This window comes from Macaca thibetana, chromosome 3, assembly GCF_024542745.1.
Source record: "Macaca thibetana thibetana isolate TM-01 chromosome 3, ASM2454274v1, whole genome shotgun sequence".
Classification (NCBI taxonomy): domain Eukaryota; kingdom Metazoa; phylum Chordata; class Mammalia; order Primates; family Cercopithecidae; genus Macaca; species Macaca thibetana.
This window is the reverse complement of record NC_065580.1, coordinates 123,180,173-123,252,261: the sequence shown is the minus strand read 5'-3', so window position 1 is coordinate 123,252,261 and position 72,089 is coordinate 123,180,173. Positions and strand designations below refer to the sequence as shown.

Genomic DNA, 72,089 nt, shown 5'->3' with positions numbered 1-72,089 from the left:
TTGCATTATTAAAAAGTCAATTACAGAAACATAAAATTAAATAAATTATACTAAAATCAAAGGTCATGAATACTCAAGACATTACTTTCTAATCATTGGGCATACGTTAGCAGGTATGCTCTTGAGATTAGAGACTGCTTACGCCTGTGGCCTCTGTAGGATGGAAATCCTATCAGATAGTGTACTCATGGGAGCCTTTTCTCACCTCTACATGCAGCGTAGCTTTGTGGGTCACTTAAAGCAGTCATGACTGGAGTATTTTACCAGATGCAAAGGTTAAAAACCAGGGCTTCATTTATTGTTTTGTAGATTGTTTTGTAGATTGTCCAGACATTAAAAAATGAAAGATAAAATATTAATAATTGTTTATAAATATTAATAAATTGTGTCATGTCTTTAGCCATTACATTGCAGATAGCTCAAAAATGTGAGAAAATATTATTTCAGTGTTGAAAATTATTATCTGATTCAACAAAGAAGTTGCCCACATCTTTGACAAGGGAGGGAACTTTCGACGTCCATCTGCCTTGTTGCACCTTCGCCATAGTCTTTAGCATAAGGAAAACCTTCGTGGCAGACTTGCACTCATTCATTGATGACACTAATGACTTATTTGCTGAATCAGATAGTAATCAAGTCTTTATTTGTAGTCTGATTTTAACAAATAATGATACAATTTTACCACAGATTGGTTACATAGGCAAGAGTGTAGCCAAAATCAATGAAAGCTTTCATTTAAAATAAATTGGCTATAAGAATTTATAGTAAAAGGTGTGATACATTTTAGAGTAATTTGTAAATTCAGTGCTATGCATTCTTAATATCAGTAAACATTTTTTAGCATACTAGTGTGGGTATACACACACACACATGTTTTTTTCTAGAGAACTAGTTGTTAAACATTTACTAACACTAACATTTACTAAAAACTTCTATTGCCTATGACAAGGGAGAATTCCCATTCAAATAGATTCTGTGAATTTCTGTGTGTGTGTGTGTGTGTGTCTGTGTGTGTGTGTGTCTGTGTATGTGTATCTGTGTGTGTGCCTGTGTGTGTGGTTGTTTTTTTGTGTGTGTAGCTTGTTTATTTATGCCACAAATGTAATTCAACTTACTAACTGGATTTAGCTCTGCTAAGAACAATAAGGATATCAGGAAAAACACTTTCATTTACTGTTAAGAGATATGAGCAACTCCCTATATGATCATCAATGTAGATTACAAAAACTCTTGTTCTTCAACCACATTCACAGAAAGAACAATGTTGGCTCCAGGACTAAAATCTTTTAGTCTATATTCCTAGCACAGGTAATAGCTGGACATTGCTTAGTCACTGCATTTAATAGAGACCAAACTAAAAAAAAATAAAAACCTCTGTCTCAATGTGATCACCCAATGAAAGAATCATTGTTTTGTCAGTCCACGAAAGGAGAGAAAACCCTAATTTGACATTTTCTACCACAACTCAATTACACAAAAGTTCCAAGAATTATATTCTGCCTTTGGCCTTTCCCTGGAGTGACTGCCTGTTGCTCATTGCTGCTTGTGTCAGACCCTGACTTCTCTATCATTCTCTGAAACAAACAAACAAAAAGTACATAAATAAATACTCTGAATTTTTGTATTTTGTATTTGCCACTCTGTGCTCCTCTTTGCTACTGTTCTCTGTTGCATTCTCGGCTGGTTTTTTTTTTCAGTTGCTACGAAATTGGCAGGTATCTCTTAGACTTCTTCTGTTGTACTTACACATCTTCTATCATCCTACACAATTTGAAGACCCACATTCATGACCCATTCACCATCTTCAGAAACTTTAATTTTGTTACCAGAGATAACTCCGGTAATCTATTTTACTCAATTTCTATAACCTTCCCAATATACCCACACTATGAACCTCCTACTCTCTTGTTCTTGTCACCCCCTAAAATAGTAAATCCATACAATCCACTCTCTGTTCACAACCTCCTCTATTCCAGATCACTTGATAATTTATTCCCAACATACTAGCCTTTTAAGTTTTGTGAGTACCAGTCTATCAACCCTCCATTTAACCTTATATAGCCATCTCCTGCCATATCTACTTACAGCTCCAAATTCAGAAATTTAATCCTGTCTTGCCACTATCTCAGCCTTTCCTGTCTCATTGCCTTTCTGACATATCTGTCAATATTCACGCCCTGGAGGAATCCAGTGGTCAGTGAACTACATGCAGGTACCTGGAATGCTGAGCAAAGCTGATGAAAATTTCATGCTCATGAAAATACAGCCACCGTAAACTCATGGGCACCAGCATGAGAAGATACTGCACACTGGTTAACGAGCCTATTGTGCTTCTGGGCCAGAGCTTGCATTTGTCCTTAAATATCTTCCCTCTCAGAGTGAGAGATTATTCTCACTTAAGGTGAACTATCACTAAAGACCGCAAGACTTGGTTTTCTTCATGAGTCAGTGTGTCTATGAGATGGAGTGCCCCAAGAGAGAAAAGACTTGGCTCCTTGCAGGAACTGGTGGAGCAGAGGTACCATCCGCCTTGAGGATTGTTTCTATCTAGCTATGCATGCCTGACATAATCTGCAGACAAGTGGGGTCTGTCCATGGTGGTTTAGTAAGCAAGTGAGAGTAACATTTAGAAATGCTTACAGCAACTTGACATTGCTGAGATACATTTATTCTTTTTACAAAGTTACCTTTCTATGTTGGATCAAAAAAAATTACTTCCTCATTGATAGTTGGAGAAGCATTATTAATTGTTACATAAAAGATAAAGGCACCTGTATATAAATGAAGTTGTTTTTATTTTGACTGAATATGTATTACAATTTTCTCACTTTGGCCTCCTTCCTTTTCTCCACAAATATATTTCAATTGCAATATCTTCAATTCTCCATTCCAACTTATATCCACAGTTATCCTTAGGATATCGTCTGATTTTCTATTGACACACAAGAGGAGTCACCTACATGGAGTTCCCATTTCGTATCTCCAGTCACAGACACACGTGTGCTTTGGAACCAATCTCATTTCAGATATGTCTTCCTCAATGGAAGAGTTTTCCCTTCCCTGTGCTTTGGAATTGACCCCACCTGGCTTCTCTGGGCCTGTGTGTTCGGTTATACCCCACATTCCTCCCTGAGTGCTTGCATTCCACTTCAGTACATGTCTGACTTCTTCTCTTTGGCTTAGTCACATAATCGTGCCACTTCAGTGAAACCATCTTTCTGAGATGACTTTTGATTCTTTGGAACCAATTATTCCAGCAGACAAATTGTAGCTTTTTTATTTTGCTAGACCTTCCCATAGAACTGCTCATCTACCCTTGACCTCTGGAAGTCCTTTCTTCCCCTTGGAGATCCTGAGGACATCTTTCTGTTGTGCTTTTCTGAGCTGGCCTCTGACCACTTGTTCTTCACGTCCACTGCAGGCTGCTCTTGCAGAATTCATTCCTAACCTCATGGATCCCGAGCATTGTGACATAAGCACAGGACACCTGACAGTGGCCTTCCTTTACCTTTAAAACTACTTGCAAATTGCTTAACATGACTCTCCAACCTTATCTTACTATGCTGACTTTAAATTCTGTTTTATTCAATTTTGTTTTTGTTTCTTTGAACATCCATGTCATCACACTGGCCTAAAAAAATGCCTTTTCCAAATCTTCTTTGGTGCTCTTCCAAATTCCATCTAAGAAAATACTTCTGATGCAAAGCCTTCCAGAAGCTTTCTCCTCTGAGTTAACAACCTTTGCTACGGGTTCACATAATTGACTTCACCTTCCATACAAGAAACTTAGTACATCACTTTTTAAAGGAATTGCTTATTTAATTTTGTTTTCTCTCCAGACTACAAATGCCATTACAGAGGGTTCGTGTCTCTCTTAACATCTTTGGTATCTACAAGAACTAGCACAGTACCTGGAAGATAATATGGTGAATGAATACCTGCTAAATGAAAATGCCTTCATATTTCAGAATCAAACTGAGATGTGCATTCTAGAGTGAATGAGGGGCTGGGATCTTAGAGCTGAAATTAGTCAGTAGAATTTTATAATAGAAGGTATATAAATCTTGTTCCTTCTGTAACTAAATATTTACACTATTTTTCAACATTCTTGAAACATTTCTTTCATCACATCTGACTTAGCCATTACATAAACCCAGAGCCTCTGGGTGTTATCTTCACATTGATGAAGAAGAGCAAAATGTGTACAAACTGTACCACAGTATGTTCCCAAAACTGTCTCATTTGCATGAAAAAGGATGGCCTAAAACGTAATGCTTTTGTTTTCAGAAAAGACAGTCTTCTGTAATTTAGGAAGAATTCAGGAATATGTTTTCTTAGCAAGCACAGACACACACACACACACACACACTCTCTCTCTCTCTCACACTCACACAGGTCTAGTTGCTGCCCATAATAAATTTGGAAGGCAATTGTAATCCATGGTTCAGCTCCTTTAGTTGGTAAACCTAAAATGAAGAATAGGACGTTTACCTAAGCCAGATGTAAAATACAATATGTGGATAGCAATGACCTGTAATATTTCACAGCTGGCTACATCCAGTACATCCCAAATGTCTCCCCGAAGCCAGCACACAGGTTTCCTCTGGCTTTGCTGACGGCCTGGGGATCACCAGAAGCCGAGTGGCAAATGTGGTATTTGTCACCTTCACAGCTGTTTGCTTCCTCTCCATGACTTGGTAAATTTGCTCAGTAAGGAAAAGGCACAGGCAGAAACCTTCCTTGTAGATGAGAACAGGCCTTAGTGCTTTTCCCCAACCTGCCTTCACTCACAGCTGACATTTTCCAAAAGAAGATAATCCAGGAAGAAGATAAATACCATGTTATTCACAATGTTGAGCAAAGCTATCCACTGGCAGATTGGGCTGATATTCTTTAAACTCTCAATCTGAAACTGCCCAGGAGAATGAAATATGTCACCCACCCTGCTGTTCCCCCTACCCCACTGCACACAATTCAAATAATGCTCACATACAACTCACATCTAAATGCATGATTATTGATATGGTTTGGCATGTGTCCCCACCCAAATTTCTTGTCCAATAGTAACCTTCAATGTTGGAGGAGGGGCCTGGTGGGAGGTGACTGAATCCTGGGGGCGGACTTACCCCTTGCTGTTCTCTGACAGAGTTATCAGGAGATATGGCTGTTTGAAAGTGTGTGTCACCTCCCCGCTCTCTCTCTTCCAACCACCAGCCAGGCCATGTAAGACGTGCTTGCTTCCCCTTCACTTTCCGCCATGATTGTAAGTTTCCTGAGGCCTCCACAGAAGCAGAAGCCTATACAGCCTGCAGAACCATGAGCCAATTAAACCTCTTTTCTTTTTAAATTACTCAGTATCGGGTATGTCTTCATAGCAGTGTGAGAATGGACTAATACAGTTATCTTTATCAACTACTCTTCCCCTCCGAATATACTTATAAAATGCTTTTGTAATGAGTTGATTTTTCCCTATAGCTGTTTGTACTCATTTTTCCATACAGCCATGCAGAAATTAGCTTGAGTTAGAAATGGAGTTCCTGTCCTATCTGGAAGTCTCCCAAGAAATTTGTTACATAACATAGAAACTGTTTTAAGCTATGTGGTATCATTACGCCTCTCCCACTTCAAACGCTTACTAACTCTGAGAGCATCTTATAATTATGTTTTTAATTTGTGTAACTACTTCATTATTTTTGCATCATTAAGAATATAAATTTCTTGAGAAACAATGTCTATTTTGCTTAATTTACTTATAGTGTGTTGGGATGCCAACACAAAATATGTGCTGAATAACTATTTTTACATTAATGGATAAATTTAAGAACAATTGCATCTTTTAAGAAAGTATTTCCAATTTATTTTCATTGGAAATACTGACGTGTTCAGAAGTAGAAAAAATAGAGTAATCTCCAAAATATCCCTGTGTTTTGATTATTGAGAGAGACATAAAAAATGGCAATTTTTTTTTTTTTATTAGACAAAATCTCACTCTGTTGCCCAGGCTAGCGTGCAGTGGCGCCATCTCGGCTCACTGCAAGCTCCGCCTCCCAGGTTCATGCCATTCTCCTGCCTCAGCCTCCCGAGTAGCTGGGACTACAGGTGCCTGCCACCATGCCTGGCTAATTTTTTGTATGAGACAAGGTTTCATCGTATTAGCCAGAATGGTCTCCATCTCCTGACCTCATGACCCGCCCGCCTCAGCCTCCCAAAGTGCTGGGATTACAGGCTTGAGCCACCGCACCCGGCAGAAAATGGTAATCTTGTTCAAGACCTGAATGCATCTAAATGTTGCCTCATAAGTTAGTGTTACTGAAAGATCAAATGAAAATGTCCTGGAAGTCCTATCAAAACAAAAGGTGAGCTAAACAACAAACAAGCAAGGTGTTGTTCTTAACACATTTGCATAATGAGGGATTTGAATTAACCTTGGTTTGTCACTTTATCTGAAAAGTAAAAACAGAAAGAGAGAAGGTGGAGGGAGAGACAGAGAGGCAGAGAGAAAGAGGGAGGAAGGGAGTAGGAGAGAGAGAGACAGAGAGAGAGAGAGAAAGCTCTCAGAGGACAGAGGACAGCATTGTCTACCTTCATGGTGAGGATACTGTCTTGCAGTTTTCTGAGCTACATGAAAATGAAGCATCAGCCCTACCTGTCCCTGGAGAGGTTGGCCAAGGGGAATCAGTGTGCTGCATAGGGTCTGATGAGGAGCCTGGACAGGGTCAGCCCCAGGTAGTGGAGTTGGGACTTGCTGCTGCTTGAGGCCTTGGCCTTTGGCCTAAAGGAACAAGACTCTGCCAGAGGACTCTGGGCTTTCTCCCTCTCTAAATAAAATTGACCAATTTCAAATGTCATGCCAAATGTCGCTCTCTCTCACCTAATCTGATTATATTTTTACCCCCAAATCTTCCCGATTTGTCTGTGCATCTTTCTACAAATTCTCCTAAGTAATTTTTTCTTTTTGCTCTTGTCTTGGTTTCCTCAATCATTTTGCCAATCTGTTGTTTCACCAACAGGGTTATTTTAAATTTACTTCTTTTAGTTGTTTACATAATGAAGTGTCAGCTATTATTAATAGGTATGGGACCCAAAGCCTCTCCTTCCCATATAATAGTTCTAACAAAAGGCCTGCCTTTCACCGTGCACCCTTGGCAGTCTTCTTGTCCTGCCACCGTAAGAGGCTAGTCCCTGCTGGTGAAGTTCCCTTCAAGCATCCCCTCCTGAATGGAGCGTCTCCCACATAGTTCTTATTTATGAAGATCTTTCTTATACCCCTCTCTTAAAGAGTATGTATACTCTCTTTTGTTCTTTGGTTCTACCTCAATGTCTTAAAATATCTGTATTCTGTGAACTCACTTGTTTAATTCACTTTAGGAAATACTTGTCCATGACTCTTGTAGGAGTCTATAGAAAATGGTAAGTTTTGGGGCAATTTTGGGAGAGTCCATAAAATAGTATCTAGTTTTTGATTATACACGAATATAGTTTGGAAACAGTACAGAGGGAGATCCTAGATAAATCTTCATTATGGGTTTTTCTTTTCTTTTTTTTTTTTTTTTTTACAGTCAAGGTGTCACCTATGTTGCTCCAGCTGGTCTTGAACTCCTGGGCTCAAGCAGTCCTCCTGCTTCAGTCTCCTGAGTAGGTGGGACTACTGACACGTGTCACCACACTGGCTTATGGGATAATTTTAACTGTTTTGTAATTATTGATTTGCATTTACCTTAATAATAACCTGTGGCATAGATAATGTTAATAAGAAACTCTTTCCCAAAAGACAGATTTGAATCTTTTCCTGACATATGACCATACTCACAACTTTATCACGACCAAAAAAATAAAAATAATAAAATAGAATTCTAAAATACAATTTGCAAAAGTGATAAATTATGACTTCAATATATATACACACACACATATATACACACACAAAGCAGAGAGACTTTAACTCTATATTAAGGAAGGAATCAGGAAAATGTTATAATAGGTTCAAAGAAATCTTTATATATGTAAATATAGCCATATGTATATATAAATATAACCATATATATGTACCTATATATATTGCATTTCCTCATCTCTCCTCTCTCTGTCTGTCTCTCTCTATATATATATACATATACATATATATACATATGTATGTACATACATGTATGTGTACATACGTATATGTGTATATGTATATATGTGTATATATACGTGTATATATATATATCTAGAGAGAGAGAGAGAGACAGAGAGAGGAGAGATGAGGAAATGCAATTTTAGGTAGACTCACAACTGCCTTTTTTGGCATAGGAGTCAGGGAGGATGAGGTGGCAGGATACCTGAGTGGGAAGTTAATGGACCTCCAGAAAACAGAATTAATTTGCAGATCTATAGGCAAGAATTCTTTCTCACTGCTAGCAATTATTTACAACTTACAAAAGTATAATAGCTCAAAGGTATTAAAAGGCAATGTGAAAGTGTGTGTTCTAAACAATGTATGATTTTCCACTGGAGACACCCAGTAATGTTTTTGGCTTATCCCAAATTTCCTTACAGGAATAAGAATATTACATTAATAGACACATTTCTGAGATCAAAGAATTTTACAGCTTTAATTGAACTATATTGAAAAGTGTTCCTGCTAATTGCTCAACAACTGAATCTGATCACGTTGGATCTAATGAATGAATAACAACTGAATGAATATACATAAGTAAATGTACAAAGCTATCATGCCTCAAAAAGAAGGTGGAGCCGTATAAAATATACATCTTATTTTTGTTTATGGTAGTGGGAACACATGCTCGCACTCTTAGGCACACAGCCTGCAAGGCACACCTGCTACTATACAAAGCTGTGGAGCTACGATATGTAACCCTGAGGGTGTACACTCCCTTGAAATGCACCCCAGATTCTCTTGGGGGAGGACAGATATGTTTCTTCACTACTGTAGTTCCACCCACACATTGAGAATAACTGCCATGTTTTTCCAGCATCAGTGATGAAATGGGATTATGCCTTTGTCACTATCACTTTCAATAGAAGGAACAGCTTGAGAATTGTGTGCAAGAAAAGCATTTCACAAAAAACAGAAACAGACATTTAAAAATCCAATTTCATTACTAATTATCCCAACACTTCATGATAATATTTATAGTACAGCATGTTTTATATTTATTTTTTGACAGGAAACAATTCTGGATATTGGTGGGCTATGATGTGATGTTTCAAAGGCTATGAAATGATGAAGTCAAGATGATTACCACCTTTGTCACTTTAAACATTTATTACTTCTTTGTGGTGACAACATTCAAAATCTTCTCTTCTAGCCATTTTGAAATATGCATTATTCATTGTTATTTACTATGGTCACCTTACCTTGTAATAGAATACCAGAATTTATTTTTCCTGTCTAACTGTAACTGTGTATCCATTAACCAATTTCTCCCAGTTCCCCCAGCCTCCCATCCCCAGCCTATGGTAACTACTATGCTACTATTTCTATGAAATCAACATTTTTTTAGATTTCACATATAACTAAGATCACGTGGTATTTGTCTGTGCCTGGTTTATTTCGCTTAACATAGTTGCCCTCAAGGTTCATTCATGTTGTTGTAATGACAGGATTCCATCCTGTTTTATGGCTGGATAGTATTCTAGTGTGTGTGTGTGTGTATAATTTTTTATTCATTTATCTGTAGATAGGCATTTAGGTTGATTCCATATCTTGACTATTGTAAATAGCACTGTAATAAACACGGGTGTACAGGTATGTCTTTGACACACTGATTTCTTTTCCTATGGATATATAACCAGTAATGAGATTGTTACAAAGGCTCAAAGAACTAACGTTATGAAAAGGGCAGTCTTTTTTAAAAGAAAAAATATGTAGAGGGCCAGGCACGGTGGCTCATGCCTGTAATCCCAGCACTCTGGGAGGCCGAGGTGGGCTGATCACCTGACGTCAGGAGTTCGAGACCAGCCTGGCCAACATGGCAAAACCCCACACCTACTAAAGGATAAAAAATAAAAAATATTACCCAGGCGTGGTGGCAGGTGCCTGTAATCCCAGCTACTTGGGACGCTGACGCAAGGGATTCACTTGAACCCGGGAGACGGAGGTTGCAGTGAGCCAAGATCGCCCCACTGCACTCCAGCCTAGGCAGCAGAGTGAGACTCAGTCTCAAAAAAAAAGATGTAAGAAAAACTGAATATACATATGCAGAAGAATTTAACTAGACCCCTAGCTCTCACCATATACAAAAATTAATCTAAATGATTAAAGACATATGTGTAAGGTCAGAAATTTTGAAACTACTAGAAGAAAACAGGGGAATGCTTCATGAAATTGGACAAGGCAAAGATTTTTGAATAGGATCTCAGAAGCACAGTCAACAAAATAAAAAAGAAAAAAAAACTAAACAAAGAAAAAGCTTTATATCAAACCAGAAAGCTTCTGCACAGAAACGAAAACAATCAATACAAGGAATGAAATGAAGAGACAACCTACGGCATGAGAGAAAGCATTTGCAAACTATGCATTTGCACGGGTTACTATCCAGAATATACAGAAACACAAATAACTAAGAAATAAAGCAACGACTTCAAAAATCAGATTTAAAAATGAACAAAATACCTAAATAGACATTTCAGAAAAGACATACAAATGGCCAACATGTATACGAAGCATATTCAATGTTACTAATCATCAGATAAATGGAATTCAAAATCACAGTGAAATACAACCTCACATTTGTTAGAATAATTATTACCAAAAAGACAAAAAGTAACAAATGTTGATGAGGATATGAATAAAAGGGAAATTTTATACACCGTTGGTGGGAATATAAATTAGTAAAGTCATTACAAAAATTGGGATGGAGGTTCCTCGAAGGCAGAGCACTTTTAAGATATTGGAGCAGTGGAAGCAACATGTATAAGAAATTTGCTCAACTTCATTAATAAACATTTCAATCAACATGGGATGCCATTATTTCTCTATCAAGTTGGCAGCATTTCTTGTGTGTTTATATGTATGTGTTTTAAATTATTTTGATGAAAATATATAGTGTTTCTAAAAGGATAACAATCATTTACAGATACATGTTAGGGAATTATAAATTATTCTGATCCAAATCTTTGAATTATTTTCTCCCTATAAAAGATATCTTCTTTTTAATTCCTTAATTTCAATTTTAGGAATAGCCAAGAAGGACATCATCAGGGATATAAAAACTTCATGTATCAGAATATACTTTTCAAAACTATTTATAGTAGAAAAAAAGTCTGACAATATTGCATAGAATAAAAGAGCCTATAAAAATCATGTGTTTATAAAATATTTATGATATATTAAAAGCTATGGGAGATGTTCATGATACAATGTTAAGAGAAAAAATATCAGTTTCACAGTATGGTTCAAAAATCGTATTACCCCAAAGTTGAGAACAACAGTTCCTGAATTCCACTCGCCATATGGGTTAAGGTTGGTATGTCCAATGAGAAGCTCTTACACCCAGTGTGGAAGATGGAGGAGAAGAGACTCATTTTACAGAGACACTTGCAAGCAGATGGGACAGGCCTAAATCTTAAAGCAGCCCAGCTGAGTTTCTTGACAATGCTATGTATGAGTGCTTTGGCCTGAGCTGGTGAACTGTCCAGGGTGGTTTAAGGCCAGCTCTGCAGAGTCACCTACTTTGGTGATGACCTCCTGACCTGCAGTTCTACAGCCCTTCCAGTTGTTGTACAAATTTTTAAGTCCCTTCTTTAAAATCATTCATTCCTTGTACACAAAGAGTGGCCTCTATTTTACGGTTCAAACCCTGATGATATCAGGATTGCAAATATAATCATACTAAAACACAGACATTCAATAAAAATGTGCCTTCCACATTCTCTTGGATGCTCTATCATTTATTATAACCCAGATGCATTTCAGGGCACATTTAAACTTTTCAAGGACTACTTCTTCAGGGTTTTTAAAGTTTTATTCAAAATTTCTTTCCATCCAGACATTCTGTCCATACCAATTTTAACAACCTCCTAAGCTGGGTTAAAATAGTCTGTGATGGGTGATTTTGTCCAACTTTTACATTTAAATCCTGTTTTTTTCCTATGATAGATAAAAGCATGGAAGATGGAGGCACACTGCCTTCGCAGCAGCAGGAAAGGGGCCTCTGCTCATCGTTCATGTTGGTATTGATTCACATCTGTGGCGAGATGCCGTGTTGGTGAGTGTGCAGGGAAATATCCATTTTCCTACAGACTGGGTGATAGCTTGAATTGCGGAAAACTTGCAGGCAATTTGGTAATATCTTTAAATTATAAATGCAAATGCCATGCCCTTTGCCTCAGCAATTCCACTTCTAGAAATTTATCCTACAGCTATACTCACATATGAGCAGAATGTTATATGAACAAAAATACCCCATTCATCATTTTTTGTAAGATAAATATATTAGAAAAATCTAAAAATACATCATTATGGGGCAGTGAAAATTGGACTTTATTACAGCAAAATATCAAGTAGCCTAAAATGTGTTTGTTTTCAGATGTATGCATATATAATTGCATATGAGTGTGTGTGTGTGTGTGTGTGTGTGTGGCATGCCATACATTAACTCTGGAAGAAACATAAATAACATACAACTCTGAATGTCTCTGGGGAGCTGGGGACCGACTCAGAAGAATAATTTAGTGTATGAATGTCTCTGGGGAGCTGGGGACAGACTCAGAAGAATAATTTAGTGTAGGACCTTTTTATCTTTTGATTTTTATGCTACACAAGTTTGCATAAATTAGTTTAAAATTAGTTTAACATTTTAAAGTTAAGAATGAATTTTCTCCCCCCATGTTTTCCTCATGGAAGGGTCTCCCAGTCATAAGAAAAAAATAGTCACTTGGCTTTTGATTCCCCAGTCCTTCTGTCATTCATTTTCCTAAACACTTAACATGTGATGGCTTATCTGGGAGAGTCTCAGTTGGCCTTCCTCGTGCCTGGCTGATCCGTACCCATTTCCCGTCAAGTGTCCTGGTGTGAATGAGAGATTGCACAACACTCTTGAGAGAATACAGGTTACCCTTTGTGCATATTAAGGGGATATGGACTTGATTGGATGAGCACAACTAGAAGTAGAAGAAGGTACAGGAGTCTCCTGACATCTTCATTTTGATGAAGGTGAAAGAAACTGGGTTGGCTTCCTGGCCCACATATCTTTTTTAATAAACTAGTTGGTGTAGTTTGAGGATCCTCAGACTTCTGTAAAGGGACAGAAAGTGAACACTTCAGGCAGTAGAGGCTGCAAGATCAGTTCCGCCATGGCAGCAGCATCAAAACATCGATAGAAAATGTGTAATCAATGTGCGGGGCGTTGTCCCAATGACACTTCTTTTATTTCTTTATTATTTTATAAACACAGGCAGAGAGACAGACTTGGCTGAAACTTTCCCAAACTTTGCGCATCTGTTACCCTTCCTAGCGGTATGAAATAGATAAATACATTTGGAAAGGATAAATTTGGAGCCTTCCTCCAAGGAACACTGGCTGTTTTGATCTAGCTTCCCTGCCTCATGGCTCCCAGCCCTGATTCTCTAGGGAGAGGCACCAGCGAGAAGACGCTCATCGTGAAGTTTTCACAGAAAAGATATTTGGTTCCAAAATGAGACTAACAAATTCCTAGGGTTAAATAAATTGCTTCTTAGCAAATTACTGTTAGAAAGAATGCTCAAGCTTACCTATAGAAACGTCTGAATTCTTAATTCGACTTCTTCAGGTTTAATTTTTGTGGAATCATCATAGCTGCTAGGGAAGGCACACCTGACCCAGTTTCCCCAAGTTCTGCAGTTGCTGAGTCAGCATCCAACACCAGGCTCCCTTGTTAGTGAGTAACCAAAGGACGACACGGGCTCTCTTTGCTCAACCTTTGTGTGGCTATGTGTCCCTGTTTTATTTCCTTTAGATATAAATTCTGTTAACTAGTTCTTGCTTTTTGTAATTCTGTATGTCTCTACACCATTAGTGACCTGTGGATCTATTTTGCCTTTAATCATCTACTTCTTCTTGGCTTATCTTTTGAAAGAAAAATCCATATGCCACCTCTGAATAGAGCTTGTTTTGTTTGAGGAATTCAGGTCATTCTTTATAAGCCTTATTAAGCATGCTATTACAGGCTTAGCTAGCACAAGGTGTTACGGCCACTATGATGACCCAGAATCTTCAAGATCCCTGAAGGCCAGCCACACAGATAGGGCATAATCAAAGGCAGAATTCTAACTTCTCACAAATAAAAAGGAAAACACAATTTCATGGGTCTATTATTCTCCTCTTGTCATTCTGCTTTCAGGCAAACTGGCCTGCCCTAAACTATCCTATGGGAATTTAAAAGGAAGAAGTACATCACTTCAAATACCTAGTTACCTGATGTCATAATATAGCCCTCAAGTAAAGTGTTGTTATGAGAGCTTCCCTTTTTCTTCTACTGCAGTGACACAGGAAAATGAATGGTAGCCATGTATGTTTAGCAAAAAATACATAAATATGAATAAATTGTAATAGCTATATATCTCTCTCTATATGGACATTGCTGGATATAGGTGCTTATATACTATGTACTATTTTATTTCATCTTCATAACACTGAGAAGTGAGTCATATTAGCCCTAGTTATAGATGAGGAACCAGAGATGCAATTAAACAGAATAGAAATATGTTTGCTAAATCATTATATATCACAGTGTTCTCTGGAATGCACCCTACTTTTAATTGATTCTACCTGTCTCTTTCTGTATACATATACACACACACATCCACATATTTCTCAATATTGTCCTATATTGAATTATCTAGTGGTTATTTCTGCATGAATGTCTCATAAGAGCCTCAAGCTCAACCAACCAAAATGAAGATGTCAGGAGACTCCTGCACCTCCTTCTACTTCTAGTTGTGCTCACCCAATCAAGTCCATATCCCCATAATATGCACAAAGAATAACCTGTATTCTCTCCAGAGGGTTGTGCAGTCTCTCATTCACACCAGGACACTTGAAGGAAAACGGGCACAGATCAGCTAGGCACAAGGAAGGCCAACTGAGACTGTCCCATACAAGCCATCACACGTTAAACTGGTCTGTGCTCAGATTTCTAGACCTGTACTTCCGAAGCCCAGCACTGCCCAACCCTGCCCCACAGCCATTTAAACATGGTGTCTTCCAAAATTAGCTTCTTTCTGTTCCCCTCTTTTCCTCTCCAGTCAACTTTTACTTTTCTTAAAAGTTTCAGGGTTTATTTTTCTAAATTATCTACAGCAAAAAACTTTCTCATGTCTTTTATATGTTCACATAGAAATTTGTTTTAGCCCTTACAACAGAATTTATCTAATTGTGTTGAATTCTCTTCTTTTAGCTATCTTCCCACTAATCTTTAATTTCCTTGGTGTCTCTGTCACCATCATATCCCTGGTGTCTAGCAAAATACTTGGGTCAATATAGACTCTCAAAAAATTACTTTAGGAATGTTAAATGAATGTGATACTGACAGAGATCGGAGTGATACAATTGCCCAGATACTTAAATTCTCTTTCAACCTAATTAAATTTCAATTCCTTTACTGGACTCAATACAATGCTATCCTAGCCAGCTTTTGTGCTGTGCTGTCAATGGTAATGCATTGTTCTCACTCTTTCCACTTCCCTTCTCATTTAGCAGCGTCACTCATGAAGTGGGGTAGGATTCTCACTGAAATAGAGCCACACTTAATATGCATAACAAAACCACTCATATAGATGTGACTATAATTTTTAAAAGCGTACCTTAACCAAAAACTTTAAACAATGAACGACCTTTTATATAATCTTCCACCTCCAAGATATATTTCATTCATTTTAGATTTTTTTACCCAAATACAGAGACATTTTACAAAAGTGCGAAGGTCGTGAAAAACAGGATAAAACTGAGAAACTGTCACAGCTTGCAGGAGTGTAAAGAGAGGTGATGATTTAATGCAACAAAGGAATATTGAGTTGAATGCTGAAGAAGGAAAAGATATTAAGGCAAAAACTGGTAAAATCCAAATCAAGGCTGGGAGCAGTGGCTCACGCCTGTAATCCCAGTACTTTGGGAGGCTGAGGCGGGCGGATCATGAGGTCAGGAGATCGAGACCATCCTGGCTAACACGGAGAAACCCCGTCTCTACTAAAAATACAAAAAATTAGCTGGTCATTGTGGTGGGCGCCTGCAGTCCCAGCTACTTGGGAGGCTGAGGCAGGAGAATGGCTTGAACCCGGGAGGCGGAGTTTGCAGTGAGCCAAGATTGTCCCACTGCACTCCAGCCTGGGTGACAGAGCGAGACTCCATTTAAGAAAAAAAAAAAAAAAAGAAAGAAAGAAAGAAAATAAAAGGAAAAAAATCCAAATCAAATCTGTAGCTTAGGTTACAATACTGTACCCATGTTACCTTTTTTTTTTTTTTAAACTGTTTAGGACTTTTATTTTGTTAGAGCAGTTTAGGTTCTCTGGGAAATTGAGAGAAATATTGTATAGAGATTTGTGTAATACGGGGATATCCCATTTTCTGTGAAACTGGCAAACTGCCTTCTTAAATGGCTGTACCCTATTGCATTCCCACCAGCAATGATAAAGGTTCTTTTTGAACCACATCCTTGCCAGCATTTGGTACTGACAGTACTGGATTATAGTCCCCTGCTCCCCTGTAAACACAGCCTCCCCCATTGTCAACATTTCCCACCAGAGTGCTCCATCGATCACAGCTGATGGGCCTGCACTGACATATCACCATCAGCCCAAGTCCACAGCTTACATTAGTGTTCACTCTTGGTGGTGTGGATTCTATGGGTTTGGACAAAGGTATAATGACATGTATACACCATTATGGTATCATACGGAGTATTTTCACTGCCCTAAAAATCCTCTGTGCTCTGCGTATTCATCCCTCCTTTTCTCCATCCCTTGGCAACCACTAATGTTTTAACTGTCCACATAGTTTTGGCTTTTCCAGAATGTCAGTTGGAATTATTCAGTATGTAACCTTTTCAGATTGGTTTCTTTCATTTAGAAATATGCATTTAGGTTTCCTCCATGTCTCTTTATGACTTGACAGATAATTTCTTTTTAATGCTGAAGAATGTTCCATTGTCTGGATGCACCAAGGTTTATCGATTCACCTGCTAAAGGAGAATTTGGTTGCTTCAAAATTTTGACAATTACAAATAAACATACTTGTGCAGTCTTTGTGCAGACATAGATTTTCACGCTTTTTGGGGATAAATTCGATATTTGGGAAAGGAATATGGAAAGGAAAGGAATTACAAGGAATATGATTGTTGGATTGTGATAAAACTATGTTTCATTTTCTGTGAAACTGACAAACTGCCTTCCTAAATGGCTGTACCCTATTGCATTCCCACCAGCAATGATAAAAGTTCTTTTTGAACCACATCCTTGCCAGCATTTGGTACTGACAGTACTGGATTATACTCACGCTTATGCATGTGTAGTAATAGCTTATCGTTATTTTAATTTGCATTTTTCTAATGTCATATGATGTGGAGCATTGTTTCATGTGCTTGTTTACTATCTGCGTATCTTCTTTGGTGAGCAGTCTGTTAAGATTTTGGCACTTTTTTAATTTTTAATTTTTGTGGGAACATAATAGGTGTACACATTTATGGGGTACATGAGATATTTTGATACAGGTATGCAATGCATAATAATCACATCCTGGAAATGAAGTATCCATCACCTCAAGTATTTATCCTTTCTTTACATTACAAACAATCCAATTATGCTCTTAAGGTTGTTTTAAAATGTACAATAAATTATTGTTCACTATAGCCACCCCGTTATGCTATCAAATACTGTATCTTATTCATTCTATGTAACTATATTTTTGTACCCATTAACCAACCCTCTAATCCCCACTACCATTCGCAGCCTTTGGTAACCATTACTCTAGTCTCTGTTTCCATGACTTCAATTGTTTTAATTTTTAGTTCCCACAAATGAGTGAAAATATACTTCTCTTTCTATGCCTGGCTTATTTCACTTAATATAATGATGTTCAGTTCCACTCATGTTGTTGCAAACAACAGGATCTCATTCTTCCTATGGCTGAAGAGTATTCCACTTTGTGTATGTACCACATTTTCTTTATGCATCCGTCTATTGATGGATGAATTAGGCTGCTTCCAAATCTTTGCTATTGTGAATAGTGCTGAAAAAAGAACAGGAGTGCAGATATTTCTTCCATATACTGATTTCCTTTCTTTTAGGTATATACTCAGCAGTAGGATTGCTAGATTACATGTTAGTTCTATTTTTAGTTTTATAAGGAGCCCCAAACTCTTCTCCATAGAGGTTGTACTAATTTACATTCCCATCAACAGTGTATGAGGATTCCCTTTTCTCCACGTCTTTGCCAGCAATTGTTATTGCCTACATTTTTGGTTAAAAGCCATTTTAACTGGGGTGAGATGATATTTCACTGTAGTTTAGATTTGCATTTCTCTGATGAAAGCCCATTTTTAATCAAGTTGTTTGCTTTCTTATTATTAAGTCACAATTACTTTTTTGCAGTTTGTTATATATAAATAAAATAAATGTTGGCTTTATGAGAATGAGTTTATATCTCTTATGTGTAAAGTTTTATTTTATTGTAACAATTTTCTATATTTTCTAATTGTAATGCATTTTATATATTGTGCTTTGTCTGTAAATGTGTAACCACATTCTCATTTTTGATCACTATTTAATACTGTGTTTCATTACTTGATTCATGCACGCATTCAACAAATATTCAGGTGCCTGTTCTGGACTCTGGGGACATAATCATGAATAAAAATATCCCTTCTCTCAATGGTTTATTTTCTAGTGGGAGAGCAACACACAAGTAAATATCAATTATACACCAAAGCATGGACAAACCCTATGAAGAAAAAGAGAGCAAGGTGAGGGGTTGTTGTGCAGCAAGGCAGCGTAGAGGAGGGGCCAGGGTTTCAGACCAGGTGGGCACGGAAGCTGATCTCTGAGCAGAGACTTGAGTTAAGTGTGAGTGAGCTATGTAGAGATAGGGAGGCAGAGTTCCAGGAAAGAAAACAGAAAATGGAAAAGTGCTTAAGAGAAATAAGTTTCTTTTATTAGATATTTCAGGCATTTCATTTTTTTCATATACTCTTAAAGATTATGTCAAGTTTCTCCTATATCTTTCTCTAGCATTTCGAGAGTAAGATTCATTTATTTTGTTTTATTTTATTTTAGTTTAGTTTAGTTTAGTTTAGTTTAGTTTTTGAGACAGAGTCTTGCTCTGCTCTGTCCCCCAGGATGGAGTGCGGTGGTGCCATCTAGGCTCATTGCAACCTCCACCTCCTGGGCTTCAAGCAATTCTCCCACCTCAGCCTCCCTAGTAGCTGGAACTACAGGCACACACCATCCCACCCAGCTAATTTTGTATTTTTAGTAGAGACGGGGTTTCACCATGTTGGCCAGGCTACTTTCGGACTCCTGACCTCAAGTGTTCCATCCCCCTTGGCCTCCCAAAGTGCTGGGATTGAACCACCCCATCCAGCCTCAATTTTTGCATTTAAATCTTTGATTCAAACCAATACATTTGTCGTGAGAATAGGATTTTAAAAATACTCTTGTAGCTGTTTAATCCCCATTATTTTTCCTACGATAATTTCCTAGAATTAGAAAGAATACATTAAAAGTATTGACCTTTTAAAGATGTTTGATGCATACTGCTAAATTGCCTACTGGGAAGATTTTAAATGTTTGAAGTACTTGGAAGGGTGCATTTCACCATATCCTTAAATACATTGTGGATCAGCAGTTTTTTATCTTTATTAATCTAGTAGAAGAAAAAGCATCTCTAGTGTTTCTACTGCAGTCTTTTAAATTGTTTTTATTTACTTATCTTTTTATTTGGTTATGTTTTATTTTTTATATTTTCTTTTCATGTTTCTGGATACATTCTCCAGCTAATCATTGTTAGTTTCTCTGTTGGAATGCTGTGATATTCTGTACATGTTGATAATAATATACCTTCGTTATTTGGTAATTTCATTCATTATACTAATCTACCTATGATCAATTTAACTATCTCATATTTTAAAATTGACATTTTCTGAAAATATTGCTGCTCAGCTTTCTTTACATTTTCACTTTCATATAATATTTTCTTCATTGTAGTTTTTCTGTGGCACCTAAAGGGTGTCTTGATGTCATTTATAGTTATTACCACTTTAGGGTATGGCTGGTTAATTTCTTAACTTTTGATAAATATCCCATGATGCTGGAAAAGGCTGACATTAGGGGAAACTGAGTAAAAGAATTGAACAATGACATCACTTGGACACAGGAAGGGGAACATCACACACCGGGTCCTATTGTGGGGAGGGGAGGAGGAAGGGATAGCATTAGGAGATATATCTAATGTAAATGACGAGTTAATGGGTACAGCGCACCAACATGGCACATGTATACATATGTAACAAACCTGCACATTGTGCACATGTGCCCTAGAACTTAAAAGTATGATTAAAAAAAAAAAAAAAAAAAAAAAAAAAGAAGACACCATACAAAAAAAGAGAAAACCCAGAACTGATAAAACACAAAACGCAGATATTACTGAGTAATTTCTAGCATCTACCCTCTGAAGAATGTGACTCTTGGTAGCTCCAGTCACCTTTCCCTGTGGTTTGTTGCTTGTCCAAAGGAGGTTGTCAGAAGCTCTCCCTAACCATACTGTGCAGAGTGGCTCAGACATCTCAGAAGCCACATCCTAGCTGCCCCCTATTGTGTGATCTTTTCTGGGTTTCCATTTGTCTCAGTGTCAGGTAACAGTCCTGCTGAATTTCTAAAAAATAAAATTCTTCTTCCTCTTAAAAAAAAAAAAAAAGAAAAAAAAGATATGTGGAAACTCTCCTATAAACCTAAAATTATTTTAAAATATAAAGTTAATAAATATTAAGTTATCATTTTTGTTTCAAGCTATGGACTGTCATAACTGGACTAAGAAAAACAGAGTAGAAAACTACCTAAGAGGCCTCGGGCAAAAGACGAGGAGCCTGTGCTGTGAGCACAGAGTCTGCTTGTGAACAGGTCAAGGCCATGAGTGGGCCGTGACCGGGAAGGAAGACAGCAACACCCAGGCCCAGCAGGAGAATATTTGGGACAATCTGGACTCAAAACCTCAAGAGCAAATGATCAGACCTGAGACAGAAATGAGGATTGAAAAGCAGGGATTTTGAAAGCAATGTCCTTGGATAGGGTTTGTTTCTGATAGTGTCTTTCTGGTGAAGTCTTGAGCTCTAATTCTGGGGGACAAATGCTTATCTTAAAGGATCTTCCTTTTCCTTCAGAGCACTCACTCTTTGTCCCTTTTTTATATAGTTTATGATTTGACCATCTGTTTGTCTGCATGTCTCTGTCTCAACAACACTTAACACTTACTCTTTGTGAATTTTGAGTAGACTAACTGCAAAGACAAATATATTGTTGAGCTCTCCGCGCTGGTGAGGCTGGGCTGGACCCTCTCCTCGTTTACTCACGCTTATCAACAGATTATTAGTGCAGGGCTGCTGCTGCTGGCATGGATTGGAAAAGATAGAAACAAGAGAAAGCAAGGCCGTGTTCTATCAAAGGACCATTGACTTAAATTTAATTCTACCTTCAAAAACAGTGCACTTCAAACAGTTTATTATATTACTTCAAATAATGCTTTTTTGAAAGTTTAATGTAAAATATTTAAATTATTATAGCATAAAATTTCAAGCTTGTGATGTGACCTGTTGTCATAATTATTATTTTTCCCAATCACGAAATGTGGAGGATTATTATTACTTAAAGAATTTTTATTGCTTTTGCTGTTCAATAGAATTATTTCACATCATGGAGAAATGTCATACATTTAGCTAACGACAGCACATTTTAAGAGCATGTGAGAGAAATCATTTTTGATAAAAACCTTTTTTACATTTTTCTAAAATATAATAATGCTACTTTTTAGAACTTCTGTTTTTCTAGAGAGTGCTAAAATTGGATATAAAAATTCTGCAAAGGAAAAAGAACTACAACTTTAAGTACACTTTTAAAATACAGCTACAAAAGTGTGCCTATTTTTCATAAGTAAAATTGAGATTTGCTCTATGGTCACTGGTGGAATGATTGAATATACCAATAAAATTATACTAAATCTTTCACTTGCATTTGAAAAAAAAACTCGTAACCAATAAAACTAATTTTGAGTTAATAGCATAATCTAATATTAAGATGATACTTTTTGCTGATTTCATTGCAATTATATCTAAAACATTACATATCTGAGAAATATTTGGTCCTAGCAAACACGTGAAACCCCAAGTAATCTTCAAAACACAACTTTAAATTGTGATGTTGCATTTTCTGTAAGAAATTCTATTAGTTATTCTTTATTAATAGCTATGAATTAATCCCTGGAACTGTATTCTAGCTACTTTAATTGGTTTTAAGTTTCTTTTTTTTCCTGTTGATCAATTTCACTCTTTCCTTTACTAACTTATTTAATTCTGTGAATATAACTCTCATTCATTACATGAGGATTCTGAAATTTCTTCTTAAGCTAATGTGCTGGCTTTCAAACTATATTAACATCCATAATATATTATGTGTATGTGTAAGTATGTTTGTAAATACATACTGCTATATTAACTTATTCACATACATGACAAGACTTCAAAAAGTTCCTGGGAAATATGGAACTAAAAGACAAAAATTTAAAAAATAGAGACTTTATTTTTTAACATAAGCTTTGTCAAGGTCAAGACACTTCTGTAAGTGATGACAGCAGTCCTTAAAGAACTGAGACTTTTGGGAATTTATGTCAATGCTATCATTTTACATTATTAAATGAATAAAAATGAGTGTTCTTTAAAGACTTTTTAAGATTAGGAAACACAATGAAGTCAGAAGAAGCCAAATCAGGACCATAAGCTAAATTTCCCATGGAAACTTGCAAAACGGCCCTTGTGTGATAAAAGGAATGAGCAGGAGCATTGCCCTCATGGTGAAGGACTCCCTGGTGAAGTTTTCCTGGGCATTTTTCTGTTAAAAGTTTTGGCTTACTTTCTGAAAACACTTCCATAATAAGCAACAGTTACTGTTCTTTGGTCCTCCAGAAAGTCAATAAGGAGAATGCCTTGAGCATTCCCAAAATCCGTTGCCCTGAGCTTGCTCTTGACAAGTCCACTTTCGCTTTGACTAAGACCATTTCCACCTCTTGGCAGCCAGCACACTGGTTTGTGCTTTGTCTTCAGGACTATACTGGTAAAGCCACATTTCATCTCCTGTAACAATTCTTTGAAGAAATACTTGAGGATCTTGATCCCACTTGTTTACAATTTCCATTGAAAGCTCTGCTCTTGTCTGCAGCTAATCTGGGCTCAGTGGTTTCGGCACCACTGAGTGGAAAGTTTGCTCAATTTTAATTTTTAAGTCAGAACTGTGTAAGCTAAACCAGTTGAGATGTCCATAGTGTTGGCTATTGTTTCTGCTGTTAATCACTGGTCCTCTTCAATTAGGGTATGAACAAAGCAAATTTTTTCCTTGCAAACTGATGTGGGTGAACTGCCACTTTGGGCTTTATCTTCAGCATCATCTCTTCCCTTCTTAAGATAAGTTCTCCATTTGTAAACTGCCATTTTGCAGGGCATTGTTCACACAAACTTCTCATAAAGCGTTAGTGATTTCACCATTCTACTACTAAAGGTTCATCATACATTGGATGTTTATACTTATTTCAATTAATAGCAGAACTCATGTTACTCTGATAGGGGCTCTTTTAAAACTGATATTTTATCCTACTCAGTGCTTCAAACTAGATCTTGTACAGACATGTTCCAATAAGTTAGTATGCATTCATTTTGGTGCAAAACAAAATTGAAATGCATGGTTTTCCACAATTATTCATTTTTCATGAATTTTTTGAAGATCCCTCATATATACGTAATAGGTACATGTTCTGTTTACACATGTCTAAGTGTACCTCTACTTCAAAAGTATTATATATATACACACACACATATGCATCAAGATCACAATCTATTTACACATATGAGAATCAAAGTATCTAATTAGACACTCATTTCTCCTTTGTGACAGGCTCTCTTTAGTATCTAGCTACTCTTATGCTTCTATCAATTTAATTACACTTTTAACAGAAATTCAGTTAAATGTTCCATCAAACCGGTCCGTGACAAAACTTTTAGTTAATTATTTTGTAGAAGAATAAAATATAAATGCAGAAAGAGTTGTTGTTCCTTTAAATTAGTTTAACAATTTGGGATAACTTACGTAGAGTTGCCAAAAACAATTCTGAATTACATGTGAGCAAGTTACCTATAAAACACTGGGGGAAAAAATCTATAAGTAATCTGCATTCATATTGTTTTGTAAATACTTAAATTCTTGTCTCACTTTAAAATAAATCAAACTAGGATTTAAAAGGTGTCATATAGGGGGTATGGGTTATGCAGAACTTTGATTAGCAGACTCCTTCGCATCACAAAACCTGGATCTCTTATTTAAAATTTGATAACTATAACTTTATATTAAAAGTTAAAACAATATGTTTCTTTGTGATACCTCCTTTTAAGCAAAATGTTCAGTTTATCCAAAATATTGACAGTAACAGGCAAAATAATTATGTTTGTGTTTATCATACATAATTTATATGTGTGTATATATAAGTTTACACACACACTTCAAGCTCCATTGTTTTCTGTAGTACTTTATCAATTTGTTTTGTAATTGCTTTAATATAATTTTATGTTACATGTATTATTCATGCAGTTGTATATAATATTTTATTAAATATTAGATAAAGTAAAATAGAAGTGGAACTCTTATTTGAAAGGAGGTCCCCTGCCCTCTGAAATCACAGCCAACTAAGAGTGGCATTTAGGAGAAAAAGGAGAAAGAAATAGATGTCATGGTCATGGTAGGTTTTGGAAAAATGTTCCATTTCCTTTGGTCTCTGTGTCTTTGTCCCTTTCCTTTATCGGTACTGTCAAAGATTAACACTAGGCTAGTGGCTTTGCCAGTAATCCCAGCACTTCAAAAGGTCAAGGTAATGTAACAAGACTCCATCTCTACAAAAAATTAACTAAAATTTAGCAAGGCATAGTGGCTCAGGCCTGAAGCAAGAGGATTGCTTGAGCCCAGGAGTTCAAGGTTGCCATGAGCCATGAGGTCACCACTTTACTCCAGCCTGGGCAACAGTCAGAGTTAGACCCTGTCTCTAAAAAACAAAACCAAACAAAACAAAAAAGACAAAATCAGCATGTGGGTTTGAAGGGAAATTAAGCCAAGTGACTTAGAAATTAATAGTAGGGACAAAAAGAGTCCTTTTGGCTCCCATGTGAGAAATATAATCAAGCTTTTTAAATCACAAACTTGTTATCAGCTGTAACTATTTCTGTACCATGTTAGACATTTTTGTGCCAATGTCTAAGTCATAAAAATGCCTCCTATTTTTTTCTATTTTTCTTTTCTTTCTTGTTTTGTTAATGTATTTCAAAGCTATGCTATTTGGCCCAGTTCATGGCTCATATCTTTATTGCATATTAAATCCTTTATTAAAATTAAATGACACTGCCAAAATGGAAGAATAATTAAAAAGTTACATGCAAAGATAATTTGCAGACTGTCATTCTGATCAATTTATCAAATTTACATGATATTTTCTGTTTCTCCTACAAAGGAAGAGTATTAGCAGACCTTGTTTTTGGCAATGATGAGTGAAAATTCTATATATATTTATTTCTCTGAATATATAGAACACTTGAGTATTTTATAAGTTTGTTAATAATTTGAGCTATTTATTACATGAACTGTGTAGTTATGTTTTTAGTAATTCTATGTATTCTCTATTTTTTTATCATTGATATTTAGTGATGTCTTACTACTGTGGAATAGTAACCCTGCTATGTGGGTTATAAAAGTAGTCACCTCTCCTGTCGCTTGTCTTTCAAGTTTTATTACTTGTAGATATTTCCCAGTGTATTATAACTGGCTCACACCTAATTCAGAAGAACTGTTTTGTTTAACTCTACTTAAGTGTTTCCAAATTATTAAGCTTACATGGAAATAAATAACTCTCTTTCTGCAGTTACATTTCATTCTTCTATGAAATAGATCACCTACGTAACTAAAAAGTTTTTCATGAACTGGTTTGGTAACACATTTAAGTGAATTTGTGGTAAAAGCACAATTAAATTGATAGAAGTATGAAGGTATTGGGCTACTAAAGAGATCCTGGGCCACAAGATATTTGAATGTACTAATTATATACATACATTCTTATTCCTAATTGGGTGTCCAATAGTTGCAATCCAATTTCTTCAGCAATTAATTATTTTCACAGAGATTTTGAATGTCACCATTTTCGTATGTTAAGTTCTTGCATATCTGTTTCAGAATCTCTGTTCACTCCTAGGGATATGTCTATTCACATCTCATTGCCAGAGCCTTGTGCTGGCTACAAGGAAGGAGGCTTCCTTTGCTACTGTTCATAGGGGAATCACTGTTCCTTAGCTACTGCAATGCTGGTGCACAGTAAAGAGTCCTTGCCCTCTTGCTAAAATGTGTCCCTACATTCCAGATAAATACTCTGTTCCGTAATGTAATTGATCAACCACATTATGCTGAGATAGTGCTTTAAATTACCAGGTGAGCAATCTCTTTCTAGACTAATGAGTCCTTCCCAGGCCATTCCATTTCCGACTCAACCTCACATCCTGTCTTCTCAAACCTCACACAATCCCCTCTGAAACTCATGAGGAGTCATCAGAAAATCCCACAAACCTTAACTTCTACAAATATTCTCTTCACCTTCCTACCCTTAACTCATTTTTCATGTGCACTGCCCCTCACCTGAAAGCAAAGCCACACTTTATCTTGACTTCCAAGACCTCCATGGCTTGGACAACAGTGTAGATACCATTCTTATTCACATTTGTCCCCTATCCTTTCTTAAAAGAAAATCTAAAGACAAAGTAAAATTCCTCCAGCAATTTTATTGCTTGCTTCACTTAACAACCTAATATCTCCTAGTGGCTTCTACAGTCCCTGCCTCCAAGCCCACTGATAGAGTTTGGATGTGTGTCCCCTCCAAATCTCATGTTGAAATGTAACCACTGATGTTGGAGATGGGTCTGGTGGGACGTGTTGGATCCTAATGAATGACTTGGGGCCATCCCCTTGGTGACACATGCCAGCTGGTGGTTTATAAAGACTCTGGGACTTCCCTGTTCTCTCCTTGCTTGATAGCTGTCTCCATGTGAGGCGCCTGCTCACCCTTGGCGTTCCGCCATGACTGGAAGCTTCCGAAGGCCTCACCAGAAGCCAGTGCTGGCACCACACTTCCTGTATAACTTGCAGAACAAAAATTAAACTCTTTTCTTTCTAAATTACCCAGTCTCAGGTATTCCTTCATGGCAATGCAAACGGACTAACACACCCTGCCTTCCTTCCATCTCCCATGCAGTTGAGGCGTCCCACTTCCAACAATCTGAACAACTTCTCTTCTGAAATCAGGCAAGGAACATCTCTTCTCAAAGGCAGCCACCGTGGTGGGTAAATTCCATGCTCTGGAATCCTCAGTGCCCTTGCTGCTCCTGGATTTCCTTCTCTCTCATGGTTCTTGGTTTTGAGGGTTTTTCTTTTTCCATTCTCCTTTCTTTCATGTTCTAAATGTCGGAGTACCCTAGGCTTCACCCTTGCCCTTCTCTGTATTTTCTGCATAAGTGATCTCATGTAGCCTGTGGCTTTAAGGACCATTTCTATGTCATGAGGAATTTATATGTTCATGACTCCCAAATTTATTTTGCCAGGTTCAAACCCTCCAATGAGTTCCAGGATTATTATTTTCAATAGCACGGTTAACAGGACCACAGCATAGCAAGTGTTTTTGTTGTTGTAGAAAACACACCCTGAACAAAACTCTTGATTTCTTCAAATATTTTCTCCTATTGGTAGTGCCCATCCCAATAAATGACACTATCATCATCCAGTTTCTTAAGCCGATATGCTAAAACTGTTGGGATCCTTCCCCTTTCCCAGTGCTAACATCTAGGGCATCAGTAGGTTCCACACTATCTTCTAGGTCAACCCCAAACTTGTCTGTATCCTTCCAGATGCACGATTTGCCTCTTAGACCAAACCATCCCCATGGATTGCTTGAAATCCTGTATTGATCTCCTGTGGTTTCCATTTCCATTGCTGTAGCCAGAATCGTGTTTTTAAAAATATCAACCAGATCATAGACTGTGCACTGCTTAACACTCGTGGCTTTAGAATAAACCCGGTACTCTGGTCCCCATGCCTTATAGTAAGTACTTCATCACAGTCTATTTCTCTAACCTCATATCTTCTCTCTCACTGGTCTCCAGCTCTACTGGACTTATATTTGGACTTCAAATAAATAGGAATTATTCCCCATACAGAATCTTTGCCCTTGCCCCTGCCTGGAACACAGTTTTCCCTTTGTTTTGGCATAAAAAGCTTTTTTGATTGTTGTTATTATATGTAGAGAGAGTTTCTGCAAACAAATATTTTTAATAAGATCAAATATTTAACTACACAAACTGGACAATTTAACTATGCAAACTGGGAGACATGGAGAAAAAGCAAGCCTTCCCAAAATGCTTCTTTTCAGAGGAAGGGCAGGAAGAAGGGCAGGGAGGAGAGGGCCAGCAGGGCGAAGGTTGTTCTGAAATCAACAGCTGTTAGGGTGGGAGGGAGCACAGAGGGAAGATCTGGGGATATGCCGATGAGGGGTGTGGGGGCTGCATGTTTGATAACCTGGTGTCAGGGCCCCACTTTCGAGGTACAGCAAGGATGAGCAAGTGAAAGTAGATACATGGGCTTAAGTCTCCGGAGGTGGGTAGCAGGGCCCAGATTCTTAGGAGCCAAAGGAGCCAGCAGACTGGGTGTCCTGGAGAGTGAAGGAGACCCTACTGCAGCTGCCACAGGAAGGTGTTGTCGCCTCCCAGAAGTCCCAGATGGCGGACGGGGCGGGCTGGACCAGAACGAAAGGCCAAGTATCATCACAAACACTGAGGTTCCAGGGGCCGACGCTCGGCTTCAGAGGCCCTGGCCTGGGCACGAAGGAAGCAACCGCTCCATTTTTGCTCAGGGGCTTGAAAGCAGAGGGCCGGGGCTCCAGGTTCCATCTGCCGCCCTTGCTGTCTAAGACCTCGAACCACAATGGCCCTTCGAACCTGGCGCTTCCCTTGCGACACTGGCTGAGAGCCCTCAGCAGAGTCTTCCGGGTGCAGAAGTCCGGGAGCTCCTGGGCGGCGGGGCGGCTTGCGGGGCGGCCTCGCTGTCCTGGGGATCCCCAGGGGCTCTCCTGACGCTCGGGAGGGGCGATCCTGATGGTCATCGGGCTCCAGGTCCGTCCTGGGTTCCGGGCACGACACAGCCCCCTTTTCATGCAACCCTCCCAGGCGCAGGAGAGGTTTCGCCCCAGGGCGGTCTCCCCGGGCAGGGCGGGGCGCCTCCAGGTCTCGGGGCCCACCCGCCGGAACTTGTGGGGGTCTTGGCTGAGCCGCACGTCGGTGAGGTGGGTGCTGGGCGCCGGGCGCCCCCGCTGGACGTACTGAATATAGCTCTGAGTCGGGGACCTCGGGGACCACGGGCTCTGGTGACCCCGGGGAGACAGCGCGGTCTGGGGCGCGCTGGGTGACCTGCCCATGGGAGCCGCCAGGGCGTCGGGGCCTTGCAGCAGGGGTTCGCCCGCCTTCCAGAAGTTCCTGACATCTGCGGACTTGGCCGGGCTGCAGCGCCCAAGGCTGGGGGACCGTTGGCCTCTGGGCGCTTGGAAGGCACGCGGGGCGTGGTCACGGGACACCCCACAATGGCGCCACGCGCAGGCCACGTGCCCAGACGCCCAGACTGCAGGAAGACACTGGAGGCATAAGCCTCCTTCCAGGTGCAGCCAGCAAGTTTCGCTCTGGAGAGAAGGGCCTAGGAGCTACCACGGTCTGCTGTTCTCTCCTCCTCCCTTCCTCTCCCCCTTCTCTCTGCTCCCTCTCCCCCTCCCTCTCCTCTCAGCTCCTCTTCCACCTCACTCTCCCTCCCCTCCTCCGCTCTCCTTCCTCCTCTTCTTGTGATGTCGTTCATATACCAAATAATTCAGCAAGTTGAAGTGTAGAATTCAGTGGGTTTTATGGTACAGCCACACATGTGCACCCATCAGCACGGTACATGAGAAAAAAATTTCATCACCTCAGGAAGAAGCTCTGTACCCTGTAGCTGTCACCTTCCTATCCACCGGTCTCCCCAGCTGCGACAACCAGGAATGCACTTTCTGTCTCTGTAGATTTCCCTCCTGTGGGCTCTCCTATGACATCACTTAGCATGATGATTTCTAGGTTCATCCTTGCTGGGACCTGCACATCCTTCCTTTTCATGTCCAAAAACCTATTCCATTGCATGGATATAACACATCGGTTTGGCCTTTCATCAGCTGATGGACATTTGGGTTGTCTGAATGTTTGGGATATCATGAAGAATTTTGTCATAGACATTGGTGGGGCAAGATTTTGTGCAGACAAATATTTTCACCTCTATGTAGTATGTAGCTGGGAGTAGAATTTCTGGGTCTGTGGTTAGTCCATGTTTAAGGGGAACCACCAAACTGTTCTCCTCTGCCTCTGTAGGGTGTTGTGTCCTCATCAGTAATGTTGCTCTATTTTATACTTGACATTTAGAAAGAGAATGTATAATAATACCTGCAGAAAACTGCAGATAGACTACTGACAGAAGGACCCTCTCTTTCATTATCATAAAAACAAACATAACTCACTGAAATACTTTTAAGAAAAACAGCTAGTTTTAGTAAACAAGATACATGTTTTATTCTTCTAGAATGGTTATTAATGTTACATCCTGCAATTTACCTTTTAAGGAAATGGTGGTTGTACACCACAACTTATGTTTGAGAACTGACGATGATTTTATGTAGACTCCTGTAATTTTAAGCTTTTATACATTCGTATATAGATTTCTTCCCTTCAGACATTAAAGTAGTTTTTCTTTTTTCCATTTTCTCCTAATATGTGTATATAGAGTAGAATGATTCACTACTGTAGCTACCAGGTGAAAAGATCTGCTTATAAAAACATTATCTGAAGGCTATTGGGCAATTGATTACAGCCATCTCATTTGAAGGTCTGTTCAAGGAGGTGTAAGACAAACTGCTCTGGAAAGCCTCTCAAGAGCATTGCAGAAGGCAACACCTGAGTGGGTCCAATCATAGGGGCAAAAAGTAGAGACTAACAAAATACCAAAGCCAATAATCCACAACAGGTTTTCTTTCGGGATTTGAGAGACAAAGAAGTGAATGGTGAGGACACTGAAAAAAATGTTTAATAAGAAGTCTTCATGAAAGTTCTGTGGTTCAGAAAGGGGCTGATTATCAAAGGCACTGTCAGCCAAGGGGAGCAGCAGGATGACAGCCCCAGGACTTTCCGCTCAGTCAGTCATTCATTTTCATTTCCCCAGATTTCTTAAGAATCCTCCAGTATAAAATTTAAAAACAAATCTCCTATGCTATAACTTTTTTCTTAATAATTCATTTCTTGATAAAGATGACAATAATTTTTATAGCTAAAAAGCCTCTTTAGATGGTATTATCATTGGAGTGGACAGTTAATGCAGTGAGGGGTCTATATTTTTTTTAAATGTATGTTTTCTTAGTATCTACACAGTTTTCCATGTCCTATTTGAAGTACAACCCAATGGGTGCCATTTTGGTTTGTTTTTGGTTAAAGACCCTTCAAAAAATCACATTCTTCCTGCTGGTGAAGTGCAGGCAGCCATAGGTTAGTAGTCAAGTCTAATTATACCTTCAAAGGCAAAGGTGAGTAAAAAGTTATTTTCATAAACATTGAACATGTCTGTTTCTTTTCCTTCTCACACACTAAGAGACAACTGATTTCTTTTGGTTAGATAATATTAGAGATTAAGGTAGAACAGTAGTTTTCAATTAGAGATGACTTTGCTGTACCTGTACCCTCTCACCCCCACCTACCCATCTGAGGACATTGGAGAATGTCTGTAAGTGAGGTCGCCAGTAGCCCTGCTAAACAGCCTACAGCGCTGAAACACACTCCCACAACACAGAGTGACCTGCCCAAAAATGTGAGCACTATGGAGACTGAGAAACCCTGCTTCATACCCTTCTCCTAAAGTTACTAAATTACATAATACTTATGTTATGTTTATCAAAACTAATAAATTAACATTGGTTCCATCTATTAAGTAAACTCCAGACTGTATTTAAATTTCACTGGTTTCTCTTTTAACTCACTTTTCTTTTCTAAGAATTAATCCTCTTTAGTCTCTTGTAGTCTGTGAGACTTGCTCTGTCTTTTCATATGTCCCATGATCTTGATACTTTTGAACAATACTGGACAAAGTATTTTCTAGAAATGCTCAATTTTTTAAAACTTATTTTTAGCACTTTAATTAATTATTATTTACCTGTCAACCAAATTATCCATTCAGATAGCTTAAAGTGCTAAACCACTCTAGAATTCTTATTGAAAAGATACGCCATTTATCCTATTTTATTACCCAGAGAAATCTGGTTTCATGGTTTTCCATTTTTTAAGCTGATTTTCTTTCCCTGAGCACTGCTACCTATACATTAGCTCTTTCTGTCCTCTGTTGCTCTGTTTTGCCTGAGCTCTGAGATCTTTACATTTTCTCATGTTTGTAGAGCTGATAGCTTCATTATTTTCAATAACTTGGTGCTAAATTTTGATCATGGTTTTCTTTCCTTCTGATCTATTTTTTATTCAAGACTATTTGTCAGTAAACTCTCTAAAAACAACTTTGAGATAAATCTTATACCATGTAATTTACACACTTAAAGTGCACAATTCAATCACTTTTAGTGTATTCACAGATATGGGCAACTATCAGCCCAGTAAATTGTAATATTTCATCATTTCAAAAAGAAACCCTGGACCCTATAGTCATGACCTCCTACCTCTCCACCCCATTCTCAGCCCCAGGAACCACTAATCTACACCTTGTCTCTAGATTTCCATATGGTGCACTTTTATATAAATGGAATTATATAATATGCATTGTTTTGTGACTGGTTTCTTTCATTTAGTATGCTATTTTTAAGGTTATCTGTGTTACAGCATGTACTTCATTCCTTTTGATATGCGAAATATGCTTCAATTCATGGTTATATCATATTTTGTTTATCCTTTTGTCAGCTGATAGACATTTGGGCTATTATGAACAATGATATTCTAAATATTCATGTATGAAATTTTGTAGATAAATGTTTTTATTTATGTTTGAATTATACAGAGTAGTAAAACTTCTGGGTCATTTGATAACTATATTTAATCACTGAAGAAACTGCCAGACTGTTTTCCATACTGGGGATACCATTTACATTCCCACCACATGTATGAGACTTCCAGTTTCTCCACATTCTCACCAATGCTGATTATTATCTGACTGTTTGATTCTAGCAATTCTAGTTTGTGTGAAGTGGTATCTCATTGTGGTTTTGATTTGCATTTTGCTAATGACTAATGATGTGGAACATCTTTTCATGTGTTTACTGGCCATTGGCATCCCTTCCTTGGAGAAATGTCTAGTCAGATTCTTTATTCATTTTTAATGGAGTTATTTGTCTTTTTATTTTTGAGGTTTAAATGTTCATTAAATATTCTGCTTACAAGTTTCTTATGAGATACGCGGGATTGCAAATACTTTTTCCTGTTCTGTGGATTGTCTGGTCATTTTCTTTAAAGCAAAAATGTGTTTTTTTATTTTAATAAAATCCAATTTAAAATTTTTGGTCATGAGATAGGTAGGTAGATAGATAGATAGATAGATAAATAGAAAAAGAGATAGATATAATTACTTATTTGGGAGGGCTTGTCTTGGAGGTTATGAAGTCAGTGTTAGATAAGAAGTACCGATATTCAGTTATTTCTGAGCTCCTTTATCTACCATATTTATCAAAAAAAAAAAGTATGTCTGAGAACCAAAGCAGGGGTACATTATGACTATGACTTGTGTGTTCCTTAAAAATGTAATAAAATTATGTTTATGAGTGTGTTGATGTGCGTGTGTGTGTTGTGTGTGTGTGTGTGTATATATATATATATCTCCACTCTGTCCTCATAGGTCGTTTACTGTTTAGACGAGAAACTTCAGAAATCTATCTGAACTCCTGTCTATCTAGGAGATGAACCTATGTATCTATCCCAACTCCTCTCTTTATTTTAAGGGATCTGGTAAGAAAATTCCAACTGGTTCTGCAGCTAGGAATAAATATGCTTATTGTTCTAAAGTTTGTCATAAAACATCCGACAACTTTTTATTTGTTCACTCTGAGATTTTTCTAGATTTTACTGTGATATTGACTCCTGTGTGTTCTCCTATATGCCCATGCATGAATGCACATTTGTAACAATTCATCCTATTCTTTTTCTCTCATCTGGGAATTCCATAAAATATCTGATCCACTTATGATCCCATGTCATTTTCCAATACTGCTATCGATATACTATTTCCTTAAATTTCTCACACTTCATTTTAAGAGTATTATAGTCAATATGAGTTCAGTTTGTGTGTCCTTTTAAAATATTTTAGCTTCTATATTGTAATTGGTTACAGTATTACAATAATTTTATAGGCCAGTAATTCTCAAACTTGCTTATGTGGCACCACAGTCACCTGGAGGAATTTCTAAACAAACTATTGAGACTCACGCCTACTAGGTCTGGGTTGGTCCCAACAACCTTCATTTCTAACATCTTTCCAGGTAATGCCATGATGCCTACCTGGGAACCAAACAATGAGAACCACTGCTATAGGATTGTCTATCTTCTGGTTACGATCTGAAATTTGTGGGAACTGAACAAATTTAATTTAGATCTTAAAGGAACAGAATATCATTTGACATCTACGTTATATTTAATATCGTTTTCCTTATTTGGAAAAAAAAGTGAAGATTTTTGAGGACCATTTCACAATATTTCATGTTCATTCAAATCAACCGGCGGTGGTAAGATGCCAATATTGATTCAGTAGGTCTGACATGTGGCCCCAAATTCTGCATTTCTAGCAGCTCAAAAGGTGACAAAGTACCAGCAATTTTGGTCATAACCTGGGTGTAAGTCAAAAATGCAGGACCTCAGGCACCGAGACTAATTAAATCAGCTGCTGCATTTTACTAAGATTCCCAGGTGGTTCACATGCATTTTAAAGTTTAGGATGCACAGGTCTAGAAACAAAATTGCACGTTAGAATGACGTGCCCCGTGCCCTGCTATTCTCATTTAAATAATCTTTAGAGCTCTCCAGTGGATGTGATTGTCAGCCTGGTAGAGAAGCACTGGGCTAGCTGGCCTGGCATGTGCGCACAGCCTGTGCGCACAGCCTTTTGCAGACTCTAACATGCCATTTAGCCCGCACTGGTTGAGTCCATATGTCCAGTGTGCAATTGCTTCCTTCCATTCTCCCCCATGTTCCCCTTTCTACGAGTCGGCTCTCTCAGAGAATTATGCTCCTTTTGGAAAAGACCACACCTTTCATCAAGAAAATAACATCTGTCTGCTTTTCTACTAGATAAGGTGATTAAATCTCAAAAATGTAATATAACTCAAAGTGAAGCTCCTATTACCAGACCATAAAGCCAGCACTGAAGAACACAGTAGGTGGTGTATGTGTTGGCAGTCAAATGCTTATTGACAGAATATTTCCTGTAGTGTGGAATCATTCAGCTTTCACCCTTCATAAATAAACTCTGCTTCCGTAAGAAAATTTTCTTTTAGACTTACACTTCTGGTGAGTGTTTGAGAGAATAATTTCATGTTATTGCATTCTTTCTGGATGGAGCTCCTACAACGTCTCCAATGTTTTGTTATATACATATGAGACAAAATGTGTAGTTGCTCCAGTCCTGTTCAGATATAATTCTATAATCAAAACTTTAAGGCCATAAAATGAAAATAGAGGTGACATTTTTATGCTGCACTATTTCCTCTCGAAAATGAAAGTTTTAAGGGCAAAGATTATGTCTCTTGAGTGCTGCTGTATACAATAACTTTCCTGCCATGGATGCTCAACACTTGTTAAATGAGAAATTCACCCCAAGGTTCTGTAAGTTAGGATTTTGATCAACTCACTGAAAATGAATACAGATGACAGAGTGGATAGCCGCACAGGCTCTGCCTGGAAAGCAAGGATCGACATGCACAGCTGACTGAGCTGCATCTAGTTATGTTCTTGTAACTCTCCCAGATCCATAATTCAAAGTCTCACAGCTTGCATAAGATTTATCAGACAGGAAACAGTAATTACAAAGACATAATGAAAGAGTGATTTCCAGGGAAAGCTCTTTGGTGTACTGGATGACACAGTAGGAAACATATTTTTGTAGCTTTTAAGAAGGATGAACGCCACAGGTAACTGGCATGATGGCGTGTTCTCTTTGGCAACCAGATCTTCTTTTATTAGGACATTTCAGGTAGTCTTGGATTCAAATGAAATTGGAAAGTTATTCTAAAATGTATTAAAAATAATGAAAATCAAGAAAGATTAACCCTTACAAAGCAAGCATGTTTCTTGTTGTTCCGGCTTTTAATAAGCATCCTCATGAATGACTCATTCGATTTGAAAACAATCCTACCATTCAGAACGCAGCATGGTGTCTTCCTGGACCACATCTAAGTATTACATCAATAAAGTCGCTCTCTACTGAAAAGATGATGGAAATTAACAGATTAGATCATGTAAAAATGTGAAGGTTCAAGAATCTGTGCCAGGTAGTGTTTTGTCATTATCAGGTTAATGATGACAAAGACAAAAGAATAAATACATGCAAAACTTTATGAGTTTATGGTTATGTCTAAATGTAACTAAATAGGTGACTGAATATGGAGGTATCGGCTATGCTGATTCAGTTTACAAGTCATCCTGAATGCCTACATACTTAATTTTGTATTCTTTACTGAAAACAATTCATTCAGCAATTTCAGGCCAGTGTTATTTGTTAGGAAACATCAACCTTTGTTGACCAGAACAAATGCATTAGGAAAAATAATTCCATTTAACACATAACTTCATGCAATCACTTTTCTTTTTTTCCAAGCTCATCAGAATACTAGTTTGATCACCATACTAGTTTGATTAGCAGATAAATTATTTGAATCACGTTTGCAGGTTAACTTTTGTTATTTCAACAGAGAAAGAAGCATGTTTATATATTTATGTAAAAAAGAGAGGCATTTTTATACATTTTGGAAGATATGTAGTGAAAGTGTCTGACTCCTAATTCAAAATAAAAATGATAAAATATAGCTATAACTTAGAATTACAGTATTTGTAAAATCTATTTGACTTCGAATTATTACTGGAAAGTACATTAAGTAAAAAAATAGTATACTGAGTTTCAACCAAACTCCTACAATATGTTTTGAGTGAATTAAAATGTGTCTTACAACAAATACATTTTATGAAAATCTACCAGGAAGTATACATTAATATATTCTAAACAGTAATTTGTTGATAAATTACATCTTGAAATCAAACTTTAAAAAATTGATTTTGTTCAAAAAATAATTATCTCAAAAATTATTGAGCACTTTGAATGAAATCTTGATCTCTGAGCAGAGTTACGTGGTACTCCTACACTAGGCCATACTTAATGCAGATATGCCCCTGCTGAATCATCTTTACATGTTTCTGAAGAACAAGATTGATCCTTGGATTGTTTTAATTAATTCACTGGACTATTAATACTTTAACAAAAATATTTGCATGTAAATTATAAGTAAATATCAACTTTTTGTTTTTTCTTTCTTGTATTATCCTTGAGTGTTTTCTCCTTTATACTATCCTTAAGTCAACCTCAAAATTGACTCAGAAACCTCGAGATTTGGTGACGAAGTTACCCTAGCACAATCAAATAAGCCAGAGAGCTCTCATTCTTTTTCCATTTTCTGAAACATTGCATATATCAAAATTTGAATCATATTTGAAAAATATATAGAGGCTTAGTCATATTTTTATTCCTCATAAATAAATTCTAATAATGTATACCTTTCTAGACTCCTGTTTTTTAATAATTTCAAATTTAATAAAAGTAAGCAGATTACAGCATTTAGCATGATCTTAAAGTTCATAATTGTGATATATTTTTCATTCTCTAATAATTTATGGTTTGTCTATTTATAATGTTGAAAAATATTATTTTAAAAGTGTTATCTAAAGCTTTGCATTTGATTTTGATCTTTTATATTTTACATATTGTGGCATTTTTGTTTTCTCTAACTTTATATTTGCTTAATTGCTTTTCTAACTTTCTAAATTGAATTGTGAACCTGTCTTCCTATACTCTAATGATATGAGCAATTTTTTTTTTTTTTTTTTTTTTTTTTTTTGAGACGGAGTCTAGCTTTGTCGCCCAGGCTGGAGTGCAGTGGCGCGGTCTCCACTCACTGCAAGCTCCGCCCCCTGGGTTCACGCCATTCTCCTGCCTCAGCCTCCTGTGCAGCTGGGACTACAGGCGCCCGCCCCCCGCCCCCTTTTTTTTTTTTTTTTTTTTTTTTTTTGTATTTTCAGTAGAGACGGGGTTTCACAGTGTTAGCCAGGATGGTCTCGATCTCCTGACCTCGTGATCCGCCCATCTCGGCCTCCCAAAGTGCTGGGATTACAGGCATGAGCCACTGCGCCCGGCCTGATATGAGCACTTTAATCTACACTTTTTAATACATGTCTGTATCAGTATGTTAAAAATATACTGTAATACATGTTTTGTTTCTCAGGGTCAATCACATTTCTTGTTCTCTTAAGAATGATTGGCATAACCTGAGGAACAAAGTGAGACTCAAGTCTCTCTAAAAACTAAAAATCCAAAAATTAGCGAGGTACAGGAGCATGTGCCTGTAGTCCCAGCAACTTAGGAGGCTGAGGCAGGAGGACTCACTGAGCCTGGGATTTCGAGGCTGCAGTGAGTTATAATCATGCCACTGCACTGCAACTGAGGTGACAGAGTAAGATCCTGTTTAAAACAAACAAACAAAAAAGACTTTAAACTTTAAAAAATGGGTTATTTTTCTTTTTATTTTAGCTGTCTCATTTTTATTGAGTTCTAATTTTATTGTATTGTTGGCAGAAACATGTTCTATAATTTTGTTTCCTTTTTTGTTGAGAACTTAATCTGTAGTTTTCATGTGGTGAGTTTTTGGTAAATACTGTTTATTTGCATAAAAAATGTATTACCCCTCAAATTCGGATTGCCAATAGTGTCATTCAAATGCTCTCTCACAAAATTTTTTCTTGTTTTAAATGTATTTAAGTTAAATGTAATGTTGGGTAGAGTTCTCATATGCACTCTCTCTATATGTAATTTCTCCGTTTATTAACATCTTGCAAGAGTGCAGTACATTCGTGACAACTGATGAACCAATACTGATAAATTATTAACTGATGCTCATAGTATTCACCAGGGTTCATACTTTCTGTTGTACAAGGATGGGTTTTTTCAAATATATAATGTTGTATATCAACCATTTAAAAATCATACAGATAATTTCACTGCTCTAAAGTCTCCCTATGCTCCACTTATTCTTCATCTCTCCCTGCCCCTAGACCCTGGCAACCACTAATCTTTTTACTCTCTATAGTTTTGCTTTTTTAGTTGAAATCAAACAGAGTGTAGCCTTTTCAAACTGGCTTCCTTCACACAGCACTATGCATTTGGGGTTCCTCCATGTGTTCCATGGGTTAATTGCTCACTTCTTTTTAACAATAAATAATATTACATTTTATGGGTGTGCTACACTTTGCTTACTCACCTACTGAAGGATACCTTCGTTGCTTCCAATTTTTAGCAATTATGAATAAAGCAACTATAAACATTTATTCACAGGTTTTCACATGGACACATCTGTTTTCAACTCATTTGTATAAATACCTAAGAGTATGGTTGCTGAATGGTAAGACTGTTTCTAAAGGACCTGCGTCATCTGCACTCCTACACCCATGATGAGGGATCCTGCTGCTCACCATCCTCACCAATATTTGGTGGTATTCATGTTTTGGATTTTATCCAATCTAATAGGCATATAGTGGCACTTCATTGTTTCAATTTGCCAATTCCTAATTAAATATGACTTGAGAATCCTTTCATGTGCTTGTGATCTGTGTACCTTTGATCTGTGTATGGTCTTTAGTATGTGCTCAGAACTTTTGCTCAATTTTAAATTAGACTTTTAAGCGTTTTTTTAATATTTTATATTTGCACAGATTTTCTTCCACTCTGTGACTTGCCTTTTCATTCTCTTAACAGTTTTTCACAGAGTAGTTTTTAATTTGAATAAAATCAAACTTTTTTCTTTCAGAGATTATTATTGCTTGTATTGTATCTTATTATTATTGTGTTGTATCTTAAAAGTCAGCATCATACCTACTGGTCACCTACAATTTCCCCTATGTTATCTACTAGAAGTTTTACAATATTGTGCCTTACTTTTAGTTCTATGATTCAATTTGTTTTTAATTTTTGTAATTTACTTTTTGTAAATTTGTTAATTTTGAGACTGTTAATTTTTCTTTTAGAAATTTTTGTGTTAGATTCACTTTCTTGGAAGTGGATGCCAGTTGTTCCAGCATCACTTGTTGAAATGACTGTCCTGAGTTGCCTTTGCTGCTTAATGATAAATTTACTCTATTTGTATGTATCTATATCTGAGCTTTCTATTCTGATTCACTGATTTCTTTGCACATTTTATTGATAATATATTTGTATTTATTTGCAATATACTTATACTTTCATTTTTAATAAAAATTATACTTCTCCTCACCTTGTTCTTAAGTATACTTTTCCTTGTCCAAGGTGAATCTTAAATTTAAACATTACTTCACCAGAAAAATAAATTTTAAGCAAACCAACATTTCTAGTGCTTTTTCCAGAATAAAGCTAATACTTTACCATCCACCTTACATTTTATTGTCAAGTATTTTCTTTCTTTATAATTGAAAACCAAAAATTATGCATCATGTTACTTATGCAGTCAATTCTTAATTGTACTTACAGTTTTTACTATTTAATAGTTCATTGCTTATTTCAGTTCATTCCAATCTGGGTTTACTTTTCTGTTTTCTTAGATAAATCCTTGTCTCCTTATTTTAGCAAGCATATGTATGTGTGTAATGAATTTTCTGTTTGTTATCTAAAAATGCTTTTATTATACTTGTTCTATTCAAAGATAATTTATGCAGTCATAAATTCATAAAACAGCATTCTCTCTCTTGAACACAAACTTTTTCCTCCGGCCAAGCGTAGTGGCTCACACCTGTAATCCCAACACTGTGGGAGGCCTAAGCAAGTGGATCACCTGAGGTCAGGACTTCGAGACCAGCCTGCCCAACATGGTGAAACCTTGTCTCTACTAAAAATAAAAATAGCTTGGTGTGGTGACATATACCTATAGTACCAGCTACTCATGAGGCTGAGGCAGAAGAGAGTTGCTTGAACCCAAGAAGCAGAGGCTGCAGTGAGCCTAGATCATGCCGTTGCACTCCAGCCTGGGCAAGAATCAGACTCTGTCTCCAAAAAAAAAAAAAAAAAACGCTCCATTTCTTCTGCTACTACTCTCTTGAGAAGTATTCTATCAGTCTAATTCAGGGGTCAGCAAACTTTGTGTAAAAGTCTCTGGAATTGCTGGGTTCTTGGTCTGGCTGACCTCAAGAATGAAGCTGCGGACACTCGCGGTGAGCGTTACAGTTCTTAAAGATAGTGCGGCCGAAGTTTATTCCTTCAGATATTCAAGTGTATCCGGAGTTTCTTGCTTCAAGCGTGTTCGTGGTCTCGTTAGCTTCAGAAGTTAAAATGCAGACCTCCGTGGTGAATGTTACGGCTCCTAATCATCTCCCTACAAACCCAAAAAATCCCCAGCATCAAGACTTACTTAGAAAAGGGAAAACACAAACTTATTCTTATTTTGGAAAGACACCCCCCCGCCCCCCCCTTTAAAACTGCTGCTGCCACAAGTGGCCTGCTTTTATTGCCTTATTTGGCCCCACCTACATCCTGCTGATTGGTCCATTTTACAGACAGCTGATTGGTCCATTTTACAGAGTGCTGATTGGTCCATTTTACAGAGTGCTGATTGGTCCGTTTTGACAGAGTGCTGATTGGTGGGTTTACAAAGCTTTAGCTAGACACAGAGCGCTGATTGGAGTATTTACAATCCTTTAGCTAGACAGAAAAGCTCTCTAAGTCCCCCTGGGACTGGGAAGTCCAGCTAGCAACACCTCTCATAAAGACATAAACAGTAAATATTTTAGGTTTTGCAGGTCTAATGGTTTCTTCCCCAACTACCCAAATCTGCCTTTGCAGCACAAAAACAGCCAGCCAATAAAATCTTGTTCACAAAAACAGGCATCAGATTGCTGAGCCCATTCAATTGATTTTTTTTTTTTTTTTTTTTTTGGTACTCAATGTGCCTTTTGTCACTGATTTTTAAGATTTTCACTTTGTAATCCTAGCACTTTGGGAGGCCAAGGTGGGTGGATCACGAGGTTAGGAGATGGAGACCATCCTGGCTAACACGGTGAAACCCGGTCTCTACTAAAAATACAAAAAATTAGCCGGGCCTAGTGGCAGGCACCTGTAGTCCCAGCTACTCAGGAGGCTGAGGCAGAAGAACGGTGTGAACCCAAGGCGGAGCTTGTAGTGAGCAGAGATTGCGCCATTGCACTCTAGCCGCCTGGAGGCAGAGTGAGACTCCATCTCAAAAAAAAAAGATTTTCACTTTGTATATCAAGTTAGATACATTGTATTTGTGAGAGGGGGCCTGTGGACCAATAAAAACTAATTGGGATGAGAATGATACAGATAAAAAAAAGTGACCAACAACGATGGCCCAGAAACGGTGATGACATTAAGGAGAGCTGAGTGAGTGACAATGAGCAGACTTGTTGAGGGCCAGCTGTCACTTGGAATTAGGTGAATCGAATTGGATGAGAGTTGACAATTGTCTGGAACTGGAAACCTAATTTCTCTCCCAATAGCATGATTTTACCCAAGACCTAAGAATATATATGGTGGCTTGGGAGGGTGGAGGGGCATGCTAGATAAAATGACTGAGTTTAAATCAGAAATGACTGGAGAAAAAATAAAACTAAGATTGGCTAAGATCACATTTTCTGACACGACACATGTGAGGAATTTAAAAGTAATATCAGAAAACCAATAGAAAAGAAAATAGTTAAAAATGCCCATACCACTCTTTATAGCTTAATAATGCAAGTTGCTTCTGATCAGAGGTATACTTTTTCAGATGGTCATATGTGTTTGAATATGTACTCTAGCTCATAAAATATATCTTGTTTTCAAACATATACCTCTGCTCTAGATATCCTTAATTTATTTGTTCTATAGAATTAAATAGAGGCAATATGGTATATTTGTAAACATCACTAATTTTAGAGTCCTAAGTGTTATGCTTGAACTCTCACCCAGCAATTATTTAGAATATCATTCATTCTTTCATTCAGAAATGAATTTTGTGAACAAATGCAAATTGTGATCCAAACTTAGTTATTGGTGATGCCTACAATGATGCATTAGAGAACACACTGCCTTCCTGGGTATTAATTATCATGAGAGAGCAAAACAAGGAAATTAGAAATTACATGGGAGAAAAATTGATGACTTTAAAGGGAACAATCAAATTGCTATGGAAACACATGCGATAATATCGCCTCTAAGTAGTTCAGAGATTTCTTCAAGGAAATGACAATTAAGGTGGTTCTGAATTATTATCAAAATTTTAAAGAGAGGGGAGAGAATATTTAGTGAGGTTATTTGAGTTATTCAAATGAAACTATTCCAATGAGATCATGACCAATGTGATGACTAATTTTATGTGTCAATTTGGCTGGGACACAGTGCCCAGCTCTGTGGTCAAAGATTCTTCTGGATGTTTCTCTGAAGGTGCTTTTGGATGAGATTAACATTTAAGTTGGTAGACTTTGAGTAAAGAAAACTGCCCTCTACAATATGGGTGGGCCTTAACCAATCAGGTGAAGGCCTGAACAGAACAAAAGATTGACATACTCCAGTAATGGAAATGTTGCCATCAGATTGCCTTTTGCTTTGAGCTCCAATATGAGCTCTTCCTCAGTCTCTAACTGGCTGGCCCATCCTGAAGATTCTGCACTTGCCACCCGCCATAATCACATGAAACAATTCTGTAAATGTATTTCTATACATTTACACATACTACTGGTACTGTTTCTCTGGAGAACTCTCACTGATACAACCAAATAAACTGTGCAGGTAATGGTGGGGATGGTGCTAAGTGACTAGACTTAAGAGATAAGATAACCCCTACGACACACAATTTACCCATGTCATTAACTTTCACATGTACCTCTTGAACCTAAAATAAAAGTTGGAAAGAAGAAAAAAAGATAAGCTTAACCTTATAGTAGATTGCACAGGATGGAGGACGAGATAAGAGATGAAACAGTCAAAGAGAAGGCTTACATTCTTGGCTTGGGTCAGTTGGATAAGTTATAATTTTTTTTTTTTTTTTTTTTTTTACTTAAATAGGGGACATACAAAATAGTGAAAGCTGGCCGGGCGTGCTGGCTCATGCCTGTAATCCGAGCACTTTGGGAAGCCGAGGTGGGCGGATAATGAGGTCAGGAGATCAAGACCATCCTGGCCAATACGGTGAAACCCCGTCTCTACTAAAAATACAAAAAAGTTAGCCAGGCATGGTGGTGCACGCCTGGAGTCCCAGCTACTTGGGAGGCTGAGGCAGGAGAATCACTTGAACCCAGGAGGCGGAGACTGCAGTGAGCCAAGATCATGGCACTGCACTGCAGCTTGGTGATAGAGGGAGATGAAAGGAAAAAAGAAAAGAGGGAAGGGGAGGGGAGGGGAGGGGAGGGGAGGGGAGGGAGAGAGAGAAAGAAAAGAAAAGAAAGAAAGGAAGCTGAAAGTATCAAGGAAGGAATAAGTTTTGCTTCAGGATTCTGTTTATGTCAGCAATGAGACCAAGATGTTTGGAATTTGATTCAATGTTCCAAGCATGAAAGAATTCTGAGACATGGTCAGAGATTTCAGAGTCAAATGGTATCTCCTGTCATTATTTCATGTTGTAAGAGTCACATTTTTAAACTCAGATTTTATAATTAAGTGGGGATAACACCAATCTTAAATGGTATCTGCATTAAATTTTCCAGTTTGCACATGGCTTTGATATTCACTGTAGGGCCAAACGAAAACATTGAAGAGAAAGCACTTGTTAAACTGCAAATGCCACTGAGTGAAAGTTTTACCTTCATAAAATGGAACTTTCTTAAGCTATAAGAAAGTTATGATATGATTCCTTTAAAAAAAAAACCAACAACATAGCAATGATAAACAGACAATGTTATCAGTCTAATGGATTTTGAACCTTGCTGGATGGGACAAGGAGAGGGCCATTGATAATAAAATCCATGCCAGGCAATAGGCTGTGTTCTGATTGGCACAGAAGGCTGTCTAAGAAAGATCTGAGAAGGGCAATGGTTTTAGTGATCTGCTTCTGAGGTCCACCTACTGACTGGAATGCATGGAATTTACATTATATTCAAAACCAGTAAAGATCAAAGAAGTAAGAACTTATTCAAAGCCAATTCTTAAGGAAATACCACACATTTGCAAATTGATATTTGGAAGTGGAATTGCCCAAATTAATGCATGATTCAACAGCAGGAGATGCAGTATTTAGGCATCTGAGTACACAGTTTAATACATTATTTCATGAAATATTAATATTATGACATTAATTTAAATTGATTTAGATACACAAACTGTAATAGGGGCAAAAAATTAAATGTTATTACCAAGTCATCACACATTGCTCTACACGGAGCTGCTGCCAGGAAAAGCACATATTAAAATCTAATTTCACATCTTCATTAATGAACTGAGTCAGTGAGAGATTAATGAAATCCTGAGAAAATAATAAATCAGTAAACACATTTAATGATCAGGGATACATAGTACAAAAGGTCTTTTATGATTAAGATACAAAACAAGGCAACCTGTAAAGGTACACAGAGTGCATTAAGTAAAAAAAAAAATTACAAAAAACAAAAGAAGCAAAACAAAAAGCAACTACAGTTCCCATACCATTTCTGAACAAGATACAAATCATATTGAAAGCATATGACCTCATAGCTTGTTATGCTTGAGCATGTATTTGCTTTTCTCAAGCCCTGACTCCCAATGTCCTTATTGTCTATTTTCTCTGAGAAATAAATCTTATCCTAAATTTTCAGCCACCTAATGGAATCTTTCTCGAAACGGATAGAACAAATATGAACTGCTTCTACCTCCCAACTGGTTTGGGTTATTTACCTTAAGTGGAGACATTTTTGCTTACTAAACAGGAACTGTTTCAGTTTAAAGTAGATTGCATCTAGTTACTTTCTATAGAGAGGAAATTTTCAATTCCTCAGCGTCCCCTGCTTCCTACCGCCCCATACACACAGGCACACATTCAGCAGGATTAAGTTACCACTAATTGGTTAGGTACAAGAAAAGTAATAAGGTTAAAATTTATAGACATATATTCTGAAAAACATGCTATATAAATCTTAGAAAAAAACTAATGTGTCTCTTTCCTGAATTTTTTAAAAATTATTTTATTTATTTTTTTTTCTCTATTACTCAATTGCCCAGGGCTCCCCATGAGTTCTATTCTCATAGTCACAGCCTGAGAACCAGGGCAGATGTTACAATACTCTTTTTCTCCTACTGTATCTTATACTATTTTTTCCCTTCTCACTGGCTAGCATGCTCAGGGTCCATGTTTTATTCATTTTAAAAATTATAGGGCCCAAGAGGAGTTCCAACAGAACAACACAGTGACTGTGGCAGATCATGACCAGACTGCTTCATCAGGTAAGACCAGATCCATCCCACCTCACTGGGTGGGGCCTCCCTGAGGTAATTTCATCAACTCCAGCCAGGAGTTTATGAACAGAGGCTGGAACGGAGCCCCGGGAGGGAAGGGTAGCTGTGGTTTCTGTGGATCAGTGGACTTAGTCTTTCCTTCCTGCTGGCTATGAAGAGTCTGGGCAGTCTAGATGACAGGGATTCCCCGCATTGTAGCACACCTGCACTGCCAAGGGGCAGCCAGCCTCCTTCTTTAAGTGGGCCCCTGATCCCTTGCCTCCTGACTATGTAAGACCTCCAAACAGGGGTTGCCAGACACATCATACAGGAGAGTTCCAGCTGGCATCATGTCAGTGCGCCTCTGGGATGGAGCTCCAGGAGGAAGGAGCAGGCAACCATCTTCACCATTCTGCAGCCTCTACTGGTGATACCTCCAGGTGTAGGAGAGACCCAAGTGAACAGGCTCTGGAGTGGATCCACAGCAAACCAGAGAAGCCCTACAGAAGAGGGGCCTGATTGTTAAAAGAAAAACAAACAGAAAGCAGCAACAATAACCTCATCAACAAAAAAGACCTGAGAAAAAACCTCATCCAAAAGTCAGCAGACTCAAAGATCAAAGGTAGATAAATCCACAAAGATGATAAAGAATCAACACAAAAATGCTGAAAACTCAAAAACCCAGAGTGTCTCTTGTCCTCCAAATGATTGCAGCACCTCTCCAGCAAGGGCAGAAACTGAACTGAGACTGAGATGGATGAACTGACAACAGCAGACTTCTAAAGGTGGGTAATAACAAACTTTGCTGAGCTAAAGCAGCATGTTCTAACCCAGTGCAAAAAAGCTAAGAACCATGATAAATCAATACAGGAACTGGTAACCAGAATAATCAGTGTAGAGCGAAATATAAACGATCTGATGGAGCCAAAAAACACAAGAACTTCACAATGCAACCACAAGTATCAATACCCAAATAGACCTAGCAGAGGAAAGAATGTCAGAGTTCGAAGAGTATCATGCTGAAATAAGGCAGGCAGACAAGATTAGATTTAAAAAGAAAGAAAAGAAACAAACAAAACCTCTGAAAACTATGGGATCGCATAGAAAGATCAAACCTGTAACTGACTGGAGTACCTAAAAGAGACGGTGAGAATGGAACCAAGTTGGAAAACACACTTCAGGATATAAGGCAGGACAACTTCTCCAACCTAGCAAGACAGGTCAACATTCAAATTCAGAACACACAGAGAATCTCAATCAGATATTCCTTTAGAAGGAAGATCAACCCCATGACACCTAGTCATCAGATTCTCCAAGGTAAAAATGAAGGAAATAAGGCTAAGAGCAGCTACAGAGAAATGCCAGGTCAGCTACAAAGGGAAGTTCATTAGATAAACAGTGAACCTCTCAGCAGAAATCCTAGCATCCCAGAGAGATTGGGGGCCAATATTCAACATTCTTAAAGAAAAGAATTTCCAATTCAAAATTTCATATCCAGCCAAACTAAGCTTCATATGCAAAGCAGAAATAAAATCCTTTTCAGACAGGCAAATGCAGAGAGAATTTGTCATCACCAGGCCTCCTTGTAAGAACTCCCAAAGGAATCACTAAATATGGGAAGGAAAAACCATTACCAGACACTACAAAGACACACTGAAGTACACAGACCAACGACACTATTAATCAACTACATCAACAAATCTGCAAAATAACCAGCTAGCATCATGATGACAGGATCAAATTCACACACAACAATGTTAACTTTAAATGCTAATAAGCTAAACACCCCAATTAAAATACACAGAATGGCAAACTGGATAAAGACTCAAGACCCATCAGTATGCTGTATTCAAGAGAGCCATCTCACGTGCAAACACAGACAGGCTAAAAATAAAGAGATAGAGGAAACTTTACCAAGCAAATGGAAAATAGAAAAAAAAACAGTGGCTGCAATCCTAGTTTCTGACAAAACAGACTACAAACCAACAGAGATCAAAAAAGACAAAGAAGAGCATTATCTAATCATGAAGGGTTCATTTCAACAGGAAGGGCTAACTATCCTAAGTATATTTATACCAAATACAGGAACACCCAGATTCATAAACAAATTCTTAGAGACCTGTAAAGAGACATAGACTCACACACACAATAATAGTGGGAGATTTTAACAACTCACTGTCAAAGAATTAGACAGATCATTGAGACAGAAAATTAACAAAGATATTCAGGACTTGAATTCAGCTCTGGATCAAGTGGACCTGATAGATAACTGCAGAACTTTCCACCTAACAAGAGAATATACATTATTCTCATTTCCACATGGCATTTACTCTAAAATTGATCACATAATTGGAAGCATAACACTCTTCAGCAAATTCAAGAGGTATTACACTACCTGACTTCAAACTATAATACAAGGCTACAATAACCAAAATAGCCTGGTACAAAAACAGACACACAGACCAATGGAATAGAATAGATAACTCAGCAATAAGACCATGCATTTACAACCATCTGATCTTTGACAAACCTGACAAAAATAAGCAATGAGAAAAGGATTTCCTATGAATAAATGGTGCTGGGAAAACCAGCTAGCTATATGCAGAAAATTGAAACTAGACTACTTTCTTACACCTTATATAAAAATTAACTCAAGATGGAATAAAGACTTAAATGTAAAACCCAAAACTATAAAAACCCTATAAAATATCTGGGCAATATCATTCAGGACATAGGCACAGGTGAAGACTTCATGATGAAAATGTCAAAAGCAATTGCAACAAAAGCAAAAATTAACAAGTGGAATCTGATTAAACTAAAGAGCTTCTCCACAGCAAAAGAAATTATCATCAGAGTGATCAGACAACCTACAGAATGGGAGAAAATATTTGCAATTTATCCATCTGACAAATGTTTAATATCAAAAATCTATAAGGAACATAAACAAATTTATAAGAAAAAAACAAATAACCCCATTAAAAAGTGGGCAAAGGACATGAACAGACACTTATCAAGATGTGTCCAAGAAACATGAAGAAAAGCTCAACATCACTGATCATTAGAGAAATGCAAATCAAAACCACAACAACATTCCATCTCTCACTAGTCAGAATGGAGATTATTAAAAAGTCAAGAAATAATAGATGAATGTTTTTACATTGTTGGTGGGAATGTAATTTATTTCAACTATTGTGAAAGACAGTGTAGCAATTCCTCAAAGATCAAGAACTAGAAATACCATTTGACCTAGCAATCCCATTACTGGATATAAACCCAAAGGAATATAAATATTTCTGTTATAAAGATAAAAGCACATATATGTTCATTGTAGCACTATACACAATAGCAAAGACATGGAATGAACCTAGGTGCCCATCAATGGTGGACTGGATAAAGAAATTGTGGTACATATATTCCCTGGAATACTATGCAGCCAAAACAAGGAATGAGATGATGTCCTTTGCAGTGAGATGGATGGAGCTGGAAGCCATTATCTTCACCAAAGTAATGCAGGAGTAAAAAACCAAACACCACATGTTCTCACTTATGAGTGGTAGCTGAACAGTGAGAACACAAAAACACAGGGAGGTGAACAACACACAATGAGTCCTGTCAGGGGGCAGGGGAAAGAAGAGCATCAAGAAAAATAGCAAATACATGCTTAGCTTAATACCTGGGTGATGGGTTGATTGGTACAGCAAACTACTGTCACAGGTCCCCACTTCATCAGCTGGAAACCACTGTGGCAGTGGCGCCTTCTGCCTGAGTATTGCTTATGCCTCCTGGGTCCATTCCACCTACTTGGCCTGACAGGCTGTGCTTGGCTTGAACTACTGGCCCAGATCTCACCCCTGCCAAGGATAAGCCATGTGCGGAGTAGTGAGGGGTGTGTGAGTAACTGAGCATGGGGTGCCGCCACTGCACAAAGCCAGGCACACTGGCTGCCGCAGTGGGGCAGGCAGTTCCAGATGCTGGCACACAGGCTAGCTCCATGTAAGGCTGCAGGTGGACCAGATGTACTGCACGTAGCATCTGCTGTGGGCACCCACATCTGGACGAGGAGAATGCAGTGGCTCCCAGAGACTTGGAGACATCAGGAACTGTAAAACCCCAAAGAGAATGCAAAAGCCCTGGCTCAGGGAGCCTCTAGGTCTGGGCTCTTGAAAGGGCTGCAACTCTTCTCTCCTTGTCGCCCACAATGTGGCAAGTGTTGGGGGCTTGTTTCAGCCCTGTTCTGTTACAGCTCCTTTAGTCCTGCCCTTTGGTTGGTCCTGAGTTCTTGTCCCACATCCAGGAAGAATGAGGTACACAGACAACTGAAGGGTGAACATGGCAGAGAAGAGCTTCACTGAGCAGCATAATTATGAGGAGACCTGCAGCGGTTTGCTTCCTTCTGCAGGCAGGTGGTCTCAAAGTTTCTGCAGCCCTCAGCAAAGAGGAGACCCAGGGTAGGTAAATCCTATTGCAGGCAGGTCAGTCTGTCATCTCTACAACCCCCAGCAGAGAGGAAACCCAGAGTGGGTAGCTCCTATCTGCAAGCAGGTTGTCCTGTTGTCTACAGGATTCTGGCTCAGTCCAGATTTTTATGGGATTCAGAGGGGATCAAGTGCATGCTGATTGGTCCATGGGTGGCCACAGGTGGGCCCAGAAAAAAACACCATAAGTTCTCACTTCAGTCTGCAGAACTGACAGCCCAGCCTCCAGGCTGCCTACAGGCCATTCCTGCTTTAAAGGTTTGGGCTTCACTGGTTACCTGCCTCTTTTCACCCAGGACCCTGTTTGCCTTCTGCCGCCATCAAGCTGCTGTCCATGGTGCCCAGGCTCTTGGTGCTGAGAGGTGCCTTCAGGCTCACGCCAAGCTGACCTCAGCCCCACCTCAGCCTCCCTCCTATGCTTGTCAATGCCCAAAGTCCAGAGGGGGACAGAGGGAGCAGGGGTCTGTCATGTCAGCACTGTCCCGAGAGTGTGCACGCCTGGGCAGATCATGAAGGTACCTGTGCTAGGCCTCAACTTTGCTCCAAAATCAGACTAGGCACCGGAGCAGGGAGAGGTCAGGCAGCAGGAGCGGGCACTTCTGAGCCTGTGGGACAGGAGGACTTCCCGGGTCTCCAAGAGTGCAGAGATTCCCGGTTGCAGCCACAGCTAGACAGCTGCTGCTGCATCTGGGAGGCTGGGTCTCCCAACTCACCAATTCAGAAAGGGGATCAGCTGCCACCTGTTCTCTGCTCCCTCTGGCTCCATGGAGAACATAGCCCATGGCACGCATCCTCCACTGCAGCCAGCATCATGACAGTGGCTACTCCAGCTAGGCCACCACTGCCATGACCACCATGGCACATGTTTACCTATGTAACAAACCTGTACAACCTGCAGAGACCCTCCTGCTGTTAAAGCTTGAAACTTACATTTGTTTTATCTGAGTTCCTTCCTCAGGAAATGACCTTCAGGCCTCTCCTAAAAAGTATCAAAGAACTGAAACCAGATCACCACACCAGATGCCAGAGCCCTCACTCACCATGGTTGCTTGCTTGCCCCTCCAGAGTTTCTATTTCCTTACACGTTGTTACATTTCTTGCCTGATACACAAACCTCTAGCTTTAGTTGGTCAAGGAGATGAATTTGAGACTTGAACTCCCATCTCCTTGGCTGCAGCACCCAATTAAAGCCTTCTTCCTTGGCAATACTCGACTTCTCAGTGATTAGCTTTCTGTGTGGCAGGCAGCAGGACCTAGACAGAACCTCCTGTGTTTTGATAACATGATTAAGGTGTCCCTTTAAATCATGTATCTTACATCATTTCATCAATTTTTCAGGCAGCTTCCTCCGTTTCAACACTGGCTCATTGTTGAAACTCCCAGATAACAAATAATCAAGGCATGCAGATTTCATTAAAAAACATATACATTTTTATAATAGCGATCTAGACATATTTTTATTAGAAATTTGTACCACTGTGTACTTGTGGTTAATAAACACTAACTGTTTGGGAAAGCTCATAGAGTTCTTGGGTGTATGTTCTGAGTTTTTAACACATAGCATGACATTACAGGCAGTATCAGAGCATTTTTTGAAATGACCTCTCAACCCCTACTAAAATGTTCATAAAGGATAATGTACAAATTGAAAACAGACAAATGATTACAAAGTGAAAACAACATGTGATTATCATCTTAGTAGAGAAAACATACCAGCTCTTCTGCAGATTTACAGTGATGATCATTACCCTGGCCCTCCACAATGTGAGCATCATTCTGAGTCCTATCACATTAATAATTGTTCTTTTATATTTCTACATAAATGAAATCATACACCATGTACTCATTTCTGTCCACTTTATTTTGCTTAATATTATGTTTGTACCTTTCATTTGTGGCATTTCATATAGCAATAATCCGTTCCTTTTAAATACTGTATACAATTTTGTTGAATGAATATGCCACGGCTTATTTAAATATTTTATTGGTGATGGCTTTTAGATTATCTTCACTTGGGACTATTAGAACTAAAGGAGCTGAGTATTTCTGTATGTATCTCTTGAAATACACATATATGGTGTTTTTTAAAAAAAAATGTAGACAAATAAGTGAAATTGCTGTGTTATAGTCAACTTTGATTAATAATGCCAAATGATTTTTCTCAGTGATTTTATATCAATTTATACAGTCACCAGCAATATATGGGCTTTCAGTTGCTTCCTATTATTGGCCTATTTGGTACTGTCGATCTTTTTGACATTTTGATGCATATAAAGTGACATTAAGTTATGGTTTTCATTTGTATTTTTAAGAGTTTTAGTAAGCATGAGGATACTGGGCATTGACCATTTGTATGTTATTTTTGCAAAGTTTCTGTTCACATTTCTTGCTCATTTCTAAACTCTGAATGTAATTTTTTGTTAGTTTCATGTTCACCATTTTTTTAAGTCCATAATTTTCCTTTTCACTCTCTAGAAAATGAAGTTTGATTAACAGAAGTTTCTAATTTTAATGTAATCTTATTTATTACTCCTTTTCTTTATAGTTGGTGGGTTATTTTGTTATGCTTAACTCTGTTTAAAAACTCCTTAATACAATTAATGATGGTATGCTCCAATATTATCTTTCTTATTGTTTTACTTTTCACATTTGGATTACTAATTCAGGTTTTTTATGTTTCCTTGTTTTTGTTTTTGTTTTTGTTTTTGTTTTTTGAGATGGAGTCTCCCTCTGCCGCCCAGACTGGAGTGCAGTGGCCCGATCTCTGCTCACTGAAAGCCCCGCCCTCCCGGGTTCACGCCATTCTCCTGCCTCAGCCTCCCGTGTAGCTGGGGCTACAGGCGCCTGCCACCATGCTCAGCTAATTTTTTTTTTTTGTATTTTTAGTAGAGACACGGTTTCACCGTGTTAGCCAGGGAGGTCTCAATCTCCTGACCTCCTGATCCGCCCCTCTCGGCCTCCCAAAGTGCTGGGATTACAGGCTTGAGCCACCGCACCTGGCCACTAATTCAGGTTTAATTGATTTTTGTGTTCAATATTATGTAAGGGATCTACTGTCATTTTTTTTTTTTTTTAATTTTTCTGTATTGAGAGGTGACAATGTACTAGCACTCTCAGTGCCTCCTTGGCCTCTGCATCCACTCTGGTGGTGCGTGAGGAGCCCTTCAGCCTGCCACAGCACTGTGGGAGCCCCTCTCTGGGCTGGCTGAGGCTGGAGCTACCTCCCTCTGCTTGCCGGGAGGTGTGGAGCAAGAGGCGCAGGCGGAACCGGGGCTCCAGGTGGCTCTCGCGGGCCAGTGCCAGTGCCAGTGTGAGTTCCCACAGGCACGGGCATGGGCTTGGGCTTGGTGGGCCACACACAGGGCGGCTGCCTGGCACCACCTGCCCAGGGCAGTAAGGGGCTTAGCACCCAGGCAAGCAGCTGCTGAGGTTGCGCCAGGTTCCCCAGCAGTGCTGGCCCACTGGCACTGCACTCAAATTCTAGCAGGGTTTAGCTGCCTTCCCAGGGGCAGGGCTTGGGACCACAGCCTGCCATGTCTGAGCTCCCCTGCTGTGGTGGGCTCCTGTGCATCCTGAGCCTCCCAGAAGGGCGCTGCCCTCTGTTCCATGACGCCCAGTCTCATCTACAGCCCAAGGGCTGAGGAGTGCAGGCTTGGCTGGAAACTGGCGGGCAGCTCCGCCTGCCAGCCCGGGGCAGGATCCACTAGGTAAAGCCAACATCCTGAACCTGATGAGGACTTGGAGAGCTTTTATATCTAGCCAGAGGATTGTATGAGCACCAATCAGCACTCTGTATCTAGCTAACTTAGTGGGGACTTGGAGAACTTTTCCCTCTAGCACTCTGTATGTAGCTCAAGGATTATAAATGCACCAATCAGCACTCTGTGTCCAGCTCAGGGTTTGTAAATACACCAATCAGCACTCTGTGTCTAGCTCAAGGTTTGTGAATACACCAATTGGTACTCTGTATCTAGTTAACCTCGTGGAGACTTGAAGGACTAGCACTCTGTGACTCTGTGTCTAGTTCAAGGATTGCAAATGCACTGATCAGCACTCTGTGTCTAGCTCAGGGTTTGTAAATACACCAATCAGTACTCTGTGTCTAGCTCAAGATTTGTAAATACAGCAATTGGTACTCTGTATCTAGTTAACTCTGTATCTAGCTAGCTAGCACTCTGTGACTCTGTCTAGCTCAAGGATTGTAAATACACCAATCAGCACTCTCTCAAAATGGACCAATCAGCTCTCTGTAAAATGGACCAATCAGCTCTCTGTAAAATAGACCAGTCAGCAGGATGTGGGTGGGGTCAGATAAGGGAATAAAGCAGGCTGTCCTAGCCAGCAGTGGCAACACGCTTGGGTCCCATTCCACACTATGGAACGGTTGTTCTTTTGCTTTGTGCAATAAATCTTGCTGCTGCTCACTCTTTGGGTCCACGCTGCCTTTAAGGGCTGTAACACTCACGATGAAGGTCTGCAGCTTCACTCCGCAAGGCAGCAAGACCACAAACTCACCAGGAAGAATGAATAACTCCAGACGTGCTGCTTTTAAGAGCTGTAACACTGACCGATTTTAAAATCTATCTGGAACTCGAAAGGACTAAGAATAGTTAAGACATGCATGAAGAATAAAGACAGAAGATTTAATCACTTGATAGTAAAACTTATTTTAAGCTATGATAATTTACTGTGCTGTTGATTCAAAAATAAACCAATAAAATCAAAGTCCAGAAATAAACGCCTCCATGTAAGTACTCTATTTAGGACAGACGTGAAAGTGTGGACCAGTGGTAACCAATGTTCTTTTCAACAAATTATGGTGGATTTTTGCACAACAGAATTACACTGAGGGACTGCAGGAGCTCAAAGAGAAAGGCCCAGGCTGCTGAAGATGCCCCCGGCTCCCGCGGGCCCTCCTTGGACCTCGTTTCTAAGTTGAGGGAGGCTGAGGAGACATGGAGCACACTGCAGGCCAAATGTGACCAGCACCACAGCATCCTGGTGGAGATGGAGGGGATGCTCAGAGACCTGCAGAAGAGCCTGGAGGAGAAGGAGCAGGTGTCCAGGGCCAAAGTAGGCGCCACAGAGGAGGTACTCGAGAAGTCACCTGTCAGTGAAACATCTCAAAGATACTGTAGAGAAGGTAAAAGGAGAACTTGAAAGTTCAGACCAGGTGAGGCAGCACACGTCGTGCATTTTGAGGCAGAGCTGGAGAAGCACATGGCAACCCCCAACGCTGTGCCAGAAGGTCTGTAGCTTCACTCCGGAAGGCAGTAAGACCACAAACCCACCTGGAAGAATGAACAACTCCAGATGTGCTGCCTTTAAGAACTGTAACACTGACCACGAAGGTCTGTGGCTTCACTCCTGACAGCGAGACCATGAACCCCCCAGAAGGAAGAAGTTCCAGACACATCTGAACATCTGAAGGAACAAACTCCAGACACACCATCCTTAAGAACTGTAACACTCACCGCGACGGTCTGTGGCTTCATTTTTGAAGTCAGCGAGACCAACAACCCACCAATTCTGGACACAGTATTCCTACTTTCTGCCCCCCCTACCCCCTGCCACCACGGTCACCAACGTTGGTTTTAATGGCATCAACACTCAGGAGGTCGCAGGTCAGTTCTGGTTTGCAATGTCTAGGGGTGAGTGGCTGTGGCCTCCAGTCAGTCCCGCAGACTTCCAGAACTCGCTGCCCGGTCCTGCCCACCTCCCACTCCGCTCCACTGTAAAAAGACAAAATGATTGCATCCACAGACAGACCCCAGAGCTCCTGGCCTCCCACACACCCTGCAGGGACTGTCAGAGTCAACGAGGGCTTTGGCGTCACTCAGCGGTGGCCTTGGGCTGTGCCCAAGATCGTGTTTATCAAATGTGACACAGGTTTGTTTACAAATGGGGGATCAGGAAGGTCTACTTCTCTGACTTCAAGACACTCTCAAGTCTCTAATTCATTCTTTCGGAGCTACGGAAAGTTGGGCCTGGATAACACTGTAGGTTGGTTGGCTGATATGTAAGAAATGTGTACGGCATTTTGGTAAGTCCGACAGTAACTTCTTTTTCCACAGAGGAGACTCAGACAGAGGTGCCCTCCTTTGAGCTGCTGCTGTCCTCTGTCTTTTCCAGCTGTTCCTACAGCTTCTTTACTGTGTCCTTCCCTCTTGCCAGCTGGTCATCCCTTGCCAGCTGGGTCATCTTCAGAAGCTCCTGCAGCTTGGTGGCGGTACGGCCCAGGTCAGTCGTTAACTACATCCCTTTTTATAATCTCTCCTTCAGCTGCACGGCCTCCTCCATTTCCGAAGACTCCAGGTGGCAGGCTGTGCGGAGCTTTTCCAACTCTTCTTGTAACCAACACACTGAGGCCTGAGCAGCCTCAAACTCGACCGTGAGCTTCTGCCGCTGCCTCTGCTTGTCCTCCGGGTTGGCTTCTGTCTGCTCCAGCTGCGTCTTTACCTGAACGGGGTCGTGCTCGGCTAGGAGGTTTGGGGGTAAGTCTGGGGAGGCAACTGGGGCCCCTGCTAGGTCACCATCCCCCACGTGGCTCTTAATTTCACTCAACTGCTGCCTGAGCAGGACGAGCACATCCTTCTGTTTCTAGGCTTCGCTCTTGGCTGCATCCCGCTGAGATTGAGATTCTAGTAGAAGTTGCCTCAACCCCACCACTTCCATGGCATAGTTCTGGCACAGAGCTGGGGGCTGCCATGTACTTCTCCAGCTCTGCCTCAAAATGCGACCTGTGCTGCCTCACCTGGTCTGAACTTTCAAGTTCTCCTTTTAGCTTCTCTACAGTATCTTTGAGATGTTTCACTGACAGGTGACTTCTCGAATACCTCCTCTGTAGTGCCTACTTTGGCCCTGGACACCTGCTCCTTCTCCTCCAGGCTCTTCTGCAGGTCTCTGAGCATCCCCTCCATCTCCACCAGGATGCCGTGGTGCTGGTCACATTTGGCCTGCAGCGTGCTCGGTGTCTCCTCAGCCTCCCTCAACTTAGAGACCAGGTCCAAGGAGGGCCCGCGGGGGCCGGGGGCATCTTCAGCAGCCTGGGCCTTTCTCTTTGAGCTCCTACAGTCACTCAGTGTAATTCTGTTGTGCGAAAATCCACCATAATTTGTTGAAAAGAACATTGGTTACACTGGTCCACACTTTCACGTTTGTCCTAAATAGAGTACTTACATGGAGGCGTTTATTTCTGGACTTTCTTTGATTTTATTGGTTTATTTTTTGAATCAACAGCACAGTAAATTATCATAGCTTAAAATAAGTTTTACTATCAAGTGATTGAATCTTCTGTCTTTATTCTTCATGCATGTCTTAACTATTCTTAGTCCTTTCGATTTCCAGATGGATTTTAGAATCGGTTTCCAGTGTCCACACATACAAAGAGAATCCTGGACTTTTCATAGAATGACATTGTGTGTACAAATCAATTTTGGGAGAACAAACATCTTTATAAGCAGCAGTTTTAGGTTTACAACAAAATTTAGACAAGTTACAGAAATTGCCCATATACCTCCTGACCCCATATATGCACACTTTCCCCATTGTCAACATCCTCCACCAGAGTGGTACATTCATCGCAACTGATGTGAATCAACACTGACACATCATTATCATGCAGCGTTCATGGTTATGTAGGTTTCACTCTTGTAGTCATTCTGTATATTTGGACAAACTTATAAGGTCATATATCCACCATTAAAGTATTGTACAGAGCAGCTTCACTGCCCTGAAACTCTTCTGTGCTCCACTTACTCATCTCTCCCTCTCCTTGACCACTGGCAAGCACTGATTGTTTTACTGTCTCCATAGTTTCCCTTTTCAGAATGTCATATAGTTGGAATTTTAAAGTATGTATCCTTTTCAGATTGGCTTAACTTAATAGCATGGATCTGAGTTTCCCCCATTTCTTTTCATGGCTTGATAGCTTACTTATTTTAAAATCTGAGGAACATTTTATCATTTGAATGTACCGCAGTTTATTTATCCATTTGTCTACTGAAGGACGTCTTGATTGCTTCCAGCATTTGGCAATTATGAGTAAAACTGCTGTAAACATCTTGTGTAGGTTTATGTGTAGATAAATGTTTGCAGCTCCTTTGGGTAGATACCAAGGAGTGTGATTGCTGAATTGCATGATGAGAATATGTTTAGTGTGAAGTAAAATGAACACACTGGCTGTAGTGAGTGATCACAGGGTCACTCACTGTGTCCAATGAGTTAATTTTTTCCATTATTCCCAGGAGAGCAGCTCCAGAGGAATATCCTATTTGCACCTCTGAGCTAAGATGGTTCCTGTAACCCTGTGTCTGGAGCTGAAATAACATGGCAGAAAACTCCTCCCACTAGCCTCCTGAAAGGCTTCCAACAGACTTCTGGTTTGGGGTTGGAAAATACCAAACCAATCAGGACTGAATGAATTTGAGTTATTCATTTGCATATACAGACCTGATTGAGAGCTGGAGCAGGAACTTTCCCTCTTTAAGGCAGACACCCGGCTGGGCATGGTGGCTCAGGCCTGTAATCCCAGCACTTTGGGAGGCGGAGGCGGGCGGATCACGAGGTCAGGAGATCAAGACTCTCCTGGCTAACACAGTGAAACCCCGTCTCTACTAAAAAATACAAAAAAACTAGCTGGGTGAGGTGGCGGGCGCCTGTAGTCCCAGCTAATCGGGAGGCTGAGGCAGGAGAACGGCATAAACCTGGGAGGTGGAGCTTGCAGTGAGCTGAGATCCGGCCACTGCACTCCAGCCTGGGCGACAGAGCGAGACTCCATCTCAGAAAGAAAGAAAGAAAGAAAACAACAACGAAAAAAAAAAAAAAAAAAAAAAAAAAAAACCAAATACAAAAAAAAAAAAAAAATTAGCCAGGCGTAGTGGCAGGCGCCTGTAGTCCCAGCTACTCTGGAGGCTGAAGCAGGAGAATGGCGTGAACCCGGGAGGCGGAGCTTGCAGTGAGCCGAGTTCTCGCCACTGCACTCCAGCCTGGGAGAAGACTCCGTCTCAAAAAAAAAAAAAAAAAAAAAAAAAAAAAAAAAAAGCCAGACACCCTTTTTATCTCCAGAGTGCACTCTTGTTTTACTTTGGAAGCAGCATCTCTCTGATCAGCAGATTTGTTATTATTATTAGAAAATAAAACACTTCTTTATTTTTCCTCTACAAACCTCGTGGTCTTTTGTTAACATTAGTTTTATAAGAAATTTCCAAATTATCTTCTAAAGAGGTCATGCCATTTTCATTCCCACCTCCACTGAATGAAAGTTCCTGTTGCTCCACATCCTCATCAGAACTTGGTGCGGTCAGTGTTCTGGATTGTGGCCTTTCTAATAGGTGCATAGTGGTACCTCATTTTTACTTTAATTTCCACATCCCTGATGCCATATGTGATGTGAAACATCTTTTCCTACCTTTATTTTCCATCTGTATATCTGCTTTGGTGTGGTGTATAATACTGAACCTTTTAATCAATGAAATTTGATATGTATATAGGTTTTAATTTAGTTTCTATCAATATATTTTTAAAGCGTTTTGAGTGGAATCTTGTCCATGTGTTATGTATCTGTTTCTTGAAAGATGTTTCTGAAACTATTATAAATAGCATTGTTTAACATATTATTTTCTGTTGTTTTGTACTTCTGTATAGAAGTGTGTGATTTTTATGTATATAACTTACATACATAAATGGATATGTGTATAATAAACATTATATATATTTTATTATATATGTCATCTAATATACTTTATATGTAATATATGTTATATACAATTTTTTTCTTTTGTGAGGTTGGCCCTAATATTTCAAATCTTTTGAGCTAGTTTAAATTATGCACAAAACTCTTGATAGATTTTTGTCAATCCACTAATATGGTAGTTGTGTCAATGGAGGACACAGGAAAAAAAAAATAGTCACACATGTTTAATAACATTATGGTGTAATTGCCATATAACTATCATAAGGAATTTTTATGTGATCATATTTTAATTATTTTAATATTATTTGATATTTAACATTTAATTATTTTAACATTTTACTATCTTCCCAATATCGAGTTATATTTTGTTATTTTTATTATGATCACATACAAATTCTTAGAGTTCTTAAAACATTGTTCTTAGAAAAGTTTGAAAAAGTTTCAATTCTCCTAAATTACCAATAGGTAAATTTTGCTATATCTGCTCTCTGAGTAGATAGATAGGTAGAAAGATAGAATTATTTTTGCCAAAGTTGCTTAGAAAGAATTCTCAAAAAGCTGTTAAGAACAAGTATCTCGCCGGGCGCAGTGGCTCAAGCCTGTAATCCCAGCACTTTGGGAGGCCGAGACGGGCGGATCACAAGGTCAGGAGATCGAGACCAGCCTGGCTAATACGGTGAAACCCCGTCTCTACTAAAAAATACAAAAAACTAGCCGGGTGAGGTGGCGGGCGCCTGTAGTCCCAGCTACTCGGGAGGCTGAGGCAGGAGAATGGCGTAGACCTGGGATGCGGAGCTTGCAGTGAGCTGAGATGCGGCCACTGCACTCCAGCCTGGGCGACAGAGCGAGACTCCGTCTCAAAAAAAAAAAAAAAAAAAAAAAAAAAAAAGAACAAGTATCTCCTCCTATTTAGCCATGTGATGACTTTTACACCTAAGTATGTTAGCATTAATTACATCACCTAATATAGCTTCATGTGTTCCAAAAATGTTTTAGGACTGTCTTTTTTTAGTCAACACCCAACATTGGTTCATTCATTTCAGTGGGTTTCCATGTTTTTTAATGCTTTTTTAAAAGTCTAAAATGGGTTATTCCAGCTCCTTTTTTTTCTTTTCCCTGACATTGGAAAAATATGCAGACATGTTTATCTGTAGAATGCCCTATGTTCTGGATTTGTCTGTGATTAGATGCAGCAGAAACATATTTGGAAAAACTAAAAATGAAGTGATATTTTGTAGTTCTTAACCAATCCCATCAGGAAGCACATTGGATGAAGTCACTTGTCTAAAATTCATGTACGAATTCTTTTGTCAATAGGTAAATACACGTTCTATGTAATAGGACATCATTGTTTCATTTTCAGTCCTGTTGTGTTCCTATTTTGTGCTTTATTATATTTTTCAGGACCTTCTAATACTTGTAGGGAGCATTATTTTGCTTACAACAGAAATATATTGAAATTTTTAAAATAACGGGTTTACTTTTATTTTTTTGAATGTTGAATATTTCTTTCTACCATCCTAGTTTTGCGACAGTTTTATTAACACCTATTGAGGTAATTGTATCACTTATGGTGGGGCACAATGGCTCATGTCTGTAATCCCAGCACTTTGGGAGGCCAAGGAAGGCAGACCTCCTGACCGTAAGTGTGAGGTCAGGAGTTCGAGACCAGCCTGGCCGACATGGTGAAACCCCGTCTCTACTAAAAGTACAAAAATTAGCTGGGTGTGGTGGCAGGCTTCTGTAGTTCCAGCTACTCAGGAGGCTGAGGCAGGAGAATCGCTTGAACTCAGGAGGTGGAGGTTACAGTGAGTCGAGATGATGCCATTGTACTCCAGCCTGGGCAACAGAGTGAGACCTTGTCCAAAAAAATAAGTTGTATCACCTGTTTCCCTTTGTTTTGTTACACTAATATCCTACAGCTAAACTAGAATCCCTAAAGTAAAATGAACTTGATTATAAGGCAGTATTCTTTTCATATTCCTTTCATTGATATATTAATTCTTTTTGCTATTTTGTTATGTTTTCATCCAAGTCCATGAAAGAGTCAGAAATGGAAATTTTCTTTCCTGTATTCATGTCTGATTTTGGTATCAAGGTCTCTTTTTCCTCAGAAAATAAATTAGAGTGTCTTTTCTTTTTCTAGTTTATGAAAGGGTTTGCCTAAGATTTGTGTTATTTCTGTTTTAAATGTTTCATAGGATTCATCTGTGCTTTACATTTTGAGTAACTTATTTAATTATGGTTTGAATTTTAATGTTTTATGTTAAAAAAAGGAAATATAAATTTTTCATTTATATTATTTGTTTTTTATTATAATTTTTCTAGCAATTTTGTATTATATCTAAGATTTTGAATTTATGGGCATAAAGTAGACCATAGTATTCCCTTCTAATTTCTATGTCATTAATATCTATAGTGATGTTCTGTTTTCTTATGTCTTATATTATGTACTTTTGTGTGTGCTATCTCTGATATTGTCAAGGTGTTATAAATTTTATTAGTGTTTTCAAAGAACAAATTTTTATCTTTATTGATGCTTATACTATAGACTTGTTTTTCATTTCATTATTATTACTCTTACCATGGTGACCAGTTTTCCACTTAGGAATGTAAGACAGGGGAAAAAAGGAAAACAGGATGCTCAGGTAAATATGAATTCAGATATGCCATTTTTTTTTTTAGTGTCAGTATATTCCCTTCCAATATTTGACACTTGCTTACTCTAATATATATGTTTATCTGATATTCAATTGGACCAGAGTAGCCTGTATTTTATTTGGCAACCCTATTAATACCACTTCTTGCATATTTAATGCCCTGATGGTTGATTTCTGTGTCTTTGGGTATTTAGATTACTTACTTTTAGGCTTTGATTTTTTTATATTTACATTTAAGGCTATACATTAACTTTTAGCATAGTTTAGATGGAACACTCAATTTTTAGGCTGTCTTAATTTCATTACCATTGTGTTTAAAATATTTTCTACTTACTTTGTAAATATGTTTACAAAATGACTGGTGAAAGCACATTCTTTACAACAAACACTGTGGGAAACTACTGAAATATCCGTCAACAATAGAATACCTAAAGGTCCATGGTTTTTACAATGCAATACTAAAGAATAATTTTAAAAGAACAAACTACTGATAAATTTAACAACAGGGATGGATCTCAAAGGCATTAAAAGTAAATAAAGGGCTAAACTATTCTGACTGAGGTACCATTGGCTGGAAAAGCACAGGGCAAACTATTCTGGGGAGATAAAAATGTTCTATATTATGATCTCAGTGATGGTTCTAGAAATATATGTAAAAATTTTAAGAGATACATGCTTACAGTTTGTACTCTGACTACTTGAAAATTATATTTCCTTTTTTAAAGGCAATGAACAAAAAAGAGATTGGTTAAGATTAAAACCGGAAAAGAATTTGCATCACTAATTACTGTGTGTGGAAGAAAAAGCCATCACATTAAAAATATCAGATATTAGTTATCTCTAAACAGCATACTGAACACTATACATCATGACAAAAGAAGTGTTAAATTCAGGTAAACTTATTTAATAATTATAATTATATTCATTTCTTTTTCCTCTTTTTTTTTTCTAGACTTCTCTTCTCACTTCATTTCACTCATTTGCTCTTCAATCATTGATACTCTTTCTTCCAGTTGATCGAGATGGTTACTGAAGCTTGTGCATTTGTCACGTATTTCTCGGGTCATGGTTTTTATCTCTGTCAGTTCGTTTATGGCCTTCTCTGCATTGATTATTCTAATTATCCATTCTTCCATTCTTTTTTCAAGATTTTTAGTTTCTTTGCACTGGTTACGTAGTTCCTCCTTTAGCTCTGAGAAGTTTGATCGGCTGAAGCCTTCTTCTCTCAACTCGTCAAAGTCATTCTCCATCCAGCTTTGATCCGTTGCTGGTGATGAGCTGCATTCCTTTGGAGGGGGAGATGCGCTCTTATTTTTTGAATTTCCAGCTTTTCTGCCCTGCTTTTTTCCCATCTTTGTGGTTTTATCTGCATTTGGTCTTTGATGATGGTGACAAACTGATGCGGTTTTGGTGTGGGTGTCCTTTCTGTTTGTTAGTTTTCCTTCTAACAGTCAGGACCCTCAGCTGTAGGTCTTTTGGAGTTTGCTTGAGGTCCACTCCAGACCCTGTTTGCCTGGGAATCAGCAGCAGAGGTTGCAGAAGACAGAATATTGCTGAACAGTGAGTGTTGCTGTCTGATTCTCACTCTGGAAGCTTCGTCTCAGGGGCGTACCCCACCATGTGAGGTGTGAGGTGTCAGTCTGCACCTAGTAGGGGATGTCTCCCAATTAGACTACTCAGGGGTCAGGGACACACTTGAGCAGGCAGTCTGTCCATTCTCAGATCTCAACTTCCGTGCTGGGAGAACCACTGCTCTCTTCAAAGCTGTCAGACAGGGACATTTACATCTGCAGAGGTCTCTGCTTCTTTTTGTTTAGCTACGCCCTGTCTCCAGAGGTGGAGTCCACAGAGGCAGGCAGGCCTCCTTGAGCTGTGGTGGGCTCCACCCAGTTCGAGCTTCCTGGCAGCTTTGTTTACCTACTTAAGCCTCAGCAATGGTGGGCACCCCTCCCCAAGCCTCGCAGCTGCCTTGCAGTTAGATCTTAGACTGCTGTGCTAGCAATGAGGGAGGCTCCGTGGGCATGGGACCCTCCTGTCCAGGTGTGGGATATAATCTCCTGGTGTACCATTTGTTAAGACCGTTGGTAAAGCGCAGTATTAGAGCGGGATTTTCCAGGTGTTGTGTGTCTCAGTTTCCCTTGGCTAGGAAAAGGGATTCCCTTCCCCCTTGCACTTCCCAGGTGAGGTGATGCCTCGCCCTGCTTCAGCTCTCGCTGGTCGGGCTGCACCAGCTGACCAGCACCGATTGTCTGGCACTACCCAGTGAGATGAACCCAGTACTTCAGTTGAAACTGCAGAAATCACCCATCCTCTGTGTAGCTCATGCTGGGAGCTGGAGGCTGGAGCTGCTCCTATTCGGCCATCTTGCTCTGCCTCCAAGAAATATGGGATTATGTGAAAAGACCAAATCTACATCTGATTGGTATGCCTGAAAGTGAGGGGGAAAATGGAACTAAGTTGGAAAACACTCTTCAGGATATCATCCAGGAGAACTTCTCCAACCTAGTAAGACAGTCCAACATTCAAATTCAGGAAATACAGAGAACACCACAAAGATACTCCTCGAGAAGAGCAACTCTAAGACACATAATTGTCAGATTCACCAAAGTTGAAATGAAGGAAAAAATGTTAAGGGCAGCCAGAGAGAAAGGTGGGGTTACCCACAAAGTAAAGCCCATCAAACTAACAGCAGATGTCTCAGCAGAAACTCTCCAAACCAGAAGAAAGTGGGGGCCAATATTCAACATTCTTAAGGAAAATAATTTTCAACCCAGAATTTCATATCCAGCCAAACTAAGTTTCATAAGTGAAGGAGAAATAAAATCCTTTACAGACAAGCAAATGCTTAGAGATTTTGTCACCACCAGGCCTGCCCTACAAGAGACCCTGAAGAAAGCACTAAACATGGAAAGGAACAACCGGTAGCAGCCATTGCAAAAAAATACCAAAATGTAAAGACCATTGATGCTAGGAAAAAATCTGCATCAACTAACAAGCAAAATAAGCAGCTTGTTGACAGGATCAAGTTCACACATAGCAATATTAACCTTAAATGTAAATGGACTAAATGGTCCAATTAAAAGACACAGACTGGCAGATTGGATAAATAGTCAAGACCCATCAGTTTGCTCTATTCAGGAGACCCATCTCACATGCAAAGACACACATAGGCTCAAAATAAAGGGATGGAGGAAGATTTACCAAGCAAATGGAGAACAAAAAAAAAAAAGCAAGGCTTGCAATCCTAGTCTCTGATAAAACAGACTTTAAACCATCAAAGATCAAAAGAGACAAAGAAGGCCATTACATAATGGTAAAGGGATCAATTCAACAGGAAGAGCTAACTATCCTAAATATATATGCACCCAATATAGGAGCACCCAGATTCATAAAGCAAGTCCTTAGACACTTACAAAGAGACTTAGATTCCCATACAATAATAATGGGAGACTTCAACATCCCACTGTCAACATTAGATAGATCAACGAGACAGAAAGTTAACAAGGATATCCAGGAATTGAACTCAACTATGCACCAAGCAGACCTAATAGACATCTACAGAACTCTCCACCCCAAATCAACAGAATATACATTCTTCTCAGCACCACATCACATTTATTCCAAAATCGACCACATAGTTGGAAGTAAAGCACTCTTCAGCAAATGTACAAGAACAGAAATTATTACAAACTGTCTCTCAGACCACAGTGCAATCAAACTAGAACTCAGGACTAAGAAGCTCAATCAAAACCGCTCAACTACGTGGAAACTGAACAACCTGCTCCTGAATGACTACTGGGTACATAACAAAATGAAGGCAGAAATAAAGATGTTCTTTGAAACCAATGAGAACAAAGATACAACATACCAGAATCTCTGGGACACATTTAAAGCAGTGTGTAGAGGGAAAATTATAGCACTAAATGCCCACAAGAGAAAGCGGGAAAGATCTAAAATTGACACCCTAACATCACAATTAAAAGAACTAGAGAAGCAAGAGCAAATACATTCAAAAGCTAGCAGAAGACAAGAAATAACTAAGATCAGAGCAGAACTGAAGGAGATAGAGATACAAAAAACCCTCCAAAAAATCAATGAATCCAGGAGTTGGTTTTTTTGAAAAGATCAACAAAATTGATAGACCACTAGCAAGACTAATAAAGAAGAAGAGAGAAGAATCAAATAGACGCAATAAAAAATGATAAAGGGAATATCAACACTGACCCCACAGAAATACAAACTACCATCAGAGAATACTATAAACACCTCTATGCAAATCAACTAAAAAACCTAGAAGAAATGGATAATATCCTGGACACTTACACTCTCCCAAGACTAAACCAGGAAGAAGTTGAATCCCTGAATGGACCAATAGCAGGCTCTGAAATTGAGGCAATAATTTTGCCTACCAAACAAAAAAAGTCCAGGACCAGACGGATTAACAGCCAAATTCTACCAGAGGCACAAGGAGGAGCTGGTACCATTCCCTCTGAAACTATTCCAATCAATAGAAAAAGAGGGAATCCTCCATAACTCATTTTATGAGGCTAATATCATCTTGATACCAAAACTTGACAGAGACACAACAAAAAAAGAGAATTTTAGACCAATATCCCTGATGAACATCGATGCAAATATCCTCAATAAAATACTGGTAAACCGAATCCAGCAGCACATCCAAAAGCTTATCCACCATGATCAAGTGGGCTTCATCTCTGGGATGCAAGGCTGGTTCAACATACACAAATCAATAAATGTAATCCAGCATATAAACAGAACCAAAGACAAAAACCACATGATTATCTCAATAGATGCAGAAAAGGCCTTTGACAAAATTCAACAGCGCTTCATGCTAAAAACTCTCAATAAATTTAGTATTTATGGAACGTATCTCAAAATAATAAGAGCTATTTATGACAAACCCACAGCCAATATCATACTGAATGGGCAAAAACTGTAAGCACTCCTTTTGAAAACTGGCACAAGACAGGGATGCCCTGTCTCACCACTCCTATTAAGCATAGTGTTGGAAGTTCTGGCTAGGGCAATCAGGCAAGAGAAAGAAATAAAGAGTATTCAGTTAGGAAAAGAAGAAGTCAAATTGTCCCTGTTTGGAGATGACATGATTATATATATTTGGAAAACCCCATCATCTCAGACTAAAATCTCCTTAAGCTGATAAGCAACTTCAGCAAAGTATCAGGATACAAAATCAATGTGCAAAAATCACAAGCATTCTTATACACCAGTAACAGACAAACAGAGAGCCAAATCATGAATGAACTTCCATTCACAATTGCTTCAAAGAGAATAAAATACCTAGGAATCCAACTTACAGGGAATGTAAAAGACCTCTTCAAGGAAACTACAAACCACTGCTCAGTGAAATAAAAGAGGATACAAACAAATGGAAGAACATACCATGCTCATGGATAGGAAGAATCAATATCGTGAAAATGGCCATACTGCCCAAGGCTATTTATAGATTCAATGCCATCCCCATCAAGCTACCAATGAGTTTCTTCACAGAATTGGAAAAAACTGCTTTAAAGTTCATATGGAACCAAAGAAGAGCCCACATTGCCAAGACAATCCTAAGCCAAGAGAACAAAGCTGGAGGCATCACGCTACCTGACTTCAAAGTATACTACAAGGCTACAGTAACCAAAACAGCATGTTACTGGTACCAAAACAGAGATATAGACCAATGGAACAGAACAGAGCCCTCAGAAATAATACCACACATCTACAACCATCTGATCTTTGACAAACATGAGAAAAACAAGAAATGGGGTAAGGATTCCCTATTTAATAAATGGTGCTGGGAAAATTGGCTAGCCATAAGCAGAAAGCTGAATCTGGATCCTTTCCTTACTCCTTATACGAAAATTAATTCAAGATGGATTAGAGACTTAAATGTTAAACCTAATACCATAAAAATCCTAGAAGAAAACCTAGGTGATACCATTCAGGACATAGGCATGAGTAAGGACTTCATGTCTAAAACACCAAAAGTAACAGCAACAAAAGCCAAAATTGACAAATGGGATCTAATTGAACTAAAGAGCTTCTGCATAGCAAAATAAACTACTATCAGAGTGAAGAGGCAACCTTCAGAATGGGAAAAATTTTTGCAATCTACTCATCTGACCAAGGGCTAATATCCAGAACCTACAAAGACCACAAACAAATTTACAAGAAAAAGATAAACAACTCCATCAAAAAGTGGGCAAAGTATATGAACAGACATTTCTCAAAAGAAGACATTCATACAGCCAACAGACACATGAAAAAATGCTCATCATCACTGGCCATCAGAGAAATGCAAATCAAAACCACAATGAGATATCATCCGACACCAGTAAGAATGGCAATCATTAAAAAGTCAGGAAACAACAGGTGCTGGACAGGATGTGGAGAAATAGGAACACTTTTACACTGTTGGTGGGATTGTAAACTAGTTCAACCATTGTGGAAAACAGTATGGCGATTCCTCAAGGATCTAGAGCTAGAAATACCATCTGACCCAGGCATCACATTACTGGATATATTCCCAAAGGATTATAAATCATGCTGCTATAAAGACACATGCACATGTATGTTTATTGAGGCACTATTCACAATATCAAAGACTTGGAATCAACCCAAATGTCCATCAGTGACAGACTGGATTAAGAAAATGTGGCACATATACACCATGGAATACTATGCAGCCATAGAAAAGGATGAGTTCGTGTCCTTTGTAGGGACATGGGTGCAGCTGGAAACCATCATTCTCAGCAAACTTTCACAAGAACAGAAATCCAAACACTGCATGTTCTCACTCATAGGTGGGAATTGAACAATGAGATCACTTGGACATGGGAAGAGAAACATCACACACCGGGGCCTATTATGGGGAGGGTGGAGGGGGGAGGGATGGCATTGGGAGTTATAACTGATGTAAATGATGAGTTGATGAGTGATGACCAGTTGATGGGTGCAGCACACCAACATGACACATGCATACATATGTAACAAACCTACATGTTGTGCACATGTACCCTAGAACTTAAAGTATAATAAAAAATAAAAAATAAAAATAAATAAAAATTCATAATATAGTTTAAACAAAGAAAAAAAGAAAATAAAGAGCAGAATGACTCAATAAATAACACCTAAAAATTATTCATTCATTCAAGCCAAAATTTTTAAAATAATGATATTCTTAGTAATCAACTTAATTTTATCATAATTAATGAATTGGTCCCTTATAGGACATTCTGTCTCTATATTATCTGAATCTAGCATAGTGTCTTCAATAAAATGGTGGGACATTCAATACATTTTTAAGGAAGGGAAGAAGGAAGGAAAGAAAACGTGCATTTGCTTATGTAATTGAGGTAACTAAACTTGAAATATTTTATACAGGAAAATAAGATGTAAAATGGGAAACAAAAAAAATTATAATTATGAGGCATTTTAATATTTTATGTTACTGTCTTCCGAATATGCCTTATGTTTTGTTTTTACACAATCAATATTATATGTAAAGAATCAAAACTGAAAATAAGCAATTTGTCAATGATCACAAGGTAGGAAAAGAAAAAATAGAGATTTAATTCCATATTACTTGAGTTTAATTCTAAAACCAATAGATTTATTCCACAAGCATTGATTGAGCATTTAGTACGCCATAGTCCACACCAGAAAATGAGATTTCATTTTTGGACAGACAACAATCTATGGGTGATGTTCCTTAAGCTTAGAGCTTATAAATAGTGCCAATGATATTTAATATAATACAAAACACACAAATGGGAAAAATGAGGGGAGGGCTTTCTTTTACTTTCATTCACACTTTCAATAATTTCTATGTGGAAAATTTAAAGAATAAACTTCATACTAAATCTGCAATGTCTCCAACTTACTAAAACTCAAAAGTCTAAAATTATCCCCAAGTTCTGCCATATTATTTTCTTACTGAGTCAAATTTTCATCCATTAAACACTTTTTCAAGTAGCCTCTCATTTTAAAAAGAAAATAAAAAAAGATTTCTCCATGTGGTCTTGTGATAGGTGACATGACTCTAGTATTCCAATCAATAATTGCACTGTTGAGTTATCTCCCCCATTCTGAGTTTAATTATCCAGCTTTTCTTACTCATTTATTTTGACCTTCAACTCCAGCATACTTCATTGACTATCAGTGACTTACACCCTAAGCCTTATTATTACCAGGAATTAATCCACCTCCGAGTTTTTTGAACTCTATGATTCTCTTAACTGACTGACGTATATTCTTACATAT

At 38.7% G+C, this 72,089-nt stretch overlaps 1 protein-coding gene and 1 pseudogene across 1 annotated transcript; both read right to left on the bottom strand.

Annotated features, from left to right (window-relative positions):
• Window positions 1-28,565: 28,565 nt before the first annotated feature.
• On the bottom strand, window positions 28,566-52,228 carry POM121L12 (POM121 transmembrane nucleoporin like 12). Its single transcript, XM_050784837.1, has 2 exons — window positions 52,160-52,228; window positions 28,566-29,935 (listed from the first exon to the last, which is right to left on the bottom strand). The coding sequence occupies exons 1-2, from the start codon at window positions 52,226-52,228 to the stop codon at window positions 28,928-28,930; spliced, it is 1,077 nt and encodes a 358-aa protein (XP_050640794.1). The 3' UTR covers window positions 28,566-28,927.
• A 5,258-nt stretch (window positions 52,229-57,486) lies between these two features.
• LOC126950891 (ribosome-binding protein 1-like) lies at window positions 57,487-60,784 on the bottom strand (annotated as a pseudogene).
• Window positions 60,785-72,089: the final 11,305 nt, after the last annotated feature.

Coding starts and splice junctions, on each gene's coding strand:
- POM121L12 (XM_050784837.1), bottom strand. CDS start 52,228: ATGGGCTATGTTCTCCATGGAGCCAGAGGGAGCAGAGAACAGGTGGCA. Junction 29,936..52,159: donor CTGATCCCCTTTCTGAATTG/GTGAGTTGGGAG, acceptor TTATGCCTCCAG/TGTCTTCCTGCAGTCTGGGC.